This window comes from Lolium rigidum, chromosome 7, assembly GCF_022539505.1.
Source record: "Lolium rigidum isolate FL_2022 chromosome 7, APGP_CSIRO_Lrig_0.1, whole genome shotgun sequence".
Taxonomy (NCBI): domain Eukaryota; kingdom Viridiplantae; phylum Streptophyta; class Magnoliopsida; order Poales; family Poaceae; genus Lolium; species Lolium rigidum.
Genome location: NC_061514.1, coordinates 17,253,388 through 17,322,756, shown reverse-complemented (window position 1 = coordinate 17,322,756; position 69,369 = coordinate 17,253,388). Strand labels below are relative to the sequence as shown.

The following is a 69,369-nucleotide window of genomic DNA, read 5'->3' as shown; positions in this document are numbered from 1 at the left end:
TTTTTTCCTCTGCGTTTTATTATCCGGTGCACTTAAGGCGTGATGATTTCACCGTGAATTATTTTTAAATAATATTTTTTTATTAATTTCAGAAATAATACTTGTTTTTAACTTTTTGCACGAATAATACACCGTTGGGTTTCTGGAAACCAAAATTTAAGAATCGGGATAGTCGATCCCGAAACGAGCCGAATGTAGCCCTGCCGTGCCGAGTCGGAGTCACGGAGCCCGACTTGCTTTAATCGGGCGACGAAATCCCGAGGAAAGGTGTGTCAGCTGGTCGGCCTGCCAGCGGCAGACTTGTCGCGTTGTAGCATCCCGAGGGGGAGGAATCGGTGTCCTCGACCCCGACTCGGTTGCTTCAGGTATCTCAAGCCCGAGATTCCCCTGCATAAAATCGACCGTGCGCATCACTGCTCTTCTTCCTCCCCAGTTCTTCCTCACGGCAGCTCCTCCCTCTCTCATGTTTCCTCTCAGCTCCACCTCTGTTTTCCCCCATTTAGCTACGATTTGTCCAATATTTTGCTGTTATTTCACTACCAAATGTTGTAGAATCACCTGATCTATAGATGGGTTAGATTTGAGAGCGTTTTGGTGGTGGTGGTGGTGGTAGAGGTGGGTGGTGGTGCTGCTGCGTGGTGGTGGTGCTGCTGCGTGATGGTGGTGTTGCTGCTTGGTGGAGGAGCTGACCTGCTAACGGAGTTGTTTCACACACTTCAAGGGTAAATCCTAATCCGTGATATTAGATGGTATAATTATGCATGGTGTGTTCGTTAGCTTGCTGGATTAGTTACAGATATGTAGTTGGTCGTCGTTGGTATTTTTATTTATTTATGAGTGTAGGTGCTAGATTTTCTGTAATTTGTATAGGTGAGCAGATATGTCAGATAGAGTAAAATTCGTTGTTTACTTCGGTAACGGCACGGTCTGAACAACTCCGATGGGAGCTGATCTGAGCGAGTTTCAGTATGTGGAGTTGCATTTGTTAAACCCAAAAACATGGCGAGTTAGTCAGTTGAAGGAGTGGTTGACCGTGAATTTCGGGCTTAATCCCAAAGCAAACACTGTTGGTGTGCGTGCTTTGTGGAGCAGCTCAAGTATCCAAATTTTATGGCGGTTGAAGCCGATTGAGCGGACCTCTCAGTGGGTGAACTGGTTAGAAGCGTGCCAGCGCAGGGAAACTCACCCCATCGCCATAATGCTTTCCGAGGCGAAGGAGGTGAATTCCCACAAAGGCGAGGGTGAGTTCCATCCAGGCTAGAGCATTCAAAGTTATGATGCTGGAGGCAGCAGTTTCCAATCCGTACAGAGTAGCCATGCAACTGGTGGTCATGATGGTAGTGCGGAGGTTGATAGCGAGGAAGAAGAAGAAGATCATATGCAGAACATGATGGACGAAGAAGATGAGGATGGAGTGGAGGATGAGCTTGACTCAGATGAATCCAGTGGATCCGATTGACAAGGGATTAACTTGTCAATGCCTACAAGTTGTAGACTTGGGTTTTCGTGAAAGTAGAGGGCAAGTAGATCTCAAAGGTTTCAGCCAAAAAGGTGCTCGACTGCTAAAAGCTAGGGTTTGTTGACAATAAGATCGATCCTCTCTTTGTCCCTCGACTCCCCCTTATATAGGAGGCGGAGCCGAGGGTTTCGTATTACACAAGTTACAATAGTCGGGAGACTCTTTGAGTTCGACCCGTAAGAATACAAACTTCCTTATTCCTAATCTATCTCTACTTGCCATAGTCGACTTTCTCATGGGCCTTCGGGCTTCGTAATCTTTGAGTTATGGGCCTTCAGTAAACCTCGGGTACTATCTTTGGCAGGCCCATCCGGGATGCCTATGTGAGTAGCCCCCGAGATTTTGCTTGATTCATAGAGTCGAGTAAAATCTCAATCGCATTCTTCGAGTCATTTACAAATAACTTAGTCGGGACATACATATCTTGTGCAGCGATAACGGTAGATGGGGCTGGTTCATCTGACGGATCAGGTACCAGTTAACTGCTCTCGTGGCAAACCCGCAAAAACCTACTTCAAGGTCAAATTGAAAGTGCATGGAGCCCCCATGTGTGGTTTTGGTAATTAATGACAATCCCTATGGACTAATGTTTGCATTGAGTTATATTTGTAGGAGTTGTTCATAGGCAATTCTTGAACCATATGTTGGCTTCAAGGTTGCAATAAGAAGAATTTGGTGAAGGATATCAAGTGTCAAGTATGTCTTGAAGATGAAGATGAAGTGAGCCCTCAAGTTACTTCAAGACATCAACATGATGAAGAATGAAGAAATGAAGTGCAAGTTCAAGATGAGCCATCTCGAAGAGGTCCTTTGCTTGAGTCTTGCCATCCATATGGTGATCATGGATATGCGAAGATGCGCCAAAGAAGAAGCTCTCCCATGGTGGATTATGGGGGAGCAATCCACATGGTGGTCATGGTTATGTGAAGATGCGCCGAAGAAGAAGCTCTCCCATGGTGGATTATGGGGGAGCAATCCACAAGACTTCGTTAAGCAAACACAAGCAAGAAAGGCGTTCCATCTTTTTGAGGTCAAGATCGTCGTCATCAAGCTCAAGTGGAATGCGCAAGTATAAGGTTTGCTCTTGATAGGGTTTCTTTCTCACCGGTCTCATAGTGTAGTTGGAGACCGGTTTATAGTTTAGTTGCCGTACTATCAAGAGGGCTCTCGAGTGAGTAACTCGATCGTATCGTTCGGAGAGAGCTCAAACCTTTGCATCCTTGCATCATCTTTCTTGGTTGTTATTTGTACCTTATCCATGTGATGTTTTAGAGCTTGTGCTTATTCTCATGACAAGCTCTAGTTCATCGAAACGGATTTTGCATAGATCACTTGTTGCGTTTTCAAGTTTGGTTCATCATCTTTCTTGGTTATTATTTGGATCTTATCCATGTGATGATTTAGAGCTTGTGATTATTCTCATGACAAGCTCTAGTTCATCAAGAATGGTTTTTGCACGGGCAACTTGTTGCATTTTCGAGATTGGAGGTTTTACCGGTATGTCTTTTTAGATAGGTCAAACCTTTCATCATTTTTTTCTATCCTCCCTTGTTGGACTATGATGGTTTCCTGCATGATCTTGTAGATCTTGTTCCTAGCTTCAAAACAAGCCCAAGATCATCAAAATCGGAGTCCGGATGCTAAAGTTATGCTCGTTTTAGTTTTGGTGTTTCTGCAGTTTGCTAGGCCGGATTATCCGGGCCGGATATTTCCAAAATATCCGGGGCCCTCGAAATCGGCTAAGGACCAGAAGAAAAGCAGCTCTGGATAGGGGGCGGACATTTGGCCGGATTTTTACCAGGTTTTGTCCCCGAGGCCGGATTATCCGGGGGGGCGGATTATCCGGCCCCAACTTGGGCCGAATATCCGGCCCTGGTTTTGCCCAACGACTCGATTTTCTTGGGGGTATAAATACCCCCTTCTTCCTCCTTGGGCTGGGGCTTCTCTCACTCTCTCTCTCCTCCATTGTTGAACTAGAGAAGCTTGCTCTATCTCTCAATCCCTCCATGATTCTTGCCCCCATTTGAGGGAAAAGAGAGAGGAGATCTAGATCTACTTTTCTACCAATCAAATCCATCTCTTTGTGAGTGGAATCCTCTAGATCTTGATCTTGGTGTTCTTTGTAAATTCCTTTGTTCTTCCTCTCTTATTCCCCCAATAGCTTTTGTAGCTTTGTTGGAATTTGAGAGAGAAGGACTTGAGCATCTTTGTGGTGTTCTTGCCATTGCATTTGGTGCATCGGTTTGAGTTCTCCACGGTGATTCGTGGTGGTGAAAGCAAGAAGGTTGTTACTCTTGGGTTCTTGGAACCCTAGACGGATTCTAGACCTTTGTGGTGATTTGTTGGGAGCCTCCAATTAAGTTGTGGATGTGTGCCCCAACCTTTGTGTAAGGCCCGGTTTCCGCCTCGAAGAAAATCCCTTAGTGGAACCGTGACCTAGGCCTTTGTGGCGAGGGTCACCGGAGATTTAGGTGAGGCGCCTTCGTGGCGTTCGGTGTGTGGTGTGAGTACCGCATCTTGGGGTGAGGCCTTTGTGGCGTTGGTGTGCATTGAGCAACCACACCTCAAGGTGAGCCTCTTGTGGCGTTCGGGAGCACTAAGCAACCGCACCTCTCCACCGGAGATTAGCACTCGCAAGAGTGTGAACTCCGGGATAAATCATCGTCTCCCGCGTGCCTCGGTTATCTCTATACCCGAGCTCTTTACTTATGCACTTTACCTTGTGATAGCCATCGTGCTTGAAGTTATATATACCTTGCTATCACATACTTGCTTGTATTGCTTAGCATAAGTTGTTGGTGCACATAGGTGAACTCTTGCTTAGAATAAGTTGTTGGTGCACATAGGTGAACCATAGTATATAGGCTTTGGGCTTGACAAAGTAAACACTAGTTTTATTCCGCATTTGTTAAGCCCATCTCGTAAAAGTTTTAAATCGCCTATTCACCCTCCCCCCCCCTCTAGGCGACATCCGTGTCCTTTCACAAATCCCTGGACATGACCCCGGAAACTGGCGTAATTCGACATGTGCCGCTTGAGGACTTACCCATGAATCGAATTTCAGTCATGTTTATAAAATCCATAGCGCGTCCGCTAGGAATGTTTCTTCGCATCTGTTGATACGGAAAAAAGTAGCAGAGCGCAGTCTGGTGCGATACCACGCCACTCAGGACAGAACCCGGGGACTTACCTTCGTAAAGTTTTACGGCATCCAGAGATTTTATCGCGGTGGACGCGCTCCAGGAATATATTGTCTAGTACCTTTATCGGCTGATGGAATAGCCAATTTTATCGAGTCATGCAACGATAATATCTTGACGCTCCCGATGGGAGTATATGAAGAGCTGTGCAACTCGAATTTCGGCAACCATCTTCCTCAACATAAATTATCGGGTGTGCGACCAGCGCTCCCGATGGGAGTAGCCCCCAAGACTACAGTCAAGTACTTGCACTTGGCTGTAGGCTCAACTTGTATTGCTTCTTCACTTGACGTTTTCAAAATTACGACTTCCGCTTTATCTTTATTTCATCGGGTGCGCGACCAGCGCTCCCGATGGGAGTAGCCCCCAAGGCTACAGTTGAGTATTTATACTTGGCTGTAGGCTCAACTTGTCTTCTTTTTTGACCGACCATGTACTTCTCTTTTCATACCATCCTCTTATTAGAAGTATGAACACTTCTGATAAGAGTAGCCCCCGAGCATTTGAACAAACACTTGTATTTGATCAAAGGCTCCCGAAATTATTCTCTTTATACCATCGATATTTACCCTATCGCTATTTTCAAAGGAGGCCAGCGAAATTTTTCTTAAGGTGACGTCAGTGCTGCCGATGGCCACGATCTATGTATTGGGAAGGCGCGGGTTCTGTCGTGTCACTGACTGGTGGGTCCAAAGCTTTGCAGTGTTTGACACGTTACGCAAGTGGGGGACACACGTCCTCCGCTTTTTCTTGCACGCGCACTATAGCGTCTGTCTGGTTACTTCACAGTGAAAAACCCGTTTTACCCTTGTAGACACGCGTAAGGCATTAGATCCATTAATTCTTCCTTCATCCGACGACGCGGCGGTTCGGAGGCTTTCTATAAATGACCTTCTTCTTCCTCAATAAGCCCTTTCGCTGCGCCGCGCTCCTTTCCTCTCTCTCTCGAAAGCCCCCATTGCTGCTACTAAGCTCCTGCGCCCGTGCTCTTCTCTACTCTCTCCAGAGCTCACATTTATGCCACCACGCGCAAAACTCACAAGGCACACCTCACCAGGAACCAACCCGTCGATGGAGCCTACAGAGATTTCCGGTTGGGAGAGATCCAAAATCTCCAACCAAGATCTGAAGACCCTCAAGACGCTGGGGCTGATGAAGAAGGAGGGAAGTCTAATCCTTCCTGGCGATGAGAGCTTCCTGACGCCCCGCATCGGATATCGGGTAACGCTTGTCGACCACCTCATTCGCGGCCTCTCTGCCCCCATCCACGAGTTTCTTCGCGGTCTTCTCTTTGTCTATGAGATTCAGCTGCACCAGTTGATCCCCAACTCTATCCTCCACATCTCCATTTTCATCACTCTTTGTGAATGCTTTCTCGGGACCCATCCTCGTTGGGGCATGTGGAAACACATCTTTTTCCTCCGGCGCAACAGCTCTCGCAATGTCGCCTACAATGTGGGCAGCGTTTTTATCTGCGTCCGACCCGACGTTGACTACTTCGACGTCAAATTCCCCGACTCCGCTCAGGGGTGGCGCCGGAGGTGGTTATATATTCGGGAGGAAAGTGTCGACTCGCAAGAGTACAACATCGCTCCTTTTGATGGAGCCGCGAAAATCCTTCGGCGCCGATCATGGGACGCCGAATCTTCTGAGGAGGAGAGAACGGCGACGGATGCCCTGATGAAGCGCATCCGCGAACTTCATAACACCCGCGGTAAAGAACTATCGGGTGTTCAGATTACTGCCCACTTCCTCAGGATCAGGGTGCGGCCTCTGCAGGCTCGCAAGAACCCCCTCTGGATGTGCTTCTTCCCTTAGTGCTCTGGCTGACCCTCCTTCTCATGCCTCCCTCAGGTTGATCGTGGCCGGTCAACCTCGCCGCCGACTCCGCGCGCTGCTTCTGTGGAGATGACTCCCGCATGGGGCGACACTAGGGCTCGCTGTGGCGTCCTGGCCATGCCGCCCACGCCGTACCTGCGTGGGCTTGCAGCCCTTTCCCCTCGTCCACACCTCAGGCCCCCACGCCATCGTGCGCCGCTGCTGCAACCTTGCTGGGCTCCGGCCCCGCCGTGTCCGTGGGCCACCGGGAGCCTCCCACGTTCGCGCCCCTCCCGCCTGCTGCGGTTTTGGCGGCACCACGCTGCGTCGAGGTTCTCATGCCGCCGGTCGTTGACGCTTCTCGCGAGCGGCGCTTCGCCTACGGCATCTTCGAGCCCGCAGCGGATGCTCCTGGCTACCTCCTTCGCCGGGCCTTGGAGGAACGCGTCAGCGACCCCTCCGTTGGTTTTGCCGTGAACGATTACGGAGCCATGCTCGTCGTCTTCACCACGGCAGCGGCCAGGGAGGCGACCATGGAGCGGTTGCCCCTCACCTTTGAAGGCCACCACATCAGCCTGGAGCGGCCGGAGAATGGGGAGAACAGGGCGGGATGGAGCTCCACCTTCTTCGACAAGCATTCGGCTACCGGATTTCCCCACGAGCACTGGGACACGGATAGGATTCGTGCAGCCTTCGCTCCCATTGGGAGCGTGTGCTGCATTGATCCCATGTGTCTCCAGGAGCTTCACTACTCTGCTTTCCGCGTGGTGGTAAAGATGCCTGGAGCGGTAGCCTTCCCTTCCACCTTGCTGGTCAAGCGAAGAGGATTTCCTCTCTGCCTACTGCTTCCACTTCGACGCTAAAGACGCAGCTGACCCGGATGATCGCCGCCGGCCTCATCTGAGTGACATCGACGAGGACTCAGTTCATGGCGCTAGCCCCTCCTCTCCTCCTGCCTCACGCATGCCGGCCGCCTCCATCCTCAACCTTTGGGGCAGATTGTCGCTCGTCGCCAAGCCAACTTCGCGCGTGCATCCACCTTGGATGGCGTCGATGGGCTCCCGGTGGAGACCAACTGCCCTCTTGCCCTGGCGCCTGCTGCTCCGCTCACTGAAGTTTGGGACCGCATCCTCTTGCCCAGGAGGTTGGCTACTCAGTTCCCTGACACAGGCCTCGACGTTGACCAGGTTACTGACGTTGCCCTTAGCTCTGTTCTCCATCTCGAGCCAGTTCTTTGCCTTAGCCAAAAACCTCTCCTCTTGCAGTGGTACAACACGCTGGGCGCACTAGCAACCAAGTGGACACAGGTCCATGCTGGGGTGGAGCTTGGAGACGCGGAGCTCCCACCTCATCCGGCCTCTCCTTCTTCGATGGCCCTGGCCTCACCTGCCACCGGAGATGATTTGGGCCTGCCGATTGTTGTCCCTGACGTGGACCATCAGGACTCGGCCCGCAAATAGCATGTCCGCCGCAAGCGTGCGGTTGACTCGCCTTCAAGGCTCACCGGAGCTCCCGCCTCGCCGCGAAGGAGGTTCCTCACTTCGTCACCATGCTGTCCAAGGCGAAAGCAGCGAAGGCTTCTAGGTTTGACCTCACCGGTGGCTCCCCCGGCTTCTGTGTTGTTGCTGAGGTTGCAGGCTTCTGTGGCGGTTCCGACCCGGGGCTGATCCTGTTCCGCACCTCAAGGCGCTTGCTACGGCATGCAGTGTCGACCCTGCCGCCGTCGATGACACGGTGATGGTACCCTCCTCGTCCGCATGATTGGATGGCCTCGCAGCGCCGCCCCTGCCTCAGTTGCCCCCATTCGTGGTGGTTGCTGCCGCTCTGTCGCTGTTGTTTCTTCCTAGCCTTGCTAGGTTGCTCTGTTGCTTCTTAAGGACCTGTTGTGTGCACACGGATCTTAGGCTGTGCCTCTCCTTTTCTGCTTTTTTCTCCTCGTAGATCCCCTTCTGGCCCTGGGCCGTTGTGTTAGGCAACATGATTGCTTTTCGTACTACTGCCATGGTGCTCACAATTCCTATAAATGAATGGCCATTTATGTTTTACTATCGGGTCTTGGAACATTCATGGCCTTGGCGACAGTTTAAATGCGACAATGTGCGGGCCGATCTCTTGTCAGCCTAGCCCAGCATCGTGGGCTGCAGGAGACCAAGCTGGGGCCCCTTTCGGCAGTGAAAGTTGCATCCTTCCTCCCCCCTGCAATCTTTTTAAAATGTTTACTCTATCGGCGTCTCAGGTGGGTTGGTTTCCGCATGGGATCCAAATATGTTCACCTAGTACGTTCTATCCATTCGCACCACACCCTCTCACTCAATCTTTCTCTTAATAGCGACGGCAGCTTTTCCCGCTTTTTTAACGTCTACGCCCCCTGCGAGCACGCGGAGAAGCCTCCCTTTCTCCAATACCTAAGTCTTCACGACCCTGGTGATGGTGTCCCTTGGAATATTGCGAGAGATTTCAATCTTACCCATGACCCGTCGGAGCGGAATAATGCAAATTTCTCCGCCTCCGAGGCGGATCTCTTCAATGGCACTATTAATGTCCTTGGGCTGATCGAACTCCCCTTGTGTGATCGGCGGTTCACCTAGACCAATGGTCGGGCCTCCCCCACCCTTATTCGCCTCGACAGGGTTATCATAAACCATGCCTGGAATGAACATTTCCCCTCGTCCTCTCTGACCTCGATCGCTTGAGACACGTTCGACCATGCATGTCCCTCTTATGGCCACGATCTCTACTCGTATCCCTAGAGGTGGGCACTTCAGGTATGAAGCTGCATGGGCCCGCACGAGCGCTTCCGTTGTTTGATCATCGCAGCTTGGGGCTCTACCTATCCGCTCGATCCTACGACCAGGATGGTTGCGTGCCTCCGCCTCTGTCGCTCCTCTTGCAAGAAGTGGTGTAGGCGCGTCTCTCACTGCTCCCAAAGGGAGCAGAACTGCCGCCTTCTCATTAAACTGTTGGACCTGCTCGAGGAGGGACGTGCCCTCTCTCCGCCGGAATACCTCCTGCGCTCTCTCACTATGGATGCCTTGCACCTCTCTATCAAAGAGAGGGCGCTATATTGGAAATCTCGGGCAAAAATCCGCTATGCTCTTGAGGGGGACGAGAATACCAAGTTTTTCCACGCCTCAGCGACCTGCAGGATGCACCGCAATTCCATCCCGCTGCTTTTGGTAGACGTGGTGGAGATTACTGACCACCCTGGGAAAGCCTATGTCCTAAAAATCTTCTACACTGAGCTTCTCGGCTCTGTCACTCCTCCTGCCTGGCGTTTCGACCTCAGTTCGCTCTATCCTGCTGCCCCTGACCTCGCTGCCAGTTTTAGTGCTCCCTTCTCCCAAGAGGAGATCAAAACTGCCTTCCTCTCTATGAACAAACTCTCCGGCCCTAGGCCCGACGGCTTTGGGCCTGCGTTCTTTTCAACCTTCTAGGCGACTGTGGCTCGGACGTCTTCGCACTTTTCTCGTCCTTTTTTGAGGGCACGATTGATCTCGCTTGGATTAATTGTTATGCTCCCCAAGTTCGATGCTGCCACTCACCCCTCTCAGTTCCATCCTATCTCCCTCCAGAACTGTGTTATGAAGGCCATCACCAAGGTGCTGACAACGAGGCTGCAAGCAGCTATCCACTCTCTTGTGGGCGCCGCATCTCGGAGAACATTGTTAACGCGGCTGACCTCCTTTGCTGATGTCACTCTCGTAAAGCACCCACCATTGTCTTCAAGGTTGACTTCCGCAAAGCGTTTGACTCTGTCAACTGGGACAGTTTCCTTTCTATTCTCAAAACTCATGGCTTCAACGACCGTTGGTGCCTTTGGATGGAGAGGATCTTTCGATCTGGGCTCAGGGTTGTCCTCCTGAATGGCGTTCATGTGGATTGGATTTTCTACCGAAACGGCCTTCGCCAAGGCGATCCTCTCTCCCCGTATCTTTTCATCATTGTGGCTGATGTGCTCCAGCGCTTTATTCGTCAGGCATGGGCTCGTGGATCCTAGTCCCACCCCCTCTCCTAGGATATCCACTGTCCTATCCTTCAGTATGCAAATGATATCTCGATTCTTTGCAAAGCTTTCGTCGGTGCCGCCTCCTGCCTCAAACAGGTGCTTGAGGACTTTGCATCTGCAACTGGTCTGGCTATCAATTTCCACAAGTTTTGCTTCATTCCCTTGAATGTTCCACCCGACCGAGGCTGCAGCCATGGCCGCCTCTCTTGTGTGTCCCATCTCAGCATTTCCTAAGTCCTACCTTGGTCGTCCCCTCTCCCCCACCAAGCTCCCTACGTCTGCGTTCGTTCCTCTTCTCCTCTCCTTTGACCGCCATCTCTCGGGTTGGCGCGCTCACTTGTTGTCCTCTGGGGGTAGGCTCGTTCTGTGTAATGTTGTGTTGAATAATCGTGCTACGTATTTCATGTGCTCGTACTTGATACCCCGAGGTGTGATCGACAATATAGCTAAGAGACGCCGCTCATTTTTCTGGACCATGAAAGACTCATGTTCGGGGCTCGTCTAACTGCTTGGGATAAGGTTGTGTTGTCTAAGCAGGAGGGCGGTTTCGGCGTCAAGGATCTCCACCGGCAGAACATGTGCTTGCTTTTAAACTTTGTCCATAAACTCCACCAACCTAATTTGTTGCCTTGGAAGATTTGGTTCTTTGCACACATAGGTCGCGACTTGGGGGAGCTCTCGACGGCCCCCTCGTTCTTGGAGAAGTTTGCGGGGGGAATGTATTCCCTTCTACCGCGACATCATTAGAGCGACGGTTGGAGATGGCTGCTCCACGTCCTTCTGGCTGGACAAGTGGTTGTCTGGCAGGCCACCTGCGGAGCGCTTCCCCACCATTTTCTCCCACATCACTCGTCAGCATGCCACGGTGGCTACCTTGGTCACCTTGGGGCTTGATCTGAAGCCCTGCCTTACTGCGGTTGCGGAGTTTGAGCTCTTCTTGGTGCACCGAATCATCGACAACACACACCTTGGGAGCGGCCCCGACGGACGCTTCATCGAATCTCCCTCGACGCCTCGCTTCTGCCCGCGGGAGGCCTACCGGATGCTCTCTCTCCAGTTCGCCCTAGGGACGTATCCGCATGCGTCTCTTGGTCCTTGAGCCTCCCGTTGAAGCTGAAGATCTTCGCTTACCTCCTCGACATCGACCGCTTGTGTACCCGCGACAACCTCTTCTACAAGAGTTGCGCCCCATACGATATTTGCGCCGCGTGTCCAGCCATCTAGTCGAGGAGGCACTTGTTCTTCGATTGTCGCTTGGCTGCCGATGTTTGGTCTCGGCTGGATGTCCCAATCTTAGCCGGGCGGTTCTCTATTTGAGACCTCCGATCCCCTCTTCCCCTTGCCGATCCTACTTGGCATATGGGGGTCATGACGACTCTTTGGTCTATCTAGAAGAGTCGCAACGACCTTGTCTTCAACAGAAGACCCTCCACCCCGAGCTCCGCGCTGCGGAGAGCGTGCGACGACCTCGCCCTCTGGCGGTGGCGACTCCCGGCCGCTAACCGCGCGGCTCTGGACTCACTACGGTCCTACTTTTTGGCTAGAGCCATGTGATGCTTGTATCTCTCTCTCCCCGCCCCCATGTACTTTTTTCGACCTCAGAAAAAAAACGGTTTTGCTATGTCTCAGTCAACTGAGATTTTCTTAAGTCTAAGTCAATTACAAAAAAGTATTTGAGTTGCACTTTTCCGTTAAAAAGTGCAATTGCACTTTTCTGCCAGAAATGTGCAACTGGACCGAGTTGCACTTTTCTTTCAACTACAGTTGCACTTTTCTAAGTTGACTGAGACTTAATCTCAGTCAACTTAGACATAGACACGCCCGAAAAAAAACCCACGCGCGAACTGTAAAACGAGTTCACCTTCATGGAGCCAACGGCGCGGTGTACGAAGCACAACGGCAGCCCCTGCTCGGCTCCTGCTTCGTAGTTCTTGTCCTACGCGCCGGCAGGGCTTGGCTAGCTGCGCAGCAGCCCTCACTGCCATCGTCGTTGGAGGAAGAATAAGCACTGAATCTTGAGCTCACCATTTGGACTACATCGAGTCAGTAGATAACAACCGTGAAAAAAGGAAACGAGCTGAGACTGGTACGCCTGTACACTTCAATCGCGAGTAGCCTGCCGTCCCTGACCTCTTTCGTGAGGCGTCCCCCTACACGTCAGCCGTGTCAGAGAGGCAGTGGATGTTGTAGAACTGCATGCTCTAACCAATCTTTACTATTAAATTGGAGTTGGTCGTTTGTCACTCAACGCGTTTGATGATCGTCATTGAAATCATCCGGACCGTTTACTATAATCTCATTGTCTCCGCTTAATATCCAACCGTCTGAACTGCTTTTAGCGTATCCTTCACGTACTAGCGCTGATCAAGGCACTAATCAATCATCTCAAGAAAAAAAGGAAACTCATGTAAAAACAAGAAACTAATTAATATAAATTAATTAGGAAAGATATATTTCCTTGCCTTGCCCTGAAAAATAGGAAGCATTCCTCCCACCCCTTCCTCCCGTCCACGACCCTCATCGAGTCATCGCCCTCGCGCGCCTCGCCCTCGGCGTCGGCTCCTCCGCGACCTCCACGTCAACTTCCGCATATGGATCGTGTTCCCCCACCGACCTGAGCTACAGCCACCGATGACATCTAGCGTCTCGCTGCTTGAGGCCACCAAGCGCGAGGTCATCCATGCCGTGGCCGTCCTAATCTAGATCTTCGACCCCAACACGGGTCCGACGGAACACAGGGTTTCGCCGCAAGCAGCTAACGCAGGAGGGATATGGAGGCGAGCAGGCTCCGCAGCAAAAGTGGCGACGTCATCTACATCCTATCGGATCCCCTCCTGATGATGCTTCGATCCTGCATTCCTTCCAGGCTTCACGCACTGGGGCAGATGGGAAGGGCCACCTTCTCTCCCTCGGCCATGGAGCTGGGCAGTGCCATGGGCCAATCTTGGTGTTGCCCACAGCTTCGCTCCGTCGGTTGCCTTCCTGGTCGACGATGTCCACGCACGCTGCCGGCACACGCGCCACCCCGCTTGCTGCTTCACACAGCGCCGCCCGCCACCGGCACTGCTGAGCCCTTGCTCTTGACCCATCGTCCAGCCGGTCGCCTGCCACCCCGAGGTCTCAGCCATAGAGGCCGCTGGATCGACTCCCGCTGCGCGCCTTTATTGGGCGACTTATCGCCACATAAACAAGTAAGCTATTAGTCACTGCATGGAATTTTGCAGCATGCATTGCATCTTACTCATCTGAGACCCCAAAGATAATTAAGGTTCTCAATGGTACACGTCTATGTGTTGTTCAATCAGCTCTGTTCTGTTGGTAATGCAAATTTGGGAAGTGAGGCGAATCGAATAATTGCCTATGTTGTATTGTATGTACCGTGTCAGATGTATTCAGGATGCTTCTATTTGTTAACAACCTCCTCGGTTGGAGAATCTGGCATTTTGGCTGACACAAAAGTAGAATCCTGTAGCTTTCTGGCCTCAAAGTTGTGAGTTAAGATTCATATTACAGCTATAGTAAAGTATTTGGGTTTCTGATTACCAGTTGTTCAAGCTTTTTCTTATTATTACCAACCTTTGGCTTATATGGTTGCAGTTCAGCTTACCGTGGTCAGCAGATCGTCGTGCCGATGAACAAGCAGTCTCAACTCTTGTTCATTGATCTATAATGGTTGCAAAATATAAGGTGTTCGCATCCACAGTTACCCAAGGAATATACCGGCAGATATGATAATGCCACATTCAGATTGTTATGGTGGAACTTATTCATGCAAATTGCTTCTTATTTCTTTCCTTTTAAACATTTTTTGCTTCTTATTTCTGACTGGCTGACTTACTGGATACTCTCCTGTTTCAGCTTAACATCTTCACAAATTCAAAACAAATGGCATGTGAAATTGCTTTTTAACCAGGTTTGGTTTCTATTCACATAGTGCCCCTGGTGGTGCTACTTTGGTCAATCTACATTACCGATACATTGGTTTCCTTATAATTGTAGTAGCATATGAAGAAATGATTGATTCTCACATATCAGTTTTATTAGTGCACAAGATTTTTTAAGAAATACCACACCTTATTGTACTTTTCACATTATTGCATTGGCTGCATCAATAGAGATATATGAGGTCACATTAATAGATAATTTAGGGCATGGATTTGAGTGAGAAGTCATATGAAGGTGATTTGGAGGAGTGATGTCACCATGAAAGGATGGATGGTTCTGATGAACATTGCCTATTTGGTGAAATGCAGGTACTTGGGTTCTCTTTATTTCCTTTTTCTCTGTATCTTTCTATGCTATTTCTCATCGTGCTGGTTTTATAGAGTTTCGATAGAGGGTATATGCAAGAGGAGCTATCAGGTATTACTTTGGAGGCTGGGTATATGAAAGTTATTCTGCGAGTTAGGTTGCCGATTTAGCTCAAAACAAAGTGCCTTCATGATGCATTATGGCCAGACTACCAAATGAGTTAATGATTCAGCAAAGAGTGATTGTTGTGTGCCCTCGGTTAGGAAAATTGTTTTTTTTTCGCCTATTGGCTATGAGCGCTGGTTGGGAAAGGGGACGGTTATTTTAATTTGATTAGCTTTTACTATCGAAAAAACTAGATAATTTTTTTAAAGAAAGCATAAGATGCTTCTGTCAAGAGATCCAACATCACCAAAGCAAAGATTCATTCTGCCTAGGGGCAATTTAAGAAGGCAGTTGAAACTTATACCCATCTATTTAAGATTCATGCTCTGTTCAGAGTCCCGAATTATGCTCCTTATTCCATGAACATACTTTCTGAAATGTCAGTCAACCTATTTAGACTCTCCAAGCTATTTGACCACCTTGAATTCAATGCTTTTTAGTTAGTACTTCCTGACATTTTCTTGTTTTTATGGTCTCAACTTTATTTCTAAATTAATTATATACGAAAGACATGTACTGAAATCTGTGCCTCGTCACTTATACTTCGTAAGATAAAATAATGTTTACTCTGTTTTTCATGCTGACTACTTAAGATTTCAGGTGTATAGATCATAATTCATTGTTTACTACTTGTCTGCAAGTCGTATCATATAAAGAAGGGGGACTGTTGTAGATCAGTTAGCTCCTTTCAGTAGTCTTGTGAAGCTCGTAAATTCTTAAAACTGCTTCAAAGGTGCAGTGAACTAATATTAGCATAGTAGCAGTAGATTTACTCCTTTCAATGCATCTGATATTGGCCTTATTACGTTGTCCTAATCTTGATTTTTGGAAATAATATCAGAATATGTCAGGGCTACATCATTATCGGAGTCAGACAAACACAACATATTGCAACGTAGAAGGACGGTGACTCTTTGCAAGTTGAGGAGATTGGTGGCTTTGCAAGTATGAAGAGATGTTCCCGTATATATTTCCTGTATCTGTTAAGGTAGAAGGAAATCATAGCTGATTCGTATTATTTTTTAGGGACTCAAACATGTGTTTTTTAAGAACAAGTTAAATATTTGGATAACTTATCATTAAGCTGTTGCATTTGCATATATACCATAATATCACCAGCCTTAGATTTCATTTTGAATTCAGAGTTTACTTAGTGTATAGCAGGTCTGTGATGATTTTGTTTCCTTGTGCAATATCAAGTCTACAAATCTGAAAATTCAATTTATTTTATTTCCGGCAGTCAATATTACATCCTCAGATATAAGGATCAAACCATTGTGGTGAATTTGATTTTCAAATTGATACTGCAATATCTAATCATATTGTTGCTCCTGACAAGTCTCAACATCATATTCCACATATCTTTGACGATAAAGAAGAAGGCAAAGCCAAAGCAGGGTGAACGCGACAAATTTAGGAGAAACATGTATTACCATCGATATTCACAACAACATGCATAAAGAACAAATTTCAGAATCTAGGGAGGATGTTGTTCAGGTTAGAGAGAAAAATTTAGAGGTTCAAAGCGATGAGAACTTGTACGACTTATGACGATGTTTTGGTAGACAAGGTCCTAAGTATGAAAACTTGGACACTATCAGAGAAGATAAGTTAATTTAGTCAAGATCTAATTGCCAGAAGATTCATTCAATGAATTTGTGCTCGGCAGAAACTATATGCACTATTTCCAAATGATTTGAAAATGTATATTCCATGTGCTTTAGTTATGTAATCTCTTTTCCATAAAAGTTAAATTTTAGAACTGAAGTAGTATAATGGATGGATGGCATGAGTGATCGATATGACCCAGCTAAAACGTAATGTGCAGACTCGGAAGCCTAACATCTTCATACAAGCTTGTACTCGTAGGGGCTATGTATATGAAAGATATTACTTGAAACCATCTCTAGGGTGTGAGTAATTTGTAGTCTTACACAATATGAGATAGTTGATGAGTTATTGTATTTTATGCCTATGCCAAATTATAGTTTTTTAATTGAACTATAATTTAAGGAAAACATTATTTTTTATTATTTTTTGGAATACTATATTTCTTTCTACGCAAGGGAAAATTTGTGTGTATATGTGCGGCAAGAAAAAGTTTTAAAGGGACCGTGGCAACGCACGGGCACTCAACTAGTGTAATCAAAAGATCAATCTGATGGAAGAGATTAGCAATACATTTATACTTCAACACTCCCCCTCACGTGTGGCTCTCTCAAGATCTCTTGGCTCTGATACCATGTAGAACTGCATGCTCTAACCAATGCAACCAAAAGATCGATCTGATGGAAGAGATTAGGCAATACATTTATACTTCAACAGATGTTAGGGAGTTGATCCGACGACGACGAATCGCTGGTGCCGGCGCGGAGCCCGAGCTCCTTGGCGCTCCCCAACAAGGGACTGCTTTTTTTTTGTAAAAGATGTAAAACAAGATGTAAAAACAATGCATTATTTATATATATTAAACAAAAGTTTCAATAAAACGAGTAGCACTTCTTTGAGCAGATTTTTTGAGACAAATGGAAGATGGAACCTTTTTTTTTTGTTTTTTTAGCAGAATGGAAGATGGAACCTGACCGAAAAGGATTTGGTTGGGCCAGGCTAGCAGCGGGCCAGTTCTCTGCGGATGGAGGCGTCGGGCATGGCTGGACAGGATTTGCTGCCTGGGCCGGGGAAACTGAATTTTTTGTTGGACTGTGCTACGCGGCGGCGCCGCATATTTTACAATCCGTGCGGCGGCAACCAGACATACCCTGTTTTTTCCTGTCCCGCTGGGCCCAAACCATCGCGCGCGCACGCTTGTCTTGTTCCGCTGTTCGGCATGCAGCTGCTGCCATGTCCCGCTGGTCCGTAACTGCGTGTTGGATGTAGCCCCAGAACACAACTAGCACATTAATTGTAAAAAAATGCATGCATCCCTAGTTTTTTTTGCGAGAAATCCACCGATCTATTAATAATCATCAACAGTAGTACAAATAGCCCAAAAAGTAAAGAAAATTACAAATTGGTATTCGGACCACCTAGCGACGATTAAAGACACTAGCACGAGCCGAAGGCGCGCCGCTGTCCTCGCCCCTCCATCACCGGAGTCAGGCAAAGCTTGTCGTAGTAGAGCTTGATGTAGTAGACAGACGGGAAGTCGTCGTGCTAAGGTCCCAAAGGACCAGCGCACCAGGGCAGCAACCATCGCCAATGATGACAACCGTAGATCGAAAGAGACTGACATGAAACCACACCAACAAACACGAAAACCGACCGGATCCAAGGAGACCCGACGGGCACACAACTACTGTTTGCACTATTCTTTATATTTAGCCATAGCCACTACCGAGTATATTATTTAGCTAAAGCTATTCGTCATTCGACCATTTAGTAGCAATTATTAGGTTAATTAGCTACCAAATTTTTCGAATTAACTATCAGGTTCTCTAATACAGTTGCAAATTACTTAGTAACAGCCACCGGATTATTTACCAATAGCCACCACATTCTTTAGCAATAGCTACCATGTTACTTTACAATAGCGGATGGATTTTGGATAAACATTTGGTTGTCAAAAGTAGGCACCCGATTATTTAGTAATAGCTCCCATGTTATTTAGCAATAGCTAACCATATTATTTAGTAATAACTACCCGATCATTTAAAAATAGCTATCGGATATTTAGATATAAATATCAAATTATTTTAAAAATAACTACCAGATTATTTACAAATAGCTATCCGATATTTCTGAAGCAACTAGGCGACCTAACAGATGCAGCTACCGGGTTGTTCTGATACAACCGTCAAGTTGCTCGAAAACAAATGACATGCTCTTACGCAATCGATCAAAAATTCTTGCATTCTTGCAAGAGGAAAAGCAAAAAACGACTTTGTTGATACATAGGTGTGCTCCTAGTAATTCCTAGATCCTAGGATAGAGGGAGCTGTACTACTACTGCATGGTGCGTTGCAACGCGTGGATGTGCTGAAAAGAGGCAACCAATCCAAACACTGTAGCGCTACAATATAGAGTTTCCTGCTACTTTCATGTGCAAGTGCAATTAAAAAAAGATCTGACAAGTCCAGACGTGCTACTGTCGCGCAGCTATATAGGAGCCGTGCGTGTTTTCGCGAATCTTACAGCGTCGCACGGGAGGACGCTTGGTGCGGCGCCAATGAGTAGATTTTCCCTTTTTTGTTTGGCAACCGTCGTCCCCAAAATCGAACGCTCGCCCAAACCCTCGTCTCGGCTCCTGTCCGGTCGCCGCCTTCCCACCCCGCCGCCACCCGAGGCTCACTCCCCGTCTCGACGCTCTCCCCTCCCCTCCCCTCCCCCAGCCCTCACTTCGCCGCTGTCCTGATACTGACCTCACAAGCCTGCATCTCATCCCACCAAAAAGCTTCCACAATGGCAGCATCCCACACGCCAGTAGAAAGGATGGCGTCGAGGTGCACGCCGACGACGGCGAGGGCGACGCTCGCGTTCGAGGTCGCTGGGTACAGCCTGCATAAGGGCATGGACAAAGGTGAATACATACTGTCAACTCCCTTCTCCGTTGGCGGGTACCGCTGGTGCATCGGTTACTGTCCTGACGGAAGTGATGAAATCAATGAATACCTACTATTCATCCTCGTGTTCCTGAACAAGGAAACTGAATCGAGGGCGCTCTACGACTTGAGATTGGTCAACAAGGCCAGCGGCCTGTTGGCATCGGTAGGCTCCTGCTTGAAATCACCCAGGGTGTTTAGTCATCTCGACGGCCTTAAGAAGTCTTTTGCCACGGGGTTCATGAAGAAAAGCGAGCTGGATGGGTCTGGGCTACTGCAGGATGACCGCCTCATGATTGAGTGCGACCTCACTGTGATCAAGGAGCCACTCGTTGAAGAAATTGCCGAGGTCCAGATGCCACCATCAAACTTGTCTAGCAACCTCGGAAATCTGCTAACGACAGGGGAGGAAGTGTTATCACCGCACTCGATTCTACTCTCAAGTATCAGGAATCTATAGCGAGATTACAGTAGCTGTGAAGAATTCCTCCATTGAATTCAGAGAAGGGAGGAGAGAGTAGATACAAAGCCAACAGGCAGGCCGAAGCCAAACACTAATTCGCCCTCTTCCTCGATACACTTCGTCATCGCTATGTAGACAACCAATGGTTGCTTGCCAGCTCAGCTCCGCTGCCACACACTCGGTGGATATCTTGTGCTCACCTTCCTGGCACGCCTCTCCCGCTGGGCCACCGTCAGTGGGTCCGAGGGATCAGTGCTAACATTCCCCTCTCCTTGGATCACAGCTTGTCCCCAAGCTGGTGCACGGGGGAACCGTCGCTTGAAATCATCATAATCTTCCCATGTCGCCAATGACTCTGGTTGCCCTGACCACTGCACCAAGGCTTGACTAACCGCGACTGGTCCTTGTTGCCGAAGACGTCGCTGAAGAACACGAGCTGGAACTAGAAGCACATCAAGAGGAGACGGAAGAGTGGTTTGTACCTGAACATTGGCGCCAATAGCTTTCTTGAGTTGAGAAACGTGGATCACAGGATGAATCTTACTCGTCTCGGGTAAAGCCAAACGATAAGCAACTTGCCCAATGCGTTCCAGAACTTTATAAGGACCATAGTACTTGAAAAGCAATTTGTGGTGCGCCTTTGGTGCCACAGACGATTGGACGTAAGGCTGCAGCTTCAAGTAAACAAAATCTCCAACAGCAAACGAACGCTCTGTACGTTGCTTGTCCGCTTGATGCTTCATTCGCAGTCGTACACGCTCCAGGTGCTGGCGTAGCAGATCTTGCATCAGCCTACGTTCTTCCAGCCAAACTTGCACATCCGGAACTGCACAAGCACTATCTGATGAAAGCCCAAGCTGGCGAGGAGTACGGTTATACAAAACCTCAAACGGAGATTTACCCAATGCAGAATGTGGGCTTGTGTTATACCAGAATTCTGCCAGGGTGATCCACTGAATCCATTTGGAGGGACATGCATGAGCAAAGCAACGAGGCAGAAATCCTTCCAAACATTGATTAACACGTTCAGTTGTTCCATCAGTCTGCGGATGATAGGCAGAACTCATCTTCAGTTCAGTGCCTGTAAGTGCAAATAATTGCTGCCAAAACTGACTGTGGAAGATACGGTCTCTATCCGAGATAATCTGCTCGGGTGCTCCATGAAGCTTGAACACATTATCAAAGAAGGCTGTTGCCACTGTGGATGCTGAGAAGGGGTGTGCCAAAGGAATGAAGTGGGCGAACCGGCTGAATTTATCAACAACAACAAAGATGCAATTATACCTGCCCGAGCGAGGTAATCCTTCAATGAAGTCCATGGAAATAACCTGCCATGCCGAGTCAGGCACAGGCAAAGGCTGTAGCAGACCGGGGTATTTGGCACGATCCGGTTTTGCTTGTTGGCAGACAGAGCATTCTCTCACAAAGGTGTGCACAGATTTAGTCATGCCTTTCCAAGTAAACAGCTGTTTAATTCTACGCAGAGTAACAGGTATCCCTGAGTGACCACCCATTGGACAAGAATGGAACTCTCTGATCAGTTGTGATTGCAATGTACAATGAGCAGGCAACCAGATTCTATTTTTATGACGAATAACACCATCACGCAACACAAACCCTTCATCTGTTGGTGATGAGATAGACAATTTCTGCAACAACTCCCGAGCATACACATCTTGTTGGTAAGCATCCAGAATGGCTAGGATCCACATAGGTTGGGCTGACGAAATGGCATTGATCTCAAGATCAGGATGAGGTCTGCGAGACAGAGCATCTGCGACACGATTCTCTGAACCTTTCTTGTACACGATACGGTACTGCAAACCCATTAATTTTGTCATCGCCTTGTGTTGCCATGGCGTGTGCAATCGCTGGTCTGTCAAGTGCACCAAGCTGGCATGATCGGTACAGATGACAAACTCTTTATGCTGCAGATAAGCTCGCCATTGCTCCACTGCCAACATAATTGCCATGTACTCCTTCTCGTAGGTCGATAGGCCTCGAGTTCGTGGACCCAGCGCTCTGCTAACAAAAGCCAGGGGATGATCCTTTTGCATTAAGACTGCTCCGATTCCTAAGTCACAAGCATCTGTCTCAACCACGAAGGTGCAAGAAAAATCAGGCAGTGTAAGTACGGGCGCTGTAATAAGTGCTACTTTGAGGGCCTGGAAAGCAATTTCAGTTTCACTTGTCCATATGAATGGGATATTCTTCTTCAACAATGATGTCAGTGGTTTGCTAATGGAAGCATAATGACGCACAAATTTCCTGTAATAGCCTGCAAGGCCTAGGAAACTTCGAAGTTGTTTCACATCAACTGGCACAGGCCAATCGCGAACAGCAGATATCTTCTCTTCATCAGTAGCAACACCATTTGTTGAAATAACATGTCCCAGATAATGAACAGTAGGCTGAGCAAATGAACATTTCGACAATTTTACCTTCCAATGATTTTCCGACAACAACTGCAGCACTTCCTGGAGGTGTATCAGGTGAGACTCATAGCTAGGGCTATATACCAATATGTCATCAAAGAACACTAGCACACTCTTACGTAGGTGAGGAGCTAATGTTCTATTCATTTCAGCCTGAAAGGTTGCTGGAGCCCCTGTCAACCCAAATGCCATAACCGTGAACTCATAATGGCCATGATGCGTATGAAAAGCGGTCTTATGTTCGTCTCCCTCGGTCAGTCGTATCTGGTGATACCCAGCTCGAAGGTCTAGCTTTGAGAACCAGCATGAGCCATGCAATTCATCAAGTAACTCATCAATCACTGGTAAAGGATATTTGCTTTTAATTGTCAGTGCATTCAAATGACGATAATCCACACACGGTCGCCAGGTACGATCCTTCTTTTTCACCATGATTAAGGGGGATGCAAAATTGCTGGAACTGTGACGAATAACTCCTGAGTGCAGCATTTCGGAGATCTGCTTCTCGACTTCATTTTTTAGCTCAGGAGTCAGTCTGTAAGGGCGAATTTGCACTGGCCTAGCACCATCAATTAGTGGAATAGAGTGAGAAACTGCTCTGACCGGGGGCAAGCCATCAGGTTCAGTGAAAACACTAGAGAATCTGTCCAGCAACTGTTGAACCTCAGGTGGAACCAAAGAATGAATTTCCTTGACGTGTTGCACTAACTGAATCTGTATCATAGTGCACTCAGCTTCAGCTGGAAAATTCCCTTGCAGGTGCCTCCATTTGCCATGAATTGGAAATGCCAGCCACTTCTCATTCCAATCCACCATCTGCGGGCTATGCGTAGATAACTAGTCCATGCCGATGATGCCATCATAACCTTGCAAGGGTAATATCTTGAAGGAAGAATTGAACTCCAGATCACCATAATTCCACTTGCAATCAGGAATAAAAGTATCACAGTGCAAAATACCACCACCTGCAACTTTAACACGTCTGGGTTTGATCAACTGTCTCTGCCCTGACAATTTAGTAGCTATGTTCTGGCTGATAAAAGAATTATTACTGCCGGAGTCCAAAAGAAATACAACTGGATGCCCTTGAATTTGGCAATGCAATACAATGGATTGTTCAGGTATTGGATCCTGTGGCCCTACATCCTCTATATGCATCAGCTCCATATCCACAGAAGCATCAGACATCTCCATGCTTGAATCAGAAGAAGACTGTAGCATATCCACCATTTCTTGAACTACATGTAATTGCACTGTGTTGGAGCATCTGTGTTCCTTGGAGTACTTCTGACCACAAGTGAAGCAAAGGTTCTTGGCCCTACGATAATTCCTCAGAGCGACCAGCTTATCCTCAGATGATTGACGCTGGTCATTGGGCTTGTGGTACTCAATCATGTGTCTATCATCTGCTGGTTTGTTTGCTGGCAGTGAGAAGGGAGTTGCACGCTTGGGAACATGAGGTGCAGCAACAGTAGTGGGCGCAAGGCCATCACAGGTTTCCTCTTGCACAGTAGCTATCATATATGCAGTCTGAAGATCTTGTGGTAATTGAACAGCAACCAAAACTCTCACTGCAGGTTTCAGTCCATCGATGAATCGCGTCACATAATGGAGAGGATCAGGTTGTGCTTCATACGCTGCAAGCTGATCCACCAATTCTGCAAACTGATACACATACTCCTCAACCGTACCAGTTTGGACCAATTTGTACAATCGACGGATTAAGGACTGATGTTGATTACGACCAAACCTCAACAACACCTCATGACAGAATTCGCTCCAAGTGAATCGGCGAATTGTTGACTGAACTGCAGATAACCACTTAGCTGCCAGTCCAGAGAACTGCAGGGACGACAATCTGACCCACAAATGCGGCGCAGTGTGGTACATATCAAAGTAATCCTCGCACTGATTCTGCCATAGCTTTGGATGTTCTCCATCAAATCGAGGAACGTCCATTCTCGGCATGCGGGGGCGAGAGAAATTATCAGCAGAATCATCATCTAGATCGAATGAACGAGGACCAGCATGTGAGGATTGATTCGGACGGTTACCTCTTGCCGGAGGCGGGATGTAAGGACCCGAAGGTCCTGTGCCCGGCCTCCGTGTAAGTGATGTAGTGCGGTGCCCAGAAGGGCCGGTCTCAGCGTCGCCCGCCGTGGTCCTGGTGAGCGGATCCGGCTCGTCCATGCTCTTCTGCAGCGACGATTCAACGGCGTCCGCGTAGACTTGCATGTCGGCGGTGGCCTTGGAGATACATGAACGCACCGTGGAGTCGACCGTGCGCGCCATGGCCGAATCGACGGTGGAGTTCACCGACCTGACGATGAGCGCCTCCACCTCCAGTTTGTGCGCCGCCTGCTGTGCCGTCGCAGCCGCCGTGACGGTGTCGAAGATCGCTCTGCCTTCGGTGGTGAGGTTCTCCATGATTTGGGCGCGGCCGAGCTCGGCAGCTGTGCGAGATCTCGTCTCCAGCGTGAAGGTGGGGAATTTTTTTTTTGAAGTGGCTCTGATTACCAAATGTTATCACCGCACTCGATTCTACTCTCAAGTATCAGGAATCTATAGCGAGATTACAGTAGCTGTGAAGAATTCCTCCATTGAATTCAGAGAAGGGAGGAGAGAGTAGATACAAAGCCAACAGGCAGGCCGAAGCCAAACACTAATTCGCCCTCTTCCTCGATACACTTCGTCATCGCTATGTAGACAACCAATGGTTGCTTGCCAGCTCAGCTCCGCTGCCACACACTCGGTGGATATCTTGTGCTCACCTTCCTGGCACGCCTCTCCCGCTGGGCCACCGTCAGTGGGTCCGAGGGATCAGTGCTAACAGGAAGCAGATGTGACGTTCCAGGTTGAAGGGGAGGATTTCTCCGCGCACAAGATTGTGCTTGCTATGCAGTCGCCGGTCTTCAAGGCAGAACTCTACGGACCCATGAAAGGCAAGACGACACGGAAAATAACCGTCCAAGATATGCAGCCTCCTGTTTTCAGTGCGTTGCTTCACTTCATCTACACGGATGCGTTGCCTTCCATGGAAGATCTTGATGATGATGAGAGGAAAGAAATGGTTAAGCACTTGCTAGTCGCCGCAGACCGGTATGCAGTTGAAAGGTTGAAGATGATATGTGAAGGCGTTCTCTGCAGAAGTCTTGATGTCGAATCTGTTGCTACCATGTTAGCTCTAGCTGATCAGCACCAATGCAGCAGGCTCAGAGATGCGTGTGTTCTGTTTCTCAAGTCTTCAGATAGAATGGATAGTGTGGTTGCAAGCCCGGGATATGTGCACTTGAAAGAATCAAGCCCTGCTGTCTTAGGGGGTGTTTGTTTGGGCTTCCTGTGGCTTTCCACTGAAAAAAGGCAGGCAAACCAACCAAACGGGGTGGCTGCGCTTCGGGCTTCGTCAAAGCCTGCGAGCCGAATAGGCAAACTAGAAAAAGCACCTTTGGACGTGCTTCCCGCGGCTTCCCGCGGCTTTCTCCCTCGCGGCCGAAACGTTATCTGGGTTTGGACATGTCCTTTGAAGTTATTACGAGCATACTGCCACTCCCCATCGACCTGAGCCTCCAAAAATATCTCCCAGAAATCCATCCGGGCCAAAATAAAAAAAAAAGCCTAACGAATCCCACCCCCACGAGGCCACGACGACCCACGCTCCGCCCCGTCGATCCCGGAGCTCCTCCACACCAGACCTCCCGCCGCCGCCGGAGCTTCTCCATGCCCGACCTCCTCCCCGCCGCAGGAGCTCCTCCACGCCCGGCCTCACCCCCGCCGCCGGAGCACCTCCACGCCCGGCCTCACCCCCGCCGCCGGAGCTCCTCCACGCACGACCTCACCCCCGCCGCCGGGGCTTCTCCCCGCGGACGGAGCTTCTCCCCACCTCCTCCCGCCGACGAGCTCCTCCCCGCCTGACGCCGGCAGTCCCAGATCGATGGGGCTGCATGATTCACGTTGTCACCGTACCGCCGGCTCACCCTCTCCTCGGCCTATGTCGTCCGCGGTTCACCTCTTCCCCGTGAGAAGCAAGCCAGCCTACCCTCTATCCTCTAGATCCGAGATCGATGATGATGCTTGGTCCTAAGTACTGCTACATGCTGCCTTGGCGATGATGTTGTAATATTCATTATGGATGCTATTTTATTTGTGTATAATTGTAGGGATATGTATCAGATACAAAGTTGTATCCGAGTCAATTACTTGGCGTGTATTCATTTTAGTTATAGATACAGTTATACACTTAAATCAACAAAAAATACATGTTCTCGAAACTTTAGGGCATTTCAGACAATTCATCTGTTCATAGCAAGACAGCCAGCCAAGTTGCCAAACAGTGAAACTCAAAACAGCAGCTTTTCCTGCACAACAACTTTTCCTGCACAGCAGCTTTCCCTGCACAGCCAGCCAGCCACAGCCCAAACAAACAGGCCCTTAGTAGATATCTTGGAGAGACTAGCACTGTCTCGCAGAATTTAGTGTGACCATCCCAGGTTAAATTTAGAATAGTTAGCTTAAATTGACTCCTGAGATGAAGTAGTCTTATTCTTGGCTTTTAACTTTCTAGATATAATTTGGAAGGGCAATCACGGTTCTTCATGTCATTTAGTTTCCAGAGCTGTCACCTGGAGCTCTTTTGGTGGATTTGGAGGAGAATGAGTCCATGTTCTCCATGTAGTGGGTTGTTCAGCCTATCGTATGAAATTATGAATGTTCAATTGTTTAGTAGCTGTTTCTCTAATTTTGTTTCATCTTCTACATTTCTCTAACTTATATCTGATCTCTTTATTTTCTCTTTATTTAAGGAGGGAAATATTTGGATTTTATCAGTTAGTTTTGAGAATGTATGTGCTACTGCAGTGAGACACTTGCAGGCGAAGGACAGTGCTATATTTCAGTTATTAGAGAAAAGGCTAAGTTGAATTGGCTTCCATATATGAAAGGTTGACCCAACAAAGATAGATTTAGCAATCATCTGACTTGCCACTTGAAAGGTACTTATTATGGAGCGAGATCTGTGCTGGTAGAATTATAATATGTTCAACTCAAAGTTATGTTTTGAGGAGGGCTTTTGACCTGAGTGTCGTCACGATGAAGATGTTCGCCTTAGTTTCAGGTGTGTTTTCATGTTAGATACTGACTTTGTAACTTGTATAGGAGACTCAAACTTGTGCGGAAATCCAGCTGCCTTATATGTATGTGAGAGGTGGCTGCCGATTGAAATTAAGCAAACTGTCTCGACAAACTATCAATACATCTACATTTTTACATTTTACCTCTTAAATCCTTACTTTTTGTATCCCGTTGTTAGTCGGCTTTCTGCGGAGCGTGTTGCGGAGTACCTCCCTCGGCGCCTTGGGTACACGGGGATGTGTTAGTGTGGCGCGTTTCTGATGCAACAATATGCACACCTTGACATTTGTGTTGGACCAACAATTTGACTAGTAAAAATCTGAGTTATGGGACACAAAAATTATTTGCAAGTATATTTTAATGAGGTCAACTTTGTACCTTATAACTTGCATTTTGTGTGCCTGTAGCCAAGGCGCCAGATACCAGGTTAAGACGACATCAAAGGAGTATCTGAGCAGAACGGAATATCTGATTGGGAAGATTTATACCTGAAGGTCGAGCTCCTTATACACATTCTTCACTGCCGAAACACATTCTGGGGAAGATTTGCCATAGTTTTCCTGAGAATCAATATGGTTAATGCCGATAGTACTTAATCCTTGCAAGTCAATGCATATTTTGACTGAAGTTAGTATATATGACAAACCAAATGGGTGGCTTTCTTACGTATAGTATCTTCATCTCATTCTCATTAGCCAGTTCCATAGCTTGGACTATTAACCGTGAGCACTTGTAGTCTTCTATGTCAGTTCCAACCTGAAGCATGGTGAGACAGTAAGTATCTGAATCCAGCAACAACTACAAGGAAGAGAGGTGGGGAATCTCTTCTACCTTGCCAATAACTTGAGGGTCTCCGAAGCAATCCAGGTAGTCATCCTTAAAATATTAAGTGTAATTAAGTCATATATATGCGAAATGAAGTTGATATCCTGGAAATATTAAGTGAGGGAGGTCGTACCACCTGTATCTGAAAGTATACTCCCATTTCGATGAGAACATTTTTTAGCTCGACGTAATCGCTCAATTTCGCACCATTCAGGAGTAAAGCTCAGGCAACCTATATGAAACCAACCAAGTTCAACACTGGTGTCAATTACCAAAATTAAGGTTTTGTGTTAAACAAAGCGTTATGTGCAACAAAACTTTGTAAATACTGCAAAAAAGTTGAGCGAACTGATGTTTTGAAAGACCATTCAAATTAAGCCTAAACTAGACAAGAGATAGATTATGTGTAGTTCCAGGACCAGACTCACCGGCAAGTAGAAGGAGTAGTACTACTAGACAAGAGATAGATTATGCGTAGTGCTCTCTTGTACTTGTTATGCTTCTTCTTCTATAAAGATAAGGCACGCTTTTCGCGTGCTCTCGAAAAAAAAAACAATTCGCCGATAACTGTTAGACACAAAGGTGTGGTTATGAAATTGTCCCTAAAGCTTATGAAACTTGTTAAAACTAAGTACTAAAACTAGTATTGTACTAATCACATACCCTTGGATTCTGTATCTGGCGAGATCCTTTGCACCGGTGTGGGTAGTGATGAGGTCCAACATCTGCCTCATGGCAGTCTGCAAGCCGATCTGTCCGAACAATAGAACACCATCCAGCAAACGATTGATATCAATTCTCTAGGATAAAATTTCAATACCATGGAAATGTAAATATATATTTTAACCGTGGAAATGGATGGTACATGTCATCTGGTGTAATAAAAATCACCTCGTTCCACAGCTTCATGAGGTTCACGAAGTAGAACTTCTCCTTGAAGTACCTCTTGATGATGGCCTGAATGTGGCACTTGAGCAGCACGCCATCGTTTATCGCTGACAGACACCCCACAACACTCGTTACAAGATTTTTACATGTCAGAAGATAGATGTTTCTACACTAGGTGAGCTACCCACCGTTGGCAGCTTGTAACAGCAGAGGTTGTCGCGCCTCGTATAGGCATTTTCTGTGATGTCGTCGAGCACTAGCGCGGATGCCTGGAGCTGCACATGGAAGCAGACAGAATGTACTGAAATTTTCTCGTAGAGAAGCACTGGGACGTTTCAATGTAGATGCTGAGATAGAGATGGTGAATTAGTTACCCATTCGATGCACTAGCCGAGCACGCAGGCGAGGTAGAAGTCCTCGTCATCTACCTCCGTCCCTTCGCGCAGCAGCATGTAGCTGTCGATCACCGACAACCCCCGGTTTAATTTACCTTCAGAGAAACAGCATGAGACACGTACACGCTTCAGACCTAGCTATACCGAAGGAGGTTGGGAGAGTACAGGTGCTTAGAATTTGTGTAGGGTCGGCTGCTCACCTCCGGGTACATTGTAGTCCATCATCTGGAAGATCAAAGAACAACAAGTATAGCTTTAGTGTCGTCAGAGAGTGAACGTACGTCAAAATCAGAATAAATGGATTTTTTTTATAAAAATGCATTATGTATATATTCAACATGGCAAGGCTAGACTTGACATGGGTGTTTGCATTTACCTGGATTTATTTCAGGATTTAACCGGCGCTATGCTTTCAGTGGTAGGTGACGTGCCCGTCAACAGCGAGGCGCCAGTGGTGACTTCGTCAACCTCAAGATATGCCGGCCCAGTCCCTCGGAGGTGCTCATAGGGGTAGGGTGTGCGTGCGTGCGTTCATAGGGGTGTTTGTACGTGCGTGCTTGTGAGCATGTGCGTTGTACTGTGTTCTAAAAAAAAAAAACATGGCAAGGCTAGCCAGCGATCTGCCGGAGGGCCGGAACAGTCACCATGGACACGTTTGGTAGCCTGTATCCTCCTTTTTACGTTAGTGGAGAAGAAAAATGGTTGCCTGGTCCTCCCCGCGTTCTTGCATGGCACGAGTTTTAAAGCACCCCTGGGGTACGTCTTGGAGGAACGCCCAGAATGGCAGTTTCTCCAGGGACAGGTTCGGCGATGCAAATCCCCATCTCCGCTGATGCAAACTTTGCCCCGCGATACAAAACGTGAAATGTCCACGTAACGTGTGTTTCCAGGAGCTTCCTTAATCTCTCTCCTTAATCCACTCCATGGCTCCATGGGAAGAGCTCCTCGACGATGCCTACGGCCTCCGCGACGGCCATGGCACGGCCACAGCGAGGAGCTCCGCCACGGGCGTGCGTCGACGAGAGCTAGCAGCAGTCCCCCAAGCACCCCGCCCGGCGCCTCGGCATGGCAAGCATGGCAACTCTCGCGCCCACCCTGCCCAGCGCCGCCTCTCCTCGCGCCGCGTCGTGCCCGACCGCCCCCCTCGCCGGCCTAGCCTGGCCGTGTTTGCCATGGCCGCGCCTGGCCCGACCAGGGCCACGCGCGCCCGTGACGGCCTGCCCCGCCCCTGGCGCGCGCGCCCCGCCTCGGCAGCGCCCGCGCCGTCCGCCCCGCCTCGGCAGTGCCCGCGCCGGCCGGCCTCGCCCCGGCCGCGCGCGCCCGCCCACCATGCCCCGCGCCGGCCGCCCCGCCCGGCAGCGCCCGCGCCGGCCGCCGCGCGCGGCCCGCCTCGCGTTGGCCTCACCTGGCCGCGCCCGTGCCGGCCGCGTCCGCCCGCACCCGAGTCGCCCGCCCCCGGCCGTGGTGCTCGCCCCGCGCTCGAGCCGGCCTACCGCGCCATGGTGTGCATGGTCGCGCCCGCGCCGGCCGCGACGCCCCTGCCCTGCGCCCGAGCCACCCCACGCCGCCAGCCGCGCTCGGCCGCGCGCTCCTCGCTGGCTGCGACGCTCCGCCGCGTGCCCACCTGCAGCCCGGCCTCGCCGTGCCGTCACTAGCCCCGCGCTCGACCTCGCCGGCGTCGTCCCATGCTGGCCTCATCCTTGTCGGGGCTGTGGAGTTGAGTTGATGATGAGTCTGTCTAATTTCGACTTATTTGGTGGTAAGTAGACGATTAGCAGATATTAGATAGTACTACCCACTAATACAGAGCAACCAAACGTCTGTAAGTTGTATCCACTTAGATTTGTAGGCTAATACAGAGCAACCAAACGAAATACATTTAAGTCTTTAACGGTGCGATGCAGGCTTTTTGTACACTTTTTGCATCGGAGCTCATCCCAAACGAGATATAGAATATCTCCCATTAACGGCAGTGGCGCAGGAATTGAATGCAGGTAACCAAACGCGCCCCGTGTGGAAGGTGGAACCTGACCGAAAACGATTTGGTTCAGCCGGGCGGGCGGGCCAGTTCTGTAACGGTGGAGGGCCTGGAGGCACGGCTCCTTGGGCCGCTATCTGGGCCGGGAAAACTGAATTATTTTTTGTTTGGCAACTGTGGAACCTTCGTCCCCAAATCGAACGCTCGCCCAAACCCTCGTCTCTGCTCCGGTCCGGTCGCCGCCGCCTTCCCACGCCGCCGTCCTGATACTAATCTCGAAGGCCTGCATCCCATCCCACCACAAAACTTCCACAATGGCAGCTTCCCACACGCCAGTAGAAAGTATGGCTTCGAGGTGCACGCCGACGACGGCGAGGGCCACGCTCACGTTCGAGATCGCTGGGTACAGCCTGCGTAAGGGCATGGGAAGAGGCAAATCCGTCAGGTCAGCTCCCGTCTCCGTTGGCGGGTACAATTGGTGCATCGGTTGCTGTCCTGACGTCGGAACTGGTGAAACCAACGACTACCTAACAGTCTTCCTCATGCTCCTGAGCAATCCCGCTGAACCGAGGGCGCTCTACGACTTGAGATTGGTTAACAAGGCCAGGGGGCTTTCCTCGTCGGTGGTCTCCTGCTTAGAATCACCCATGGTGTTCAATTGCGATCACAATCCTATTGCCTTGGAGGCCATCGAGAGAAGCAGGCTGGAGGGGTCTAGGCTACTGCAGGACGACTGCCTCGTGATTGAGTGCGACCTCACTGTGTTCAAAGAGCCACTTATTGTTGACGAATCTGCGGGGCTCCAGATACCACCATCAAACTTGTCTGAGAACCTAGGAAATTTGCTGAAGACAGGGGAGGAAGCAGACGTGACATTTGAGATTGAAGGGGAGATCTTTCCAGTGCACAAGATTGTTCTTGCTATGCGGTCGCCGGTCTTCAAGGCACAACTCTATGGACCGATGAGAGACAAGACGATACAGAAGATAACTGTCGAAGATATGCAGCCTGCTGTTTTTGGTGCGTTGCTTCACTTCATCTACACGGATTTGTTGCCTTCCATGGAAGATCTTGATGATGATGAGAAGAAAGAAATGGTTAAGCACTTACTGGTTGCTGCAGATCGGTATGCAATTGAAAGGTTGAAGATGATGTGTGAAGGTATTCTCTGCAAAAATCTTGATGTCGAATCTGTTGGTACCATGTTAGCTCTAGCTGATCAGCATCAATGCATAAGGCTCACAGATGCGTGCGTTCAATTTCTCATTTCTTCATATAATATGGATGATGGGATTGCAAGCCAAATATCTGTGCACTTAAATAAAGTATGCCCTGCTGACTTACGAGGTATCTTGGAGAGACTAGCGCTGTCTCACAAAATTTAGTGTGACCATCCCAGGTTAAATTTAGAATAGTTTGCTTAAATTGATTTGTACGACCGGAGATGAAGTAGTCTTATCCTTGGCTTTTAACTTTCTAGAGGATTTGGAATGGCAATCAGGGTTTTTACATGTAATTTAGTTTTCAGAGGTCACGTGGCTTTGGAGGAGAATGAGTCCATGTCTTCCATGTAGTGGGGTTGTTCAGTCGGTTGTATGAAATTATGAATTTTCAATGGTTCACTAGCTGTTTTTCTAATTCTGTTTCATCTTCAATTCTCTAACTTATATCTGATCTCTTTAATTTCTCTTTATTTAAAGCGGGAAATATTTGGATTTCATCACTTAGTTTTGAGAATGTATGTGTCAGTGATACACTTGCAGGCGAAGGACAGTGCTAGATTTCAGTTAGAGAAAAGGCTGAGTTGAATTGGCTTCCATACACGAACGGTTGACCCAACAAAGATAGATTTAGCAATCATGATATTTGTGTTAGACCAACAATTTAACTAGTAACTAAAAATGTGATTTATGGGACACAATTTTTTTGTAAGTATACTTGAATGAGAGGTCACCAGTGTGCTTTATTATAACTTGCATTTTGTGTGCCTGGTTATTAGGTAAAGTTAAATCTTGGGATGTTCGCATTACTTATATTTTGCGACAATGAATCAAAAAATTCTAGCTCGTTGTAAAACTTCGCTAACTTATTAACTTCACTATGACTAAATGTGCTGGTAGTAATATTGTGTGTAGCCGAACCTTTTGGTTGCAAAATTCTAGAATTATCAACATATCAAAGAAATTCATGTTTTTTCGTCTTCACCTCGTACACAATAGCTCAAGCTCATGGCAGTGTCTTGTTCAATGCATATCATACATGTTAAACTTGGGAGCCCATGGCATCTCCATCCTTGAATGTACTTAAGGCTGCTCCCCATTTTAAGCACGGTTAAACCAGAAGAGAGGATGTTCTACTTCTTCCTCCTGTAAATCTTCTTCAGGAAGATCTTCAATATCTCACGAATAGCGCGGTCTGGTTCGGCGTCAATGGTTGAAACCAGATGCTTGTAAACTCTTGACTCGTACTCCAAAAATATGTCCTAAGTACACGAGATAAATAAAATTATGCAGAGAGTTTATCAGTTTGCAGTTCTCTCTTGTTAGTAATAGGAAGAATAAAAAAGACATTATTGAACACGAGGTTAAGACGACATCAAAGGAGTATCTGAGCAGACCCGAAGATCTGATTGGGAAGATTTATACCTGAAGGTCGAGCTCCTTATAAACATTCTTCACTGCCGCAACACATTCTGGGGAAGATTTGCCGTAGTTTTCCTGAGAAATTAATATGGTTCATGCCGATAATACTTAATCCTTGCAAGTCAATGCATAATTTGACTGATGTTAGTATATCTGACAAATCAAATGGGTGGGTTTCTTACGTATAGTATCTTCATCTCATTCTCATTAGCCAGTTCCATAGCTTGGACTATTAGCCATGAGCACTTGTAGTCTTCTATGTCAGTTCCAACCTGAAGCACGGTGAGACAATAAGCGTCTGAATCCAACAAGAACTGCAAGGAAGAAAGGTGGGGAAATTCTTCTACCTTGCCAATAACTTGAGGGTCTCCGAAACAATCCAGGTAGTCGTCCTGAAAATATTAAGTGTACTTAAGTCATACATATGTAAATGAAGTTGATATCCTGAAAATATTAAGTGAGGGAGGCCATATCACCTGTATCTGAAAGTATACTCCCATTTCGATGAGAACATTTTTTAGCTCGACGTAATCGCTCAATTTCGCACCATTCAGGAGTAAAGCGCAGGCAACCTATATGAAACCAACCAAGTTCAACACTGGTATCAATTACCAAAATTAAGGTTTTGTGTTAAACAAAGTGTAGTGTGCATCAAAACTTTGTAAATACTGCAAAGAAGTTGAGCGAACAAATTTTCTAAAAAGACCATTCAAATTAAGTAGTAAGTGAAGTTAAGCATAAACTAGACAACAGACAGAGGATGTCCAGTTCCAGGACCAGACTCACCGGCAGGTAGAAGGAGTAGTACGATGTCTTGTACTTGACAATGCGGCGATAACTGTTAGAAACAATGGTGGGGTTATGTAATTGTTCCCTAAAGCTTATCAAACTTGTTAAAACTAAGGACTAAAACTAATACTGTACTAATCACATGCCCTTGGATTCTGTATCTGGCGAGATCCTTTGCACCGGTGTGGGTAGTGATGAGGTCCAGCATCTGCCCCATGGCAGTCTGCAAGCCGATCTGTCCGAACAATAGAACACCATCCAGCAAACGATTGATATCAATTCTCTAGGATAGAAATTCAATACGATGGAAATGCACATTTATATTTTAACCGTGGATGTCTTCTAGTGAAATAACGGTCACCTCGTTCCACAGCTCCATGAGGTCCACGAAGTAGAACTTCTCCTTGAAGTACCTCTTGATGATGGCCTGAACGTGGCACTTGAGCAGCACACCATCGTTTATCGCTGACAGACCAACCTGACAGACACCCCACAACACCGTTACAAGATTTTTACAAGTCAGAAGACAGATGTTTCTACACTAGGTGAGCTGCCCACCGTTGGCAGCTTGTACCAGCAGAGGTTGTCGCGCCTCGTGTAGGCGTTGTCTGTGATGTCGTCCAGCACCAGCGCGGATGCCTGCAGCTGCACATGGAAACAGACAGAACGTACTGAAACTTCTCGTAGAGAAGCACTGGAACGTTTCAATGCAGATGCTGAGATGGAGAAGGAGATGGTGAATTAGTTACCCATTCGATGCACCATCCGAGTACGCAGGCGAGGTAGAAGTCCTCGTCGTCTACCTCCGTCCCTTCACGCAGCAACATGTAGCTGTCGATCACCGACAGCCCACGGTTCAGTTTACCTTCAGAAAACAGTAGAAGACACGCGCGCATGTCAGACCTAGCTATATCAAAGGGGTTGGGAGAGTATCTGTTCGTAGGGTTTGTGCATGCATCGGCTGCTCACCTCCGGGTACATTGTAGTCCATCATCTGGAGGTTCAAACAACAACAAAGTCAGAGAGTGAATGTACGTCAAAATGAACAAATTAAACGGACCTAACAGTCTTCCTCATGGTCCTGAGCATGCCTGCTGAACCGAGGGCGCTCTACGACTTGAGATTGGTTAACAAGGCCAGCGGGCTTTCCTCGTCGGTGGTCTCCTGCTTGGAATCACCCATGGCGTTCAACTGCGATGGCAAGTTTGTTGCCTTGGAGGCCATGAAGAGAAGCGAGCTGGAGGGGTCTGGGCTACTGCAGGATGACTGCCTTGTGATTGAGTGCGACCTCACTGTGATCAAGGAGCCACTTCTTGTTGACGAATCTGCGGGGTCCAGATGCCACCATCAAACTTGTCTGAGAACCTAGGAAATTTGCTGAACACAGGGGAGGAAGTAGACGTGATATTCGAGATTGAAGGGGAGGTTTTTCATGCGCACAAGATTGTGCTCGCTATGCGGTCACCGGTCTTCAAGGCACAACTCTTTGGACCGATGAGAGACAAGACAAGACAGAATATAATCGTCCAAAATATGCAGCCTTTTGTTTTTGGTGCGTTGCTTCACTTCATCTACACGGATTTATTAGCTTCCATGGAAGATCTTGATGATGACGAGAAGAAAGAAATGGTTAAGCACTTGCTGGTTGCTGCAGATCACTATGCAATTGAAAGGTTGAAGATGATATGTGAAGGCATTCTCTGCAAAAGTCTTGGTGTTGAATCTGTTGATGCCATATTAGCGTTAGCTGATCATCATCAATGCAGCAGGCTCAGAGATGTGTGCGTTCAATTTCTCGTGTCTTCATTTGGAATGGATGATGGGGCTGCAAGCCAAGTATTTGTGCATTTGAATAAATTATGCCCCCTTGTCTTACAAGATATTTTGAAGAAACTAAAGCCGTCTCGCAAAATTTAATTAGCATGACTATCCCAAGTTAAAATTAGAATAGTTAGCTTAATGGACTTGTAGGACTTGAGATGAAGTAGTCTTATCCTTGACTTTGAACTTCCTAGAGATCATTTGGAATAGTAATCACGGTTTTCATATCCTTTAGTTGTCAGAGGTCATTTGGAACTCTTTTGGTGGCTTTTGGAGGAGAATGAGTCCATCTCTTCCATGTAGTGGGTTCTTCACCTTATGCACTTATCGTCTGAAATTATGATTTTTCAATAGTTCACTAGCCGTTTTTCTAATTCTGTTTCATCTTCTACCTTTCTCTAACTTATATCTGATCTCTTTACTTTCTCTTTATTTTGAGGTGAGAAATATTTTTTTCTTTTATCAATTAGTTCGGAGAATATATGTGCTACTGCAGCGATACACTTGCAGGCGAAGGATAAGTGCTAGATTTTAGTTAGAGAAAAGGCTAATGTGAGCTGGATCCCATAATTGATCGTTTGAACCAACAAAGATAGATTTAATAATCATCAAACTTGCCACATGAAAGGTTCTTATCACAGAGGACGGGGTCTATGCAGGTAAAATCATAATATGTTCAGTTGGTCTTCTGTTCACAGATTGGGCGTGGTGTGTTACTGGCAATATTTGGCCGTATGGGAAGACAATTGTGAGATCAGGCTGGGCCAGGCAGTATGAGATGCTCCAAATGACGGAAAAGGTTTGCCTGATGCCCAGTTAATTTATTTTTTTGCTTTCCTTATCTCAGAGAATATTAATTTTCGCTCCATAATTTCATTTTGCAAATTATTTGCTATCTAGGTCCTAATTATAAAAGCTGCATTTCGTGGTTTATAAGGAACATGCGGCTGTTTAGTTTTGACCCTAAACTCGCTACCCCGGTCAAGCTCAACGCATACAACCTGGACCAAGCCCAGACGGACATTAGCACCACCAGGACCAAACCCAAACACCACTCCCCTGAGACAACATGGTCTTCCATCGATGCCGGAGAGAGGAGCCGAGCAAATTGTTAGTACGGAGTAGTAGATTTATTCCGACGGAAGTACCCTCTTTTACTTGCAACAATATAGTGGTAGCTAGAGTAGACCTAATTTTTTTTTTACTTTTCCTCATTTATAAGAGTTGTAAATTTTTCTGGTCCAGTGAGCTTATGTTTATCCCTGTAAATATTCCCCGACGACATGGACATCTGTGATTGGAAGTCTTGGAGAGAGGTGGCACTTGGACACTTGGCAAAAAATCAAAGTGGAAAGTATAAGAAAGAAAAAGAAAGATTGTTAAATATCATTGATCATCTTGATTTGAAAGCGGAAACAAATATTTTGAATTTAGATGAAAGAGCGGAATTAAAAAAGGCAAATGATAGCCTAAACATATTAACAAGAGAAGAGGAGTCTAAATGGGCCCAAAGAGCGAAAGTTAAACATATTCAGGAAGGGGAGAATAATACGAGGTATTTCCACTTAATAGAAAATGGTAAGCATCGAAAAAAGAAAATTTTCCAATTAGAACAACAAGAGGGGACTATTGTTGGGGAAGATAATTTGAAGGTTTACATTACTGAATTTTATAAAAAATTGTTTGGGGCACCGGCACCAACCAATATTTCTCTAGTTGAAGAGGAAATCCATGATATTACGCAAATTTCATCAATTGAGAATGATATCTTGACGGCCCCCTTTACGGAAGAGGAGGTTTTTGAGGCAATTTCTCAGATGGAATTGAATAAGGCTCCTGGACCAGATAGTTTTCCAGCTGAGTTTTATCAAAAAATTTGGACTGTAATAAAATATGATCTGATGGCTTTGTTTTCTCAGTTTAGGGGATTTGCCCCTTTATAAACTAAATTTCGGGGTTATTAAATTGTTACCTAAAAAAGAGAATGCGGTCCAAATACAGCAATAGAGACTTATTTGCTTACTAAATGTGTGTTTCAAGATATTTACTAAGGTTGGTACGAATCGCATCTCGGGGATTGCCCCAAGAGTCATAAAGCCGACCCAATCCACATTTATGCCAGGTAGGAATATTTTGGAAGGGGTAGTCATACTCCATGAAACAATTCATGAGTTACATACTAAAAAAATGGATGGGGTGTTATTTAAAATAGACTTCGAGAAAGCTTATGATAAGGTTAAATGGCCTTTTTTACAACAAACCTTGCGAATGAAGGGCTTTGCCCAGGAATGGGGTCGATTAGTGCAACATTTTGTTCAAGGAGGTAGTGGTAGGGTGAAGGTGAATGATGACATTGGTCATTATTTCCAGACAAAAAAAGGATTAAGGCAAGGAGACCCTTTGTCTCCAATGCTGTTTAATATTGTAGTGGATATGCTTGCCATCTTAATTGAACGAGCAAAAGAGGATGGTCAGGTTGGAGGGTTAATCCCACATTTAGTTGATGGAGGACTCTCTATACTACAATACGCTGATGATACTATCCTTTTTTTGGAACATGACCTCAACAAAGCGGTTAATATGAAATTAATTTTGTGCCTCTTTGAAGAGTTATCGGGATTAAAATTAATTTTCATAAGAGTGAGATTTTTTGTTTTGGAGAGGCAAAGGAGGAAGAAGACCAGTATAAGCAGATCTTTGGATGTGATGCAGGACAACTCCCTTTTAGATACTTGGGTATTCCAATCCATTAAAAAAACTGAGAAATTCAGATTGGTACCCAGTAGAAACAAGATTTGAGAGTAAATTAGGATGCTGGAAAGGGAAGTTACTATCCTATGGTGATAGGTTAGTCCTTATTAATTCAGTATTAACTAGTCTACCAATGTTTATGTTGTCTTTCCTGCAAATACCTGTTGGGGTAAGGAAACGTTTGGACTTCTATAGATCCAGGTTCTTTTGGCAGTCCGATGAAAACAAAAGAAAATACCGGCTTACCAAATGGAACATTGTCTATCGACCCAAAGACCAGGGGGCTTAGGTATTGAGGTCCTCGAAATCAAAAATAGATGCTTATTGAGTAAGTGGCTCTTTAAACTTCTTAATGAAGACGGGGTGTGGCAAGAATTGCTACAAAATAAATATCTAAGACAGAAGACGTTATCGGAGGTTCAAGCTAGGCCTACCGATTCCCCTTTCTGGAAAGGATTGATGGGCGTTAAACATGAGTTTTTTTTCTAGGGGATTTTTCAAAGTGGGTAATGGTATGAATATCCGCTTTTGGGAAGATACCTGGTTAGGAAATACTTCTTTGGCTCATCAATATCCATCATTGTATAACATTGTACACCATAAGAATGTAACAGTTGCACAAGTATTAGCCCATACACCGCTGAATATTACATTCCGAAGGGTTCTAAATGGTAATAAGTGGACTTCATTTGCAATTATGTAGGAAACTCATGATGGTAAATTTAAATGAAAAGAATGATCATTTTGTTTGGAAATTGTCATCAAATGGTTTATTTACAGTGAAGTCGATGTATGAGGATCTTATGTGTGACCACACCCCTTTTCTGAGGAAGTATCTCTGGAAAGTTAAAATTCCGCTAAAGATTAAGATTTTCATGTGGTTTTTGAGTAATAAAGTTTTGTTAACTAAAGGTAATCTAGCTAAACGTCATTGGAATGGGTGTACAAAATGTGTTTTCTGTGGGGAACAAGAGACCATTCAACACCTTTTCATTGAATGTCCTTTAGCAAAGCTCTTATGGCGTACGATTAATTTCACTTATGATCTTTCACCTCCGACTAATATTACTAATATGTTTGGTAATTGGTTAAATGGAGTAGATAGACAATCTAAGGCTTTTATCCGGATTGGGGTTTCTGCTTTATGTTGGTCTATTTGGAGGGTCAGAAATGATATAATCTTTAATAAAGATGTCACTTTTCATTTTTTGCAGGTTATACATATGGTCTCCCATTGGGTTCAGCTTTGGGCCCTACTCTCTCCGGAGGGGCAGCGGGATGCTATGGCTACTGGCTGCACACGGCTTCTGATGGTTGCTCAGGATATCTTGTGCCAGGCTAGTTGGCGGCATACTAGAAGGCTATGTTGATGTGTAGCCATAGTATGAGTTGTTTTAGATGGTTGATTTTTGTATCAATCATCGGTGATGCGTGAGTTGTAATCGATACTAGTCCAACTTTTTATCTAATAAATGGCCGTGTGCACCGTCATTTCGAAAAAAAAAACTTGGACACTTGGCCACCACAAGAGCGTAAGCATCATCATCTACATTAACACTTACGCATCCAGAGTACGCACGTCCACGTTGGTTCCTAACCAACGGCAATTGCCAAAAACACCGAAATGGACGTATGAACTTTTCACTGAAGGTACAGTACAATACCATATTTGTCACTGATCCAGTAAATTGACCATGCGTGCCCATCGATCATCAGTCGATCAGAGGTCATCATGCGTGTAAGGGAAGAGGCAGCGAGGTCACACGCAGCGTGCGTACGTACCTTGGCGACCCACTGCCTGGTCTCGTCGGTGAAGTCGAAGTTGAAAGTGCGGTCGTCGAGGAGCTCGCTCTTGAGCCGCTCGTACGCGCGCAGGAACCGCTCCCGCGTCTGCTGCGCCCTGTTGCCTCCCTGCTCCGCCGCCGCTCCGTCACGGGCATTCAGCCGGAGCAACTCCCTCAGCTCGTCCTCCAGCCGCACCGCCCGCCGCACCAGCTCGCCCGGGTTCGGCAGCGCCGCCAGCGACGCCAGCAGCCCCGGCGGCACGTGCGACGTGATCGACGCTGCCAACGCCCCCATGACCGACCAACTTCTTGCGGTGCTCTGCTCTGGCGTGCGATCGATATGGCGGCCGGTAGCTTCTTCCGGTTTACTCGGCGAGGGAGGTGAGGTGAATGGGTGGATAGATCGCCGGTGAGGCTAGCTATCGATGATGTGCGTGTGGGCAAGTGACTGAGCGAGTGGTGCTGGCTACAGGTTGCGATTAATTGCTAGCTAGGGAACAAGGACGAGAGGAAATTTTCTCGGCGCGCGCGAGAAGCGTCGGCTACCGAGTGGCGCACGCCGCGCGGACGAGCGGCGACACATATTGCCCGGATATGGAACGGCAGCGACGTGAGCGACGTTCCGGTGAGTGTTGGAGCGATCACGTTTCAGTCGTCGCGTTCGGCCTATGTCTGGTTGCTTTCCAACACATACGTAGGCCACATGTTACCGACCCGTCGTCTCTAAATGTACCTCTCTTTTTTGTACGCATTAAAGAATGTATGTACTCCAGGCTGCATTTCGTACTCCAGGCTGCATTTCAAGAAACGGGTGAGGTGATTGATCGGGAGAAATAGAGTACGAATAATCTCATAGATTACAAGAACCTTGTTACATGAACTACCTCAATGAAGCTCTCGATCTAAAAAAAAAAAACTACCTCAATGAACTAGCGACTTAAAAAAAACATTGACCTACGGGCAAATGATCCTCCCTTAACTATACGCTAATAGATATGATGAGACTGTCCAGCGATTTCTCGCTATGGATGATAACCAGTTTAGTTCGACATTCAGGAAATTACCGCTTTGGAGGGGATTCGAACTTGAGTGGGCTCAGCTCAACACCCAGAGCACAAGCCAACCAAGTTAGCACTTGGTTCTCCCTCCCAACTACATGACTTACCAATTGGTGCTTCTAATTCTCACTCAAGGTTGTTGTGAGCCTAGGCCATAAGGTTCTGATGGCATGATCTCCCCAGTTGTTGGGTTTGTAGATGTGGCGTGGTGCCTTCGAGTTGTTTGGTATATGTTGTTGCAGGAACTTTATCGAAATAAATAAGAAAATTTGTATGCATCATTCTGATGAAGACGTGAGGAGTCTCAACCTCCTTTTCAAAAAAACCCGAGAATTAACTTAATTCTCAGTCAAGTGACGTTATCCCATGATTTTATATTGCATGAGCTATTCTTTTAAGTTACAATTCACCTGCAACTAGAATAATTTTTATTGCAGCCCACTTGCAAGGGGGGAAATTTCAGTCGCAACTCACCTCTGTAAACAAATCATGATGCAAATTCAAAGGCTGAGAAACTGGATCTAAATTAATTCTCAGTTAACCAAGACTAGAAAACCCATTATAAATTTAGTCAAAATTCAAAGGCCTTTCAGTTTGATCAAATATGCGAATAAAAATTTGCATGTCTATAATGCCAAATGAATATCAATAAATCCATCAAAAGAGTATTTTCATAATGTGTTTATTCAGTATTGTTGTTGTTGATATTCTCTTGTATATATATTGTAAAACTTTTGATTAAGATTCTATGAAGAAAAGAGAATTGTTAAAGCCCTGTGACAAAATTTATACAAAGAGTATTTCTAGACAGGTGGAGTATAAAAAATGATGAAGAAAAATGAAGAAAAAGAGCGCGATCGATAGTACTATTTCCGGGCTTTCACTATTTTAGGCGGTAGAAAGAAGGATCTAGAATACACAATTCATGCATGATAGGGACCTATCGTGTCTGGAAAATCACCTGAAAAATGCATAAATTCAAATTCCTCGAACTTGTCCATGCAATATTTGGGAAAAGGTTGGTGCATAAAACCATCATTTATTGCAAAATACTAGTTGTGCTGAAGTTAAACTGAAAAAATAATCTGAACAACAATACTCTTTTTGATGGATTTCTAGGGAATAACAAGAAAAGTAGAGAAATTCTAGAGAAGTTAAAGCCTTGTGACAAAATTTATACGAAGCATATTTATAGACAGGTGGAGTATAAAAAACGATGAAGAAAAATGAAGAAAAGAGTGTGATAGTACTATTTTCGGGCTTTCACTATTTTAGACGGTAGAAAGAAGGATCTAGAATACACAATTCATGCATGATAGGGACCTATCGTGTCTGGAAAACCACAATTCACATTTACTTTGCCACAACCAGAAAAAATACAATCTGAAGTAACCAGAAATAGTCAGATATCCTCAGCAAAAAAAAAAAAAAAAAGAGAAATCAAGTGATCCAGTAAAGCCAGTAAAATATGAAAAAGAAACAATTATTTTAAAAAAATATCACAATTTTTTTTTGTTCTCTGGTGCCTAAAAAGTCACAAGTACCCCCCGCCCTCTCTTGTACCTGCAGAGTTGGCGCCGGTCGTTGCTAAGTCACTCCTAGCTGATATTGCCGTCGACTTTTTGCTGATCAGTGCAGTAGGCAGCATGAGCAAGATCGACTACTGCTTCAGCAATGACTACATGGTGCTGCGCCCGGACAGGGCCGGCCCGTTCGATCTCCTGCACCTCCTCTTCTCGCCCAAGGTCGGCCGGAACAGGGCCGTGGACTGCTTCACCAGCACCGAGATCCGCAGCTTCGTCCGGCGGCTCGCCATCTTCCTCAACCTCCTCCTGCAGATCGTTCTCCTATCTCTCGCCGGCCCCGTGGCCGCCATCGGCGCCGCCGTCGAGTTCGCGCTCAACTTCATCGACAACATCCTCCAGGGTCAGCACATGCGCGCGCGTGCACGCATTATATATTATTTGGTGCCCGACTGCCCGTCCTGCAGCGAGAACTGAAACGAATTCTCGGCTGTGGTTGATTGTTTGGTTGGTTGCAGGGAGGATGGAATCTCCGGACAGATCGTCGGCCACGTACCGTTCGCTGACGGGGCTGATCGACGGGCGAGTCGACCTGGACAAGAGCATCGCGCCGGCGGACAGCCGGTACCACGCGTCGCTGTGCGTGATGGCGTCCAAGGTGGCGTACGAGAACGAGGCCTTCATCCGCGACGTGGTCACCCGCCGGTGGCAGATGGAGTTCGTCAAGTTCTTCGACTGCTGGAACGGTAACGAACGTGTTTCGTTCAGTACAGAGCATGCCTGGCCATCAGACACGGCAGAACACGGCGTAACGCGAACTGATGGGTGTTTGTTGTTGTTGTTGTTGCAGAGTTCGAGAACGCGTACACGGCGCAGGCGTTCGTGTTGTGGGCGCCGGACGCGGAGGTGGTGGTGGTGGCGTTCCGTGGGACGCCGGCGTTCGACACGGCGCGGTGGCGCGCGGACGTGGACCCGTCGTGGTACAAGGTGCCGCGGCTGGGGCGCGCGCACGCCGCCTACACGCACGCGCTGGGCGCGCAGCGCAACATGGGGTGGCCCAAGTGGGTGGAGCACGTCAAGGGGAAGCCCAACAAGGTGTACGCCTACTACGCGATCAGGGACGCGGTGAAGGAGCTCCTGGAGGCGAACGGGAAGGCGAGGCTGCTGGTGACCGGGCACGGGTCCGGCGGCGCGCTGGCGGTGCTGTTCGCGACGGTCCTGGCGTACCACAGGGAGAAGACGGTGTTGGACCGGCTGGCCGGGGTGTATACGTTCGGGCAGCCGCGGGTCGGGGACGCCATGCTCGCCATGTTCGCGGAGCGGCACCTGGACAGGCCCAAGAAGCGGCACTTCCGGTTCGCCTACGCCGGCGACCCGCAGCCGAGGCTCCCCGCCGGCGAGAGCTCCCCCGCGCATTTCATGCATTTCGGGCTCTGCCTCCACTTCGACGTCTCCTACAACCTCAAGGTGATCGATCATCCACGCTCGTCTTCTCCAAACTCACTCCCCTGTTTTTGGACATTCTCGAATTTTCTGCACATTTTTGGTGGAACAACTAGCGCGCCGGGTAGGCCAAGCTTGAACAATCCAGAACGGGCATCCGGTGATCGGGATGGTTCGTTCGTTTCTTATGCCAAAATCTGCCAAGTCTAGAACTCTAGATGCCTTACCAATCATTGAACATATGAGGTCACAAAATTTTCAGTTTTGGCATTCGACGAGCCTATATAGCGACGAGATAAACGAAACAAGGAGAGCCACTGAACTGTTCGTGGCCTCCAAAACCGTCTTCTTCGACCTTAAAAAATGAGCCGCATTTTCCACTGAAATAAAATACGGTTTGTACATTTTGCGTGAACCTCTGCAGGTGTTCATGGAGATACCGGGCGAGGCGAGAGCCACCTCGTCGCCGGCGGGGTTCTTTGCGAGCCGCGTGAACGCGGCGCGGGAGCTGGGGCGGAGCGTGTACCTGGGCTACTGGAGGAGCGCCTACTTCCGGGAGGGCTGGGTGCTCCTGCTGATGCGTGTACTGGCGGTGGTGCTGCCCGGCCTGCCGTTCCACCGGGTGCACGACTACGTCAACGCCGTCGCGCTCGCCGCTCACATTCCCAAGGCCGCTTCAGAGCCCAAGCATAACTAAACGATGCACCCGCAATTTGCAGAGATGTTCAGTTCTGTACTTTGCTGAGGCTGCCGAACTAGGCACCTGCTTGCCTTATACTTTCAACTGCATCTTACGATTTGCTCTGTAATCTCCCTGCTACTAATTATGTGAACACTTGTTGTGCTACTTCTGAGCTGTGTAAAAATAAATAAGGAGTTCAATAAAAATATGTCTTAAATTAACTAGATCTTGTGATTTTCTAGAAAGCAACTTCAGCTCTCACATGGATATTCGAAGATGTGGAGATAAATACTTTACCTAAACTGTAAGGCAATACTGGCGCCGCTCTCATTCGGATGTATTTAGATTAAGGTATTTTTTTCTCGGTTGTAAAAGTGTACGGTGGTCACTGGTATTACGGTTTTCCGGAAATACCCAAAATACCGGTCATAATACCGCCCAAGATTTAAATTTACATATTTGTCTAATATTTATTAAATCTTTAAATTTGAGTATATTATATAAATGTCGGTGTATTTCGTCTGGTACAAAGTTTTCTCACTGTTAACCGGAATAAACGGTTTTCGGCGAGATTTCAGAAATCTCGGCCGAGAAAAAAAAACTCTAGACACATGTTATGATACATTTGAACCTCCAAAAACTAATATGGCACGGATGGAGTACGGTATTAGAGCAACTCTAGCAGATCCTCCTCGATAATCCGAACCCAGATAGCTCGGATCGGGGGTGCTCGATATGTGTTACCCGGTGCATGCAACCGTGTGGCAGAGAAGATACCGCATTTTCGTATCGGGTATTTTAAAAAGAGGAGTTCACCACCGTGAGTTCCCGAATGTCATAGCCGGCGATGACGATGCTATGCCTGCCCATTGCAGCATCAGGCCCATCTAGGCCACGCTGGGCCCGACGGGGCCTGGTGTGCCCCTGCTGCTCTGTCTAGTCGATGACACTGCCTCTCGGCGGTGGAGGTGGGTCCCTCCCGCGTGGCTATGAGGCTGTTGTTTCTAGTCCCGACGAGGCCAACTGCTTTCAATTTGTAGGCTGCTTGCAAGCATCACAAAGCGGCAGATGATGGCGACTACAAGATCGTGGCGGCACATGTTGGTGGACGGCGGAGATGGGTGGTGGCACTCCACTACGAGAGGGTTTTTTGTGGAAGTGGTCGGGAGAAATCCTTGTCAGCTCATCTGACCTTGACACGGTGCCGCCTTCGAGTCGCATCATTTCTGGAGGGCGTCGTGGGAATACCCTACCCAATGTACTCTGTGAGACAGGGAAAACCCTAGGACCTTCTGGCTCGGGGCAGCAACGCCATGTTGTTGTTGGTGGTGCTTCCCTCCTTGCAGGGGCTTCTTGGCACGGGGGGGGGGGGGGGGGGGGTGCTTGGAGCGTGGCGGATCAAAGAAGAAGGGCACTGCGATTGCGGGCCATCATTGTTTTGTCACTTGGGCATGCTTCTGTTGTTTCCCCGACATTCTATTTGTTTTGAATTCTTATATTGGTGTGGTTACTATACTAATATAGTGAGGCGAAAGCCTATTTTGAGGAGGAGTTCGCGAGAGTTTTTTGACAACACTAGTTCATCATCGACATAATTTACGTACATCAATTTCACCGTTAACACTAACTAAGTACAAACCAGAGGTCTAGATAAACATGACCCGGATCTAACCCTATCCCTAAGATGGTACGCCTCGGTGAAGCATATCTACGTGTCGGGACGCGGGAGCGGCAACTAATCAGGGGACCAAAATATGGCAACACTTATCTATGGATGGAGCCGTGGCATCGACGACACTTATCTACGCGCGAGTACCCAGAGGGTTGCACCGAGCAGACGAGGACCCGACGGAGCATGGCCTCCTCTAGATCTAGTGCGGTCTCGGGCTCGGACAAGGCCTCCACCTCCTCCTCGTCCAAAGAGGACAAAGGAAACTTCACCGTGTGCTCCACCTGCGCCACCGCCCGGGAGCTCGCCACCTGCACATCCACGCAGTGAAGACGCTCTTGTCGCTCGCGGTACTTGGTGGTGGAGAGGTGTCCGCTCGTTCGTGTGGTGTCGTGGATCTAGAGGCCGTGCCGCCTCTCAGCGACGATGATGATCCCCCATAGGCTGAGACCGCGATGTTGACCGGCCACATTGTGCAGATTTGGTAGGGGTGAGCCGGAATCGCTGACCGAAGGCGAGAAAGGGCGGCAGATTTGGGCCACGGAGGAGGTGGAGGAAATGGGGACGTTGACCCGGATTCACCTCTCCGACCTAGGTATATAGCATGTAGAGGGCCAGTTTCGGTACCTGGATAAATGTTTCCTGTCATTTATTAAGAATCTGATTGAGACCCGGATTCACCTCTCCGACACCTTGTTGGAGTGCACTACCTGCAGGTATGGTCTATATGTTGGTTGGCGGCTTCATCCTTTCTTACAACGAAGGTATCGACAAGTTTCCTTCACCTGAGCTTGCTGAATGACTGGCCATTAGGAAGGCGTTGGTAGTGCTGAAAGACCATGGATATTTCAACACAATCTTGGTCTCAGACTGTTTGTCTATCATCCAGCGCATTTCTTCACTAGTTTGGGACCGGTCAATGGTAGGCATTATGGTGAACGATACCAAGTCCTTGTCGGAAGGTTTCAATTCGCGTTCTTTCAAACATATTAGTCGTAATCTGAAAGTCATAGCACATCGGTTGGCTTGCTTGTCTGAGCGCTCTATTTGTAATTTTTCTATTGGTGTTATCCCGAATTGCATTCGGACTGAACTATGTTATTTAATCAATAAAGTGACATTCTTTTTAAAAAACTGGATAGTATAGTATGACCAGTATAAAAAGTGACATTCTTTTTCTATTGTACTTATATGCGTGCTAGAGTTGCTATTATGCTATCTCTCTCCTTGTATATAGTATGACCAGCAGTAGCGGAGCTTCAAAGAAAACAATGGGCGGGCCAGTATAAAAAACAAGATGTTTTCTTATATTCTTAATCATACCACTTCACTGTAAATTAGACATTACGCATACCTTTTGCTCTTATCGGTTATAGGATCAGCAGATAAACACATGCCTTTGTCAAATTGCCAACTCTTTTCCAAAAAAAAAAATCAAATCGCCAACTAAGTAACTGGGGAAAGAAAGAAAACTAACTGAACAATCTAAAGGTATGATTGCTGCACCCCCATGGGGCACTCCTGGCCTATCCACGATATGCCATCCGTCGCGGAATGGCTGGGCCGTGGCTGTGCTCAGTCTACGCATGTTGGTCCACGTGGCGTCATCTGGTTGGATCAAGTGAGAGGAAAAGGTGAGACAAAAAAGCTACCGTCCCAAACCCTACCCAATCCCCACAGCCGAGCAATTCCCCAATCCTATCCCCGCGTGCCTCGCAGCCGCCGCTCGCGCCTCCCATCCCCCGCCGCCATCTCGCGCCTCCCATCACCGCCATCGCGTCGCGCGCCCCTTCTCGCCCACAGCGCCGCCGGTTCCTGCTGTGCGTCTGCGCCGGCGCAGCGTCCTGGCTCGAACCGCTGCGGGGCGCCGTCTCGGTCTCGTTTGCGGGAGGAGCGGCCGGTCGGCCTGCCCCGAGCCCGCCGCGGGACGCCGTCTCGTTGCTGGGAGGAACGGCCGGTCAGCCCGCGCTACGCCAGGCCGTCGAGCTCGCCGCTGCACATCGTGCTATGGCTGGGCTGCTCCGCGCGAGTAGCAGCAGCGCGCCGGAGAGATGAGGTATCATATGGGGGAGGAGGAGACAGAGGCTGGGGTGGAGGAGATGGAGCAGCGCCGTATCGCCATCGCCGGGAGCAGTTCCGCCTTGCACTGGACCCGACCGACTGTGAGGGGAGCGGCGTCGGCAGTGGCCGCAAACCTCACCGTCCCCTACAGCGGCCGGCGATTTGAGGTGACAGTCGTGCTCCCTACTCTCCTTCTTGATCCCATTTTTTCTTCGTTTTTCTTTTTTTTCTATCATCTCGAGGGAAACCCTAGCTCTATTTTCCTTTATAACTGAAACCTATTGCATCTTTACTTGGTAAAGACATGGGCAAAGGAGAAGATGCTAACATGGAATTAGATTGTGGATCCTTCCAATATTCCTCAGGGGTAAGACCACCAAATTTCTCTTCATTTTAAGCGACGCAGTTTGTGTATATTGTACCATTGATCTGCTGGATGGATATGGATATTTGGCAGCGTGGATTGATGTGTTCTCTAACCGCATTGATTAAACATATCAATCTGTTGGATTACAATTTTTTTCCGCCCCTTTGCAACCACATTGATTAAAGGCCACCCAATTTCTCTCTGCACACAGTTCATAGGGATGGATGCATAATTGTTATGTGCTTGATCTTTTCTTCCAGCAGACGTTGATTATTGATTGCACTTTTGTGTGTTTGCAACCATGTTGATGAAACAAATATCTGCACTGATTATTGCTTTTGCTTTATGTTTCAGGGACTATCCCATTTCAAGCACATCATGTGTGGATGCCAAGAGGTTGCGCTGTTCCGCAACACTATCTGACCCCGTACTCTCTCTCTCTCTCTCTCAAGAAGGCTGCTCTACAGGGAGGTTTTTTTTACCAGGAGGAGTGCGGCATCACCATCTCCGGGAGAAGAGAAGGCCGCCGCACGTGTCACTAGCTGCTGTGCCTCTCCCTCCTTGAGGTTTAGGTAATTTATGTCTTGGGTTGCAATGGTTTCCCAGACTCAATCCTCAGATCTGTGTTGTGCAGAATTTTGAGTGGAAGAAGCATGCCTCTCCAAGTTTAATGCACGTATATCATGATCTGGTATGTCCCTTTGTGGAACACCTTAACATATGTTACTATTTTGTATATCTTGTGTTGTTTAGTGGAAGAAATAAAGAGAACCAATTTTCGTGATTGATTTGTAGGAAATTTCGAACATCAGTAATGATATGGAAAAGGTTGGTTTGAATGCATTGTAATGCTTGAAGCTCTCATTGGGCTTATTTTATCCTCCAAACGATATCCGAAGCAATCAAGTTCGCCAACTACAACAACGGCAACCATCTGTTTGGTGTTGGCAATGGACGTGGGACCTAGGCCCCGGAGATCAATGGCGACGAGGAGCAGCTGCTGGTCGTCGTTGTGGCACTTGCGCTCATCTGACAGTGAGTGACGTTCAGCCAGTAACAAGGTAAAGGCCTCCTTCTTCCTCGCTCTGCACTCATGTCGGTTCTTCTTTGTGAATCATTTTTCTATCAATCTTATTTTGGCATCACCAAATTGCTCACCTAGAATTTTCTTGCAGTTATCTATCTTCTTTGGGCGGGAGGATCAAGTGATCACCAAAATATTTCTTCAGGTAGAAGAGACCCTTACCAATTTAATGTTCTAAACTTGTATTACCAGGAGCTCTCCTTTATACTTTAGTCCTTAATTTCTCACTATAACAGATCTTTCACTTTCATGGTGTTGTATGATTAAATGGTAAGCTCTACTTTAGCCATGCCCGAGGTTTGACAAAGAAGAGAAGAAAGAAGAATCTGGGGGGAGTTTTCTGAAGAAGACAAAGGTCATTTTGTTCTGATAATTTCTCAAGTGATTGAACTGTGTGTTCATTTCTGTTCGTAAAGTGTTTAATAATTTTTGTCTGTTGCTTGATGCATGCTGCATGATTAAGCTTATCAGTAGCTTTTTTTTTGTTTGCAGAGAAGATGGAAAAGGATCAATGGTTTGCAGAGAAGAAGGAAAAAGGATCAATGGAAGGTCTGATTTTATAGAAGCTGGTATACTTAACCGGACCAAGGAAATCTATCCTCTTGTGTGCATTTGTGAAAGAAAAGAAAATAGCTACGGTTTGTGGTAGTTAGTCAATTGAATCCTCTAACCTTTAAGTAACAATCTGATCCAGTGTATTCTTATTAGTCTTCCTTTTCATGGTCAGCTGCCACATACTTTGGACTCCATTGTCTTTGCAAAGGTAGCTCCAATGGCCCACTCTTGCCTCATGTGTTGCATCTCATATTCTGTACTTAGGATGAAGCTATTGATTAAAATATTATATCTTTATTTATCAATTGCCAAGGAGGTATTGGATTTATTAATGGGCAATGCAGATGGTGCTAAGGCTCTGATTGATGCCATTGGCCGATTGAGACTGTATATAATTATCAACACCTATATTCCAATGCATATGGTTGTTCAGTTTTTTTATTACTCCACTGCAGTACTCTTTTTAGCTTTGATGTGTGAGATTCGATTTGGTTTGTGATTTTCATTCACATGTCTTAATGACTTAGCTGTCCAGGGGTCCCGCTCCTCGGCATCTCCGGCTACCGATGCATCCGTGGAGGTCTCGTCACCATCAGGTACCTATGTAAAGAATGTTGTATTGAGCTGGCTTTCCCAATTTTCTTCATGTATATACCTATGAATATTTGCTCAAGAGGAGCTTGTAGACCCATCTCTCTCTTCATCAGTTTGCAACTTCAATTATCTGAATTTGATTTATACAGTTTTACTTCATGATGTTTCATGTTTCACGTTCAGGATTCTAAGAAAATGAGTTGAGTATGTGTTTCAATTTTTTGAGAGAAAGATCAAAATGTTAATACTAAGATTATCTTCATTGAATGGCAAATCCTTAATATTGTTGTAAGTGCCAACATATCATCTACTTCTTTTTAGATGGTTGCATTTTTTCCATGTCAGGTTATTGATTGTTATTTCATAATCATGATCTTATTACTTCTATTTGAGGCTCTATGCATTTTCGTTGATGATGCGAGGTTGAAGGATGAGGATGACAGGATGCAGAAAAATACTTTTACCAACAATCATTGTGGCCTCTACTAAAGTGATTTATAGGTTCGGCATTATGCTACTGGTTATGTGTTCTGCTATAATTAATGATGGGCATGGAAGTACACAAAAGGGACAGATGATTGGGATCAAGGTTCAGTGACTTGATCCAGGTAATAAACATTTCAAAGCATGATATCTTCCATTTAAATTTATTTGAAAGTGGTGCTTATGCATGCCTTACTGTATAAGTACATATACCTATTAACTTGATTACCTAAAAGGTGTGTTTGATGAAAATCCTGCCAAGTTGTTACCTATAAATACATATACCTATTAACTTGATCAGAAGAATGCTATTTCTACTCGTCTCTTTTCATGTTTGTTTGTTCAGGCACTTTTTTTATTTCTACATAAAAGGTTTGTTTGATGAAAATCCTGCCAAGTTACAGGGTTACCTACTATACTTTCTAAGTAATGTTTATGCTTGGTTACCTACAAGGAAAGGCGCAGGAGGCCCCAATTTCATTTCAGCTCAAGAACAACATACATAGCATAGTACATAGCCTGCAATGTTTTTGATTTTAATTTTCTTTGTACTAACGAAAGAACTCTGATTTTCATAGGTCAAAGGACATTATCTGACTTGAAGACCAGCCATTCCTAAAGAAGGATTACTAGGAGACGTACACTGGTGATATTGTTTCCGTCTTCAGTAACGGTTAATATGCCACCGATGTGCCGCAACAGAGCGTCCAGAGCCGCCACATACGGTGGTGAGGAAGAGCGTGCGCAGGGAGCATGTGCAGATTGTCATGGGAGGATTAATCTGTGTAACTGAGGTAACTTTTTTTTCTCAAATTTAACACATGTCAAGGATACATGGTCAAGTAGGTTTACCTACTCCAGTTTTGCAATTCATGCATTGCAGGAGATCGGGATGCTTGTGATTTGTATTGTCATGGATTCTCATTTATCTCTCCAAATTGCAGACGCAATAGTTGTGAGCTGAAACTGTGGGGTTACAAAGAGTCATGTTAGGAATGTCCAAAAGCTAATTCTGAAGTACACTAATGAGATCGCTAAAATATCGGTTGACGCATGCCAATGTAATTTATTTAGTTGTACATCCATGTGGCCTGCACTTCTCTTCCAGTTCACAAAAGGATATTTTCATAAATCTGTATGATGTTTCATTCAGATTGCATCTTTTAAACATAATTGAAGTCTTTGAATTAGACTAATATACTCATGACAAGCATCTTATTATGTTTCGTTTGATTTATGCTAGGTTCATTCATGAGATTCAGTTCACAAGGTACAAATATATGGTGATCAAGGCTCTGTGGGGAACCTGAGCAAAGGTTTCTCAGGTTCACACCTCTGTTTCTGTAATTAAAAACTTGTGTGTTGCTCATTTGGTGTTGATGATTAAGATTCATGAGCAAGAATATGTTCCGTGGAGATTATTAGTTAGTCCTGATTGCACTTGAGTGTGAAATTGAGCACTTACATCAGTTAGGTTGTTTAGTAAAAAATGTAGTTGATGCCCTTGCAGCCAAATACTTATTTCTGTGAATGATGACTGAAACTTGTTTGAGTCACTGCCACTGTTAATGGTTTACTGAAACAATTCATCCATGTGTTCTTGGTTTAGATTGTGCTAGGAATTATTCTGAATTATTTACTGTCATGCACATGCGTTGATAGAAAGGCAACTGATTTTGTACATGAAAAAGAATTAAATCCTACTCATTGCAATGATGCAGGAAAACAATACCGCCGGAGTTGATCCTGACAGTTGACGTGAAGCAGTGTGGAAGAACGGCATGAAGATGAAGGCAGCGAGCTGCTGGATACAATCGCGCCAGACCTGGTGTTCATCATCGATGATAAGTCGGACCAGGTGTTCACCCGGTATGGAAACAACTTGGTGGCCAGGAGAAGATACCCCTCGCGATGTCCTGACGGGCACCCATGCACCTGGCAATGCTGGACAGATGTAGGATGACAGGGTCTATCTGCTCCATGATCCACCCATGGTCGGGGTAGTGATAGCATGATGGCGCCAACGTGATCTTATACCAATTTATCCCCAACATGCATACTCACAAAGCGAAAGATTTCATGTGTGCTTATGTCCTTTCCTCTTTTAGCTAACGACAGCTTTTGTGTTCTTTTAAATTTGCTACCAGGAATTACAGCTAGGCCATAGAAGGCAAAAGCTTGAGCAAAAAACTGTGTTTGCTGGTCAACATTTGTGGGTAAGTTACTGTCAGCTGACGAACTTGGATGTTATTATTCTTATTTTTTGCATACGGTAAATCTATTTTCTCTTGCTATATGCTATTGCGCAATTATACATGATATGCGCGTGTGTGTAGTCACCACTGTTGAGGGAAATTTTAAGTTCCTTTATTCAGAACCATTGCTTCATGGGGTTTATGAATTCTTTAAAACAGTGTAATGTGCTTCCTTTTCCTTCTGTATGCACTTTTTATCATTTGCTTGCGCTACAATTTTGGATGATCAGCGATGCAAAGTCACTATCTCATCACAACTCAGTTTACAGTTTGATCTTATTAGAAACTTCTTGCATTCACTTCCCTTGTATTTTGTGGGTGAGGGCACGCAAGGAGATACAGGTTCTGGATTATTTTAGATAGTGCTTTAGCCAGCTCTACATTTTAGCGTGCTCCTTTATTCTGAATTATTTACCGTCATGCACATTTGTAGATAGAACAGGAGCAAATTATTTTGTACAAGGAACAAAATACTAACAATCACAGCTACTCTGAATTTCACTATCGATCTGCTCTTTCAGATGCTGCCGGCTTGGCTCGATTCTTCCTCACGCGTCGCGGATGGCTTCGTTGTGCCTCACTGAAAGGTTGTCAGGTTAGCTTCTATTTCCCTCTAGATTGCTGGGCGCCTGGCTGTATTGGTACCACGTAGAGATTTATACCTTCAGCTTTTCCCCGGGTCTCTGTTCTGCTTAGGCACAGCGTAAATATACTGTACATATCTATAGGTTGTGGAGGAATGGTTCTTCCCTCTATTGATTCGCTACAAAAAAAAACAATTACACTACCCCTATTGAGTATCATTGTCAATAGATTGTTGTCGAGGCGGGTGTGTGCCCTCGAGCATATGTAGAAAGAATAACTAGGGTCCTTTTTGTCCTCCGAGCATAGTTAGTATACGTCATCCGCAAGTAACTAAGTAAGACCTCGGGTGCTTTCCTTATGACTGTTAGGTGACATCATCTATTTATTTATTGATATCATTTTTAGAACATATACTTATTGATTTGTTGGTCTAGGTAAGACACAAAATCTTTGTCATTTGTCAAACTGTTACAAAACTAATTATATATTTTGTAATGATAGATCAGCTAATCCCGGTCTAAAACTACCTACATTTTAGCATCCCTTTATTCTCCAACATTTTTTTGTTTCTGTGGTGTTCTTAATGTTGTTTTAATTACAATATTTTTGTTTTGTTTTGTTTTGTTACAGCCTAATGGAGTCTCTTTAGATGGAGGCTGTCGAGCTCGAGACTGTCGAGCTCGAGACTGTCGAGATCCTACCTGGTATCATGTTGGAAGCTATGTTGCAGAAGGTGCAACTACCTATTAGAATTAGGTTTTTTTGTGCGCAGTGGCCTCTAAAGACGGAATTGCAGCGAGCTTATTTAGATGTTACTTTTGTTAGTTCTGGCTTTACCTCTATTTGTCTCCAAAAACCATAAGAGTGTTAATATATTTCGCTATTTCCCTCATTGCTTATAAGCATTGTTGTTCCGTTCTGATTTCGTGTGTTCAACTTATTGATTTTGTTTTCTAAATCCTGTAAAACGTATTTCTACTTACATGTAGGTTAGTTCGATTTCCACGGGATCGTGCGCCAAGGCGCACATCTAAATCTAGTTAGAAATAAGTACTGGCTAGATCCGGTGGCTGCTTGTATGTGCTAGAAAACTGACGGCCACTGGTTGGTTGACCTCCGGCTGGTTCCCTGTGGGCGCCTGGGCATCGCTGCTCGGCTGTTGCTCCACTTTTTCCCTAGTTGCTCGCTATTATTCTGTCTAAATTGAATTCTAAACGTAGTGATCTAGCCAGTGGCGCTCAATCTCTGCCCGAAGAACGACAGATGAATCGTCGGAGAGAGGAGGTACCGAGAGTCCAGAGGCAGCGGAAGTGCCAGGGGACTGGGCTGGGCCACTCATACATATACATACACCATTACTTTGCCAAAATCCTGGGCGGGCCGTGGCCCGGTTTGGCCCTAAGGAAGCTCCGCCAGTGATGACCAGTATAAAAAATGGTACGTAAATATATTCGACAACTGGATAAAAGTATGGATAATAGGTTTAAAATACTTATTAGGTTGGGAGCGCTTGCTATTATATCATTAATTTAAATAATAAGATATTTAATAATAAAAAAATTCTCTTATGCACGTAATCTACCGATACACAGCTTTGTTCCATTCATGGTTGTCTCTACAACGTGTGAAAAATCACGACTTGTTTATGAAGATGTCTACACGGTTCGAGGAGTGGGATATTTTTATCCAACATGGATGTCAACATAATCTTTGGATTGATCATCTATCCTCTTAGGCGTCAATACAGTTTTTCCGATTACTTATTTTGTGTCTCTTTTTATTTTATCTTTTGTAAGACTAGATTTGAGTGGATGGTGGATCGTAGCTATGCGGAAGCTGGATATAATGGTTAAATCTTTTAAGTAATATAAAGCACACTTTATAAAAAATCAAAACAGGTACAGAAATATTCCATTTTGGCAGGGTGCAAGTGTAAGAAGGAATGGAAGCTGTGCTCTGTGTTCTGTATCTGCTCTGGATAGGGGCAGGCCATGGTTGGCTGACGAGAACAGACACCAACAAGTCCTTCACTTCATCCTCTCGGAGCCACTCGAACATGGATGGTGTAGCCGGACAAATCGTCTACCCTATCCTCGGCATCGTTGCCGCCGCGGCAGCCACCTTCTACGCCGTCAGCTTCATGGAGATCAGAGAGGTGCGTCTGTTTGCCACTTTACCCGCTGTTCCTCCTCCCATCAGCAGACCTTTTCTCTGCTGCGGATTAATACGCGTCAATGGTACAGAAATCACTGGAGGAGCTTGACGAGAAGTACTCAGAGTACGAGGAGACCGGCGGACGACAGCGCCGGGCGCGGCGGAGGTCTGGCCGCCAGTCGAAGAAGCGGAACGATTGACCGGTCGGAGTACCAGCAGTCTCAGCATGGCCTCTATATTCTCCTCCACTTCACCTTTTGAGCTGCTAGCTTATCTAATCTTCATTCGAGCCATGCCCAGAGGAAATGTTCATGTACTGATAATCTGTTTTTTCTCTGCATTTCGGATACAGTAGTAGTTGTGCTTCTGAAGTCTGAACCGCATCTTAGCGCTATGCATGCTGATATTGAACTTGTGTCATGCGATACGTCTTGTGCTAGAAAATGGTCTCGGTAAAGCGAACAAAACCGAAAGCTCGGGCTAACTCCACATCACACACTCCCAAGATAAGTTTGTGTTGAGATAAACTGCACACTGCACCCTAAATCATAGGCAGAAGGGTTATTTTTGTTGGCCTGGTTGCTACTTACATTTCGTGTGTGTTGATATCATGTTCACATAGACAAAAGTCGTCCAGTTGGAATTCAGAGAAAACATCAATCGAGAAAACCATGTACATAAACATAGTGAGGAGAATTGCAAAATATTACATCATGAGAAATTTACAAATATATCCAAATATTATGTAAAATCAGGGGATTCTTATTGGAAAAATGAACTTAAATGAGAATTTATTGAAAACAAAATTAATTAAAGAAGGGGATATTAATTTTGGTAAATTATGGAGTAAAAATATTTATTAAATACAAAATTTATCACAATTTTCTAACATTTCAGAATGACCGTATGTTGTAACCATACATACAGAGTGAGGAGAACAACTAGGTCGAATGTGTTTAAATATTTAAAATACATGTTTTGAATTTTAAATAAATATACCAAATTTCTTGTTTCTGATTTTTAAAATTTATTTCCCCAATATTTCCAAGAATTTTTATTATTCTAAAGGTTACATTTTCAATCAAATGTTTCTTAAAATCTCTTTATCATTAAGATTTGTAGGTATATGTTTGAATGAATTTTTTTGGATGTTGACTAAGTGCATGCCCACACCTATAATTTGGCAGACAAGTAATTTAACATGTGGGAACCATGCCAACTAAACCAACTCTGTTTTAGTTGAGAAGGATAAAGTGATGATTCTAAGAGTTGACATTCGTCTTCTACCAAATTCAGAGTATATGGATAAATATTTAACGTAGGTAGTCGAGGTATAGTATTCGTAGAACCTTAGTTCTTCTAGTATGTTGAAATAACGCAACTTTGTTCGCATCAGTTTGATCATAATTTTCTTCTTCCAATATATCAGAACATTGGTCATTCCTATTGAAAACGACGGTAAAAAAACCCATGAGAGATTAGATTATTTCACGCTTGAAGTCTTTCAACAAGTTACGTCTTATGGTACTTGCTTCTCGACATCTCACCACAAACACAAGTTAGACTCTAACGAGAATTCATGTGAGCCATCACTTTCACAAGGGTTTGCACTAGATACACATGTGGTTCTATCTTCCAGCAAAGCAGTGGGGGCTCATGATCTATTGGTGCAACCGTTCGAAGATGGCCGCATGAGATATATTCAGCCGATGTTTATGGCAGAATATTAATAAACTAAATGATGCATAGGAGTTACATGTTCTACAATTTCGATAGATGATCTTTGTATCCACTCTTTGTGATGCATGAAATATAGCATCTCGGTGACAGCATCGCAATAATATGGTTGTGTGCATCAAGTGATTTTACAAAGATATCGGTGAAACCGTTCGAAGACGGTCGCATGAGATATATTCAGCCGATGTTTATGGCAGAATATTAATAAACTAAATGATGCATAGGAGTTACATGTTCTACAATTTCGATAGATGATCTTTGTATCCACTCTTTGTGATGCATGAGATATAGCATCTCGGTGACAACATCGCAATAATATGGTTGTGTGCATCAATTGATGTAGAGGCCACGGTTAAAATATTGAGACATAATTTTCATGTCAATATTACACCGAGAGTAGTGATTTTACAAACATACCAAAGTCACCACTAAGTTGTCACTATCAACTACAAAATAGCAATCAAAACCCAAGACCTTGATTTACTTATTACTTGACCTCTTGCAACATGAGTAGAATCAAGGGGGAATTGACCTCATGATACGTCCCAAACGTATCTATAATTTCTTATGTTTCATGCTACTTTTATGATGATACTCACATGTTTTATACACACTTTATGTCATTATTATGCATTTTCCGGCACTAACCTATTGACGAGATGCCGAAGAGCCGCTGCTGTTTTCTGTCGTTTTTGGTTTCGTAAATCCTACAAAGGAAATATTCTCGGAATTGGACGAAATCAACGCCCAGGGTCTTATTTTTTCACGAAGCTTCCAGAAGACCGAAAGGGAAACGAAGTGGGGCGACGAGGCCCCGTACCCATAGGCCGGCGCGGCCAGGGAGGGGCCCGCGCCGCCCTATGGGGTGGGCCCCTTGTCAGCCCTCCGACTCCGCCTCTTCCGCCTACTTAAAGCCTTCGTCGCGAAAACCCCGCACCGAGAGCCACGATACGGAAAACCTTCCGCAGACGCCGCCGCCGCCAATCCCATCTCGGGGATTCAGGAGATCGCCTCCGGCACCCTGCCGGAGAGGGGAATCATCTCCCGGAGGTCTCTTCATCACCATGATCGCCTCCGGATTTCTGTGTGAGTAGTTCACCCCTGGACTATGGGTTCATAGCAGTAACTAGATGGTTGTCTTCTCCTCATTGTGCTATCATGTTAGATCTTGTGAGCTGCCTATCATGATCAAGATCATCTATTTGTAATGCTACATGTTTTGTTTGTTGGGATCCGATGAATATGGAATACTATGTCAAGTTGATTATTAATCTATTATATGTGTTGATTATGTTCTTGCATGCTCTCCGTTGCTAGTAGAGGCTCTGGCCAAGTTGATACTTGTAACTCCAAGAGGGAGTATTTATGCTCGATAGTGGGTTCATGCCTCCATTGAATCTCGGGACAGTGATGTAAAGTTCTAAGGTTGTGGATGTGCTGTTGCCACTAGGGATAAAACATCAATGCTTTGTCTAAGGATATTTGTGTTGATTACATTACGCACCATACTTAATGCAATTGTCTCGTTGTTTGCAACTTAATACTGGAAGGGGTTCGGATGATAACCTGGAGGTGGACTTTTTAGGCATAGATGCATGCTGGATAGCGGTCTATGTACTTTGTCGTAATGCCCTGATTAAATTTCATAGTACTCATCGTGATATATGTATGTGCATTGTTATGCCTTCTTTATTTATCAATTGCACAACTGTAATTTGTTCACCCAACATGCTATTTCTTATCGGAGAGACACCACTAGTGAACTGTGGACTCCGGTCCATTCTTTACATCTGAAATACAATTTATCGCAAACTCTGTTCTTTACTCGTTCTTCGCAAACAAACATCATCTTCCACACTATACATTTAATCCTTTGTTTACAGCAAGCCGGTGAGATTGACAACCTCACTGTTACGTTGGGGCAAAGTACTTTGATTGTGTTGTGCAGGTTCCACGTTGGCGCCGGAGTCCCTGGTGTTGCGCCGCACTACACTCCGTCACCAACGACCTTCACGTGATCATTGACTCCTACTGGTTCGATAAACCTTGGTTTCTTACTGAGAGAAACTTGCTGCTATACGCATCACACCTTCCACTTGGGGTTCCCAACGGGCGTGTGCTTTACGCGTATCACCTCACCAAATCTCAAAGCTCGAGAACTATCACAACATTCAAAATTTGGCAACAGTTCTAGCATAAAGTCACTGCATTTGGCTTCATGAAGGATCTCACCGATCATTGATCACTCAAACACCGAGAACCTATTCTTGCTATGACCACGGATAAAAATCCAATTCCCCGAACTTCCATAGATGTTGTGTTTCCACGAGGTAGTTACAATTAACACTGAGTGAGAATAATCAACCACCAAGTTGGTTGGAGGAGAAAATATATCTAGATGTCAAGGCTAGAAGGCATCATCACTGCCTTCAATTAATCTACTCACCGTTGTTGCAACTAAGGATGGCACCCGTAGGATATGGGTACGGGTAGAGTCATCCCATACCCACACCCGTCATCTTCAATCTTACCCGTCACCCGTACCCATACCTGTTAATGGGTACAAGTTTTTCCCATACCCGTCACCCGACAGGGTAAATGGGTACCCGCGGGTAAAAATACCCGCACTTACAACACATCAAATTGATTAAAAAAATATGACATGGGGTGAAACGATCCTAAATAGGGTCTAATTGTCAGTAAACTACCAACAATTGTGAGACCGGAAAGTGTGAGATTCAACCTAGTAACATGAAGGCATGATTAGGGAAAACTAAGTAGTTTAGAATATTATAATGGCCCACTTATTAAAGATGGGTACATGGGTACGCGGGTATGGGTTCTATGATCATACCCATACCCACTCTACCCGATGGGTATAATAATTTTTCATTTACAAACCCATGGGTAATATTTTGTCCCATACCCGTACGCATATTGGTTTTTACCGGGCGGGTACGCGGGTTATGGGTACCCATTGCCATCCCTAGTTGCAACAACAACTAAACTTTGCCATGGGAGCTGACGATTTTACTTAATATTTCGGGAAACCAAAAGTTCCTCCAAACACTACATACTAGGACTCAAAATAGAGGGTCTTACAGTGCTTAATGTGAAGCTTCATAAAACCAAACTTGGTTTGAATTGATCATCACTTCTGTAAAGGACCAAGCTTGCTAAGAGCCATTACGGAATGAAAAAATGCAAACCACCAATAATTTAGTGTTTGATCATTAATTAACTTAGAAAAAATGAACCTGGCAGGGTGGAGATGTCAACAATGATTTTCTCATCGAGCTTCTTTTCTGACTTTTGGTATTGACATCTTCCACGAACAGTTTGGTGGAACCAAGAGTTCCCCCAAACACTTCACAATAGCCATTTAAATTGTGTTGTGTGAAGTGCTTGTAGGAAACTCATGGTAATAACAAACATGGTTAACCATTTTCATCTCTTCAAAAAAAATATTGGCATTGGCTAAAGGCTTGGTGGGACCAAGAGTTCCCCCCAAACACTTCACAACTATCTTTAGAATAGTACCTTGTGAAGTGCTTGTAGGAAACCCCGGGTAACACCAAACATGATTCGGCAATATACTTATATGATGGATCATTTCAAGTATCTACATAATCCTTGGTGACACAAAGAGTTCCCCCAAACACTTCACGTGAGCCTAAAAAGGCGGCGCTTCGTAAAGTGCTTGAAGGGAACCCACTATAGCACCGAACGTGGTTATGACATGGACACTTATGGTTCGTGACATCTACAAATATGCTTAGTGACACCAAGAGTTCCCCCAAACACTTCACAAAAACTCTCATAAAAGTGCTTCATGAAGTGCCTGAAAGGAACTCCTAGGGACCCCAAACCAATTGTTTTTCATGGCTATCACATTTCGAGCCACTACCACACTTTTCAAAATACACGTCAGCTTACTCACAAACACGTACCAAAACTGCTGGTTGCAACCCAGAGTTCCCCCAAACACTTCACTATGCATGTGCAGCTCGCTAGCCCAATGCAGACTTGTAGAACAGTGCCAATGAATGAGACACAAGCTAGCAAGCTACTGAAGTGATTTGAGGAGAACTCCAGGTGACAATCAGCCAAGCTAAGACCATCTTTGTTCATCTATCTACTGGACCTACTTCAGTTGTTTAATCTGCCCTGCCCGAGCTGCTATTTATAAGTCTAGACGAAAGGCTAAATAAATAGATCGATCTAGGACGAGCTCCTGTGGACTGTGGTGCGCAATGCATGCAAATGGTCTTGGGATGAACCTGGCAATGCACCAAGCCGTGATGCAGCCTAGGTTAGATGGAAGATAGTTAGCTAGTAGAGCGAAGGGAATCTCGTGCGATCTGTGCCTTTTTGAGCAGCAGTATACACTCAGCTAGATTTGCAGCTCGATCGGAATCGTAGAAAAAGCTCATGGAGTAAAGGCATGCGTGCCCAACCTGCAAATTCCTTATCCCAGCAGCTAGAGGACCAGTGTCATCGTCGCTGTGTTTCTGTCCACGCATATTTCTGTCAGCGCAGGCAAAGGGATGTAGAGATCACGCTATAATCAGCGATTATGGACAGTGTGCACAGCTGCTTTGAGTAATTAACCCTGATGACCTAATAATGTACTATGTAGTAGTGCTAGTGCTACCACTTTTTTCATGCTGGCTTCTTTTATTTTTTAAGTGTGTCATCAGTTTGTATATGCCACATCTGGTTAACACATGTCGAAAACAGAAGCGCAGAGTGTGGAGGCGTTCTTTCATACCAGTGGCTTGTGAACTGAGCGTGCGATCATCATATCCATAAACTAAGTATTTCACCTGTGGTGGTCGGTGGCGCTTAGTGTCATCAGTTTATATTCATATTAGGGGGCAGCAATAATAGCGACAAATAATGCTAGAACACATCTAGCAATCCTGTAGAGAAATTATGCTTGAGCACATATACCTAATCTAGCGTTTTCTATCAGAAAATCTGTCTGACCGAGTGGGCTAGTAGTATTCCCGAAGGGTAAAGAAGGCATCCAGGTTCAGTGCATCCGATCTCCCTATCACTGCAGGATCGACAAGGTTCAACGTTAAGGACCCATGTGAAAAGTTTCAAAGCAGGTCAAATTACAGAGCCCCTGAGAGTCTGAAGGGACATGCATGTGCAGTCTATAAGTAGCTTGGAAGAAGCAGCATTAGAAACATGGTGATGCGTGAGGAGTTATTCTTCCTCAAGATGTAGGAGGAGAGGTCGTCGATCGTCTCGCATCGAGAGTTCCCCCCGTCCCTCACTTCTTGGCTCTAGTTTCTTGTTTGCTCAGGAAAGAGGGAGAAGGGGTTGGTTGTTCCTGTGACCTCCTTGTGTTCGTCGCGGAGATCGATGGAGCCACCTTAATTCTTCCTCCTTGCTGCAGGTTGATTATCTTATCTTGTTGTTTTTTCTGCGTTGGAATAAGAGATATTTTTAGGAAACTGCTGGGCGTCCCCCGGGGGATCTGATTCCCAGCCCCCGGGTCCCCAGCCGTCGGATCAACTATTTTGACGGTTAGATTTGTATGTAGCAAAAAAACATCTCCGGCAGCAAAAAATCACCCCCGGCAGCAAATGACTCAAGCAAAAACGGTTCGTTCGTAAAAGAAAATAAAAAGGCCGGCCTCGCCGGAGACCTCGCCGGAGACCACGTAGCAAACATATTACACAAATGTAGCAAAACCGCAAATAAATTGTAGCAAATTTTTTTATTCATATGTTGCAAATCCTCTAAAACATCAATGGAGACATCGCCTATAGCCGGCAGCAACGCCGTCCGAGGTTGTAGCAACTCCGTCTGTCAAGGACAGCAACTCCACAAGCTGCTAGTAGCAACGCCCTATGACTATGGTAGCAAAAATCCACCCTCCGCGGGAAAATCGTAGCAAACCCAACCTCGTCGGAAAATCGTAACATAATTTTGTACCAAAAGTAGCAAAACAGTTTTAATAATTGTAGCAAAAAAAATACTATTGTAGCATCGTCGCTTCGTAGCACTTCGTGGCTTCGCTTGCTCATGGCCTACCAATTCCCGAGCGCCGCCGCCGTATTCGAGCACATCTTCCCTGCGTGCCTGCGTTTGCGCAGCCACGCCCGGGGCAGTTACCCCCCGGCGAAGGAGCGGCACCGCAGTGGCATGCTGTGGCGCCTGGACGGGGCGGCGCCGTCGCGCTTGTGCTTGATACGGGGCGCTGTTATTGCTGCCATTTTGGGAGGGGAAAGGAAAGCCCAATCCAAAGTTCGGCATCGGACTGTTGGGTTTGGCCGTGTGACGAACCGCCTAGACCGTTCGCCCTCGGCAGAAGGCGCGAGAGCTCGGCCGGACGCCGCAGCTGCCGCCACCGAGGAGCTCTACCGCGTCGTGAGCCCGACCGGCGGCGGCGAGCTAGGCGGGCGACGCCGCCGCGGCGCGCGCGGGCGGCCGGCCCAAACGTCGGTGGCGCCCCGCGAGCCGGCGTCGCCGTGAGCCACGAAGCGCAGCCGGCAGCCGGCCGGCCGGCGACAGGATCTCCGGCGCCCGATCTCCCATCAAGGTGGTCCATGGCGGTGTGGTTTCGCCCGGCGAGCGCAGGAGTAGCACGGGGGCGGCGCGGGAGGAGCAAGCCGTAGGCGGGCGCGCCGGTGGACGAGCAAGGCGGCGGCGCGGTGGTCAACGATGGGGAATCGAAGCGGGAGGTGGGGAGCGGCCGTCCGCAACTCCCAAATTCTCCGGATGAGGACGAGGGGATGACGCTCATGGGTGGGCCCGCAGGGACGCGTGTGGAGCGGAAGCCAGACGATGGGCACAAATCGGACGGTGCGGGATCCGGAGGTTGCGATGGCGAGCAGCCCCCGGGGGCATACAATCATTTTCCATATTTTTAGCTAGATATCGCCAGAGCGATGTCTAGTGGGTAATTTGTAAGTTACATAATGTTTTTTTTTTCGCGAAAACGCAAAAGACTTGCGTTTCGATGCATTGATAGAAAGAGAAAGGTTATATGTACATGTCCACGAAGGGACCAACACCCCGCATTACAACTCGACCCAGGAAAGGAGACCTAGTCTAAGGCAGGATGTGCCGGACACCCCGGGCTCCCGCTCTCGCCCACTGTTGCGCCTCGGTCTTGATGTCGTTGAGCAAGGAAGGCACCGAAGGTTGTGCGTTATCAAAGATCGCAGCATTCCGGTGTTTCCAGATCCACCACGCCGTGAGCATGATTATCGACGAAGTACCTTTGCGCAACTGGCGGGGAGCGGTCCGCACCGCCTGTGACCACCACTCCGCGAAGTCCCCCTCCGAAGCCGGAGGCCCCGAGGTGGATCGGATCCACGAAAGGACCTCGAACCAGCATTGTCCCGGAGAATGAGCATCCAAAGTGAGCAGTGTGCATCATAGTCTCCTCGGATTGGTCACACAGCGGGCATCGGGGCGCATGCGGTAATCCCCGACGCCCCAGCCTTTCACCCGTCCAACACCTGTCCAGACAGGCCAGCCAAAGGAACTCACCCTAGGAGGCGCCCATGATCTCCAGTTCAACTCCCAAGATGCTGAGGTAATTCCCCCCTGGAAGAGGGCTTCATAGCAAGAGTGGGATGTGTACTGGCCATCCGTCGTCCACAACCAGGTCATCGTGTCCTGTTCTTCCGAGAGCTGGATTTCCCTCAATCTGACCCATAGTTGCACATATTGCCATAGTGCAAGGGGAGATGGTGCTCTAGCTATGTCGGGGATCCAAGTGCGGTCCACCGAGTGCCCGCCGCACCGTACGCACCTTCCTGCGCCGTTTAGGAACCAGCGCAAACACCTCTGGCGCCATCTCCTTGATGGACCTGCCATCCAGCCAACGGTCCTCCCAAAAGAGGGCGGACTCTCCGTTCCCAGTGTCATCGAGGTGGAAGCCGCAAAAATGTCTAGCTCCGCCTTCGAGAACTGCATATCCAGCCCGCGCCATGGTCGCTGGGGGTCCGTGTGCATCCTCCATAACCAGCGCACCCTAAGACTTATGGCCATCCGTGCCAGGTCGGGAATTCCCAACCCCGCTAGGTGGAGTGGCCGGCACACCCTTGCCCAGTTCACGTGACAGTGACCTCCGTTGGCCTCTGCACGGCCCACCCAGAGGAACCCTCGCAGGATCTTGTTGATCTGTCTGAGGGTCTTTTTGTTCAGGGCAAGAACCATTAGCTGGTGCAGCGGGATTGCCGCGAGCACAGCTCGGATCAGCGTCAAACGTCCGGCTTGCGGCATCATGGATGCCCGCCAAGTGGGCAGTTTGTCAGCTATCCTGTCCAAGAGCGGCTGGAAAGTCTCGGCCGGCAGACGCCTAGTGGACAGGGGGGATACCCGAGTATTTCACCGGAAAAGGCGCTAGCCGGCACCCCATGTGCCCTGCAGCAGCCACAGCCTCCGCGTCCGAGCAGGCAATCGGAGACACCGAGCACTTAGCAAAGTTGGTGCGTAGGCCAGACGCCTGTCCAAAAATCTCCAGGACTTCACGGACCACACCCAACTCTACCTCGTCCGGGTGACAGAAGATCACCACATCATCCGCATATAGCGACACAGAGGTCACCAGGTCCCGCCGCGCCAACCGCCGCAGCATACCCAGCTCGGCTGCCTTGGCGAGCAACCTGTTGAGCGAGTTCATCACTAGGACAAACAACGATGGCGACAGGGGGTCGCCCTGTCTCAGACCCCTCCGATGCCAGATCGGGGGGCCTGGCTCACCATTGAGCATCACCCGAGTGCTGGCCGTGGCCGAGCGCAGAGACCATCTCTCGGAACCTCGGTCCAAACCCAATCTTCTGGAGAACTTCCATGAGGAAACCCCAGGATACTGAGTCAAAAGCCCGAGCGATGTCTAACTTCAGCATCACCCTCGGCTCCTTCCCTCTATGCAGGAAACGAGTCGTCTGCTGTACCAACATGAAGTTGTCGTGGATGCACCTTTTGCGAATGAAGGCGCATTGGTTGCGATCCACCAGTGACTCCATCCGCGGTGCCAGCCTAGTAGCCAACGTCTTCGCCACCAGCTTGGCAAAGATATGAATGAGGCTTATCGGCCTGTAATCACCTAGTGCCATAGCATCCGGGCGCTTGGGCAGCAGGACTAGCAGGGCCTGATTGAGGCCTTGGAGTCCGCGCCCACACATCGTAAAAAGCTTGTCGAAGGCCGCCATGAAGTCCGCCTTGACCACCCCCCAACATCTCTGAAGGAACTCAGCCGTGAATCCGTCGGGGCCAGGAGCCTTGCCCGACGGCAGGTGTTTGATCACATCCCAGACTTCCTCCTCGGTGAACGCAACCTCGAGCTCGGAGAGGTCCTCTGGTGTGGTGCCCAAGAAGTCCAAGTCCAGCGAGTGTGCCCTTGCCACTGAGGTGCCCAGCAGGCCCTCAAAGTGCGCAAAGGTAGCTTCAGCCATGGCCGCGTGATCAGAGACAACCGCGTCACCCACCCTTAAGCTATGAACCACATTCTTCTGGCGCCTGTATGCCGCGTGCTGGTGGAAGAAGGCCGTGTTGGCCTCCCCCTCCCTCAGCCAAACTAGCTTTGCCCGCTGGCGAGCCATCGTCCGCTCGAGTGAGGCTAGCCCTAGGTATGCTTGCTTGAGGTGTGCCCGGAGTCGACGCTCATCAGGGGTGAGCAGTCGGGATTCCATGGCGATATCCAACCTCAGCACCACCTCCCGCGCTATCATAAGCTGCAGTTTGATGCATCCAA

General features: G+C 46.9%; 5 protein-coding genes, 1 long non-coding RNA gene and 1 pseudogene across 6 annotated transcripts; 5 read left to right on the top strand and 2 right to left on the bottom strand.

Moving 5' to 3' along the window:
• Positions 1 to 19,357: 19,357 nt before the first annotated feature.
• Positions 19,358 to 26,868, top strand: LOC124669283 (BTB/POZ and MATH domain-containing protein 1-like). The gene is made up of 3 exons (XM_047205923.1): positions 19,358 to 19,909; positions 25,229 to 25,715; positions 26,831 to 26,868. The coding sequence occupies exons 1-3, from the start codon at positions 19,358 to 19,360 to the stop codon at positions 26,866 to 26,868; spliced, it is 1,077 nt and encodes a 358-aa protein (XP_047061879.1).
• A 1,115-nt stretch (positions 26,869 to 27,983) lies between these two features.
• On the bottom strand, positions 27,984 to 29,855 carry LOC124676741 (annotated as a pseudogene).
• A 2,067-nt stretch (positions 29,856 to 31,922) lies between these two features.
• Positions 31,923 to 32,993, top strand: LOC124670976 (BTB/POZ and MATH domain-containing protein 2-like). The gene has a single exon (XM_047207433.1). The coding sequence runs from the start codon at positions 31,923 to 31,925 to the stop codon at positions 32,991 to 32,993; it is 1,071 nt and encodes a 356-aa protein (XP_047063389.1).
• A 745-nt stretch (positions 32,994 to 33,738) lies between these two features.
• On the bottom strand, positions 33,739 to 41,896 carry LOC124670806 (farnesyl pyrophosphate synthase-like). The gene is made up of 12 exons (XM_047207279.1): positions 41,394 to 41,896; positions 36,009 to 36,033; positions 35,789 to 35,904; positions 35,598 to 35,684; positions 35,401 to 35,517; positions 35,186 to 35,274; positions 35,037 to 35,088; positions 34,727 to 34,822; positions 34,598 to 34,642; positions 34,433 to 34,522; positions 34,254 to 34,325; positions 33,739 to 34,090 (listed from the first exon to the last, which is right to left on the bottom strand). The coding sequence occupies exons 1-12, from the start codon at positions 41,688 to 41,690 to the stop codon at positions 33,962 to 33,964; spliced, it is 1,215 nt and encodes a 404-aa protein (XP_047063235.1). The 5' UTR covers positions 41,691 to 41,896; the 3' UTR covers positions 33,739 to 33,961.
• A 2,175-nt stretch (positions 41,897 to 44,071) lies between these two features.
• On the top strand, positions 44,072 to 46,116 carry LOC124670975 (triacylglycerol lipase OBL1-like). The gene is made up of 4 exons (XM_047207431.1): positions 44,072 to 44,379; positions 44,495 to 44,722; positions 44,827 to 45,443; positions 45,844 to 46,116. Exons 1-4 carry the CDS (start codon positions 44,100 to 44,102, stop codon positions 46,114 to 46,116), a joined length of 1,398 nt encoding a protein of 465 aa, XP_047063387.1. The 5' UTR covers positions 44,072 to 44,099.
• Positions 46,117 to 50,998: 4,882 nt separating this feature from the next.
• LOC124669374 lies at positions 50,999 to 53,576 on the top strand. Its single transcript, XR_006992163.1, has 5 exons — positions 50,999 to 51,259; positions 51,374 to 51,427; positions 51,519 to 51,552; positions 52,854 to 53,039; positions 53,493 to 53,576. It is a non-coding gene; the product is annotated as an uncharacterized LOC124669374 (long non-coding RNA).
• A 4,144-nt stretch (positions 53,577 to 57,720) lies between these two features.
• On the top strand, positions 57,721 to 58,328 carry LOC124677573. The gene is made up of 2 exons (XM_047213552.1): positions 57,721 to 57,909; positions 57,998 to 58,328. Exons 1-2 carry the CDS (start codon positions 57,811 to 57,813, stop codon positions 58,106 to 58,108), a joined length of 210 nt encoding a protein of 69 aa, XP_047069508.1. The 5' UTR covers positions 57,721 to 57,810; the 3' UTR covers positions 58,109 to 58,328.
• The last annotated feature ends 11,041 nt before the right edge of the window (positions 58,329 to 69,369 follow it).

Bases quoted from the DNA above. Each gene is read 5' to 3' on its own strand.
- LOC124669283 (XM_047205923.1), top strand. From the start codon at position 19,358: ATGGCAGCATCCCACACGCCAGTAGAAAGGATGGCGTCGAGGTGCACG. The intron at 19,910-25,228 runs GTGTTATCACCG...CAGTGCTAACAG, and splicing joins TGCTAACGACAGGGGAGGAA to GAAGCAGATGTGACGTTCCA. The intron at 25,716-26,830 runs GTGTTTGTTTGG...GGCCCTTAGTAG, and splicing joins AAGCCCTGCTGTCTTAGGGG to ATATCTTGGAGAGACTAGCA.
- LOC124670976 (XM_047207433.1), top strand. From the start codon at position 31,923: ATGGCAGCTTCCCACACGCCAGTAGAAAGTATGGCTTCGAGGTGCACG.
- LOC124670806 (XM_047207279.1), bottom strand. From the start codon at position 41,690: ATGGGGGCGTTGGCAGCGTCGATCACGTCGCACGTGCCGCCGGGGCTG. The intron at 35,518-35,597 runs GTGGGCAGCTCA...GGTGTCTGTCAG, and splicing joins GCTGGTACAAGCTGCCAACG to GTTGGTCTGTCAGCGATAAA. The intron at 34,823-35,036 runs GTGAGTCTGGTC...GGTTTCATATAG, and splicing joins ACTACTCCTTCTACCTGCCG to GTTGCCTGCGCTTTACTCCT.
- LOC124670975 (XM_047207431.1), top strand. From the start codon at position 44,100: ATGAGCAAGATCGACTACTGCTTCAGCAATGACTACATGGTGCTGCGC. The intron at 44,380-44,494 runs GTCAGCACATGC...GGTTGGTTGCAG, and splicing joins CATCGACAACATCCTCCAGG to GGAGGATGGAATCTCCGGAC. The intron at 44,723-44,826 runs GTAACGAACGTG...TTGTTGTTGCAG, and splicing joins GTTCTTCGACTGCTGGAACG to AGTTCGAGAACGCGTACACG.
- LOC124677573 (XM_047213552.1), top strand. From the start codon at position 57,811: ATGGATGGTGTAGCCGGACAAATCGTCTACCCTATCCTCGGCATCGTT. The intron at 57,910-57,997 runs GTGCGTCTGTTT...TCAATGGTACAG, and splicing joins GCTTCATGGAGATCAGAGAG to AAATCACTGGAGGAGCTTGA.